The sequence below is a fragment of the Rattus norvegicus genome, chromosome 19 (genome assembly GCF_036323735.1).
Source record: "Rattus norvegicus strain BN/NHsdMcwi chromosome 19, GRCr8, whole genome shotgun sequence".
NCBI lineage: Eukaryota > Metazoa > Chordata > Mammalia > Rodentia > Muridae > Rattus > Rattus norvegicus.
This window is the reverse complement of record NC_086037.1, coordinates 14559707-14631161: the sequence shown is the minus strand read 5'-3', so window position 1 is coordinate 14631161 and position 71455 is coordinate 14559707. Positions and strand designations below refer to the sequence as shown.

General features: G+C 42.8%; 3 protein-coding genes and 1 non-coding gene across 7 annotated transcripts in view; 1 reads left to right on the top strand and 3 right to left on the bottom strand.

Moving 5' to 3' along the window:
• LOC134483128 (uncharacterized) overlaps positions 1 to 17363 on the bottom strand; it is a 29482-nt gene extending 12119 nt beyond the window's left edge. Inside the window, exon 1 of one of the 3 annotated variants that reach the window (XM_063278373.1) lies at positions 16615 to 17363. Coding sequence is in view for 2 of the 3 variants with exons in the window: in XM_063278371.1 (XP_063134441.1) it covers positions 373 to 517 (145 nt within the window). In the remaining variant the exon portion in view is untranslated. Of the gene's footprint in view, positions 1 to 372; positions 920 to 16614 lie in introns of those variants that run through there. The other 2 variants (XM_063278371.1, XM_063278369.1) reach the window with 2 other exon arrangements.
• Positions 17364 to 38114: 20751 nt separating this feature from the next.
• On the bottom strand, positions 38115 to 38221 carry LOC134483697 (U6 spliceosomal RNA). Its single transcript, XR_010060581.1, has one exon. It is a non-coding gene; the product is annotated as a U6 spliceosomal RNA (small nuclear RNA).
• Positions 38222 to 47258: 9037 nt separating this feature from the next.
• On the bottom strand, positions 47259 to 68298 carry LOC134483135 (disks large homolog 5-like). 2 transcript variants are annotated; one of them, XM_063278380.1, is made up of 5 exons: positions 68102 to 68298; positions 50635 to 50794; positions 49226 to 49369; positions 48432 to 48594; positions 47259 to 47715 (listed from the first exon to the last, which is right to left on the bottom strand). In XM_063278380.1, the coding sequence occupies exons 2-5, from the start codon at positions 50643 to 50645 to the stop codon at positions 47686 to 47688; spliced, it is 348 nt and encodes a 115-aa protein (XP_063134450.1). In that variant the 5' UTR covers positions 50646 to 50794; positions 68102 to 68298; the 3' UTR covers positions 47259 to 47685. The 2 variants fall into 2 exon arrangements, with proteins under 2 accessions (XP_063134450.1, XP_063134449.1); XM_063278379.1 differs by lacking the exon at positions 68102 to 68298 and adding an exon at positions 51860 to 52393.
• Positions 64246 to 69013, top strand: LOC134483131 (uncharacterized). Its single transcript, XM_063278376.1, has 6 exons — positions 64246 to 64387; positions 65566 to 65725; positions 66906 to 67049; positions 67674 to 67840; positions 68562 to 68667; positions 68785 to 69013. The coding sequence occupies exons 1-5, from the start codon at positions 64261 to 64263 to the stop codon at positions 68624 to 68626; spliced, it is 663 nt and encodes a 220-aa protein (XP_063134446.1). The 5' UTR covers positions 64246 to 64260; the 3' UTR covers positions 68627 to 68667; positions 68785 to 69013.
• The last annotated feature ends 2442 nt before the right edge of the window (positions 69014 to 71455 follow it).

Sequence of the window (71455 nt, the reverse complement as noted above, 5' to 3'; positions counted from 1 at the left end):
CCTGAAGAAGATGGAGGAGAATAATGAAAGCCTCCTTTAAAAGGTAAAAATAATTTTAGAAACTGAATGTGTCGCTGACTGGTGGAATCGTCACTACAAGCATATTTTCGAGGAGTTGGAGACTCTGAAATTAACTCTCTCTCCTCTAAAGAGAAACACCCTTTAATGTCATTTTTAACAGTAAAGCATGTGGGAAGGGAGTCAGCGATTCCAGAATAGTTGTAGCAAGTCAAAGTTCGTTCTTTGAAATAAGAACTACTTTCTCCTCACCTTGACAAGGCCAAATTCCCAAGGGGCCACATGAAACAAGGGAGGATCAGGTAAATAAGCCCAGTAGGAGTCTTGGGCAGCAGCATAGAGAAAAATAATTACCTGGGTGAAGAGAAGTGAAAGCATAGCAGGAGAAGATTGGAGGGAGTAACTGGGAGTCGGAGAGGAAGCACGCTATCTCTTGCAGCAGAGACCAATTCTTGAAGCTGATCCCAAGTTGGCAACAGCGTGGTAGATGAGCGACCATGCAGCTGAAGCCTGGTGAAAGCAGAAGTGAGGCGCTGCTCAGAGCTGTCTGGCGTCATCAGGAATGAGGCACGCTCCGCTCTCATCTTTCGCTGTCGGTTGTTGAGGGGAGACTTTCTGCTTTTCTGCCCTGGGATTGTATGATGTGATGAGGCGGTCCGGAATCCAGACTGGTGACTCGGCATCCTGTGGAAAGACACATGCATGCCCCCTTGCGGAGGAGAGAAGAACATCTGGTCGCTTCCACGTAGATGAAACAGCTTTCTGCAAATCTAAGGGATGGTGATGTTCCCTAGGATCGCAATGGCGCTGTTGCAGATCTACCTTGAGAATCCTTTTTTCCCTTTTCTTCTTTTTCTTCCATCTAAATTAAACTGGGTATTTCTCATTTACATTTCAAAGGTTATTCCCATTCTCATTTCCAGGCCAACATTCCCCTAACCCCTGCCCCTACCCTTCTATATGGGTGTTCCCCTCCCCACCCTCCCCCCATTACCGCCCTCCCCCGAGGAATCCAGTTCACTGGCGCTCCAACCTTGACAGGACCAAGGGCTTCCCTTCCACTGGTGCTCTTACTAGGCTATTCATTGCTACCTATGCGGTTGGAGCCCAGGGTCAGTCCATGTATAGTCTTTGGGTAGTGGCTTAGTCCCTGGAAGCTCTGGTTGGTTGACACTGTTGTTCATATGGGGTCTCAAGCCCCTCCAGCTCTTTCGGTCCTTTCACTGATTCCTTCAAACGGGGTCCCATTCTCAGGTCAGTGGTTTGCTGCTGGCATTCGCCTGTGTATTTGCTGTATTCTGGCTGTGTCTCCAGGAGAGATGTACATCTGGTTATTCAAATAATTACTTACAAAAAGAGCATGATAGTAAGTGAGTGGGGGAGACATATTTTAATTCTCCTCCCTGTACCTTAGCCATTTGTGTCTTTAATATTTGGTTTGATCTCTGAAAATTGCCTGCCCTTGAGGATCATATGGAATGCCTGTAGTGTGTCTAATAACAAATTTAATACAAAAGTTTGCAAAGGCTTTAGATTGATAAGCAGGACCATTATCAGTTTTCAGATGCAGCAGGATGGCAAGAAATGCAAAAGAAGCAAACAAATGCTGCTGTACATCCTTGAATTCTTCTCCCGTCCTGGCTGTGGCCAAAATAACTCCAGAAAGGTATCAACAGTAACTTGAACAAAGGAAAAATTTCCAAAACATGAAACATGAATTACATCCATCTGCCGTAGGATTCCAGGCTTGAGTCCTTGAGGGTTAACTCCAGGCAGAGAAGCTGGAAGTGTTGTAGGACAAGCAGAACAATGTTTTACAATCTGACGAGCTGCCTCTCTAGTCAAAGAAAATTGATATCTCAGTGCCTGAGCATTTTGGTGGTGAATACCATGGGAGGCGATTGCTCTACTAACATCATCTAAAAGCGAACCCTGAGTCAATAAATTTGCATATGAGTTTCCTGTGACTAAAGGTCCAGGAAGACTAGTGTGAGCCCGAGTATGTCCCACAAAATAAGGAATCAAGCGTTGACGCACCAATTGTTATAATTTTTGTAATAAGGCATTAATTGTTGTTTTGTCTGTGTTGATCACAGCTATCTCAATGACAGGGAAGAGTCTATACACATTTTGAGAGTCAGGATAGAGGTTAAAATGAATCGAGGAAAAATGAGAAAAAACTTCAATAACTGCATATAACTCTGTCTTTTGAACTGAGGTAAAGGAGGTCCTGGTGTCAGTTTCAGAAACAATAACGAATGGCTTTTCCATTTGAAGAACCATTGGTAAAGAATATTTTTCCTTGATCTAAAGGCTCCATAGAGAAGGCAGAAGGAAATATAACTTGTTGTCAATTCAGAAAATGTAACAGAGGATTTTTTGGAAGATGATATAACACTTGCCCCTTAAAGGAGACAAAAGCTAATGCAAAGGAACCAGAAAAATTTAGCAACCACTCAACCTGAGTGTTGGTGCAGGGTATTCTAATCAATTCAAAATCTTTACCCAATATCCCCTAATCCTTCTCTACCCTCCATAATGAGCTGAGCTACTAAATCATAATAAGGAATCAAAACGTGGGGAGGGAGCAGGCAAATGGATCCATTCTAAAGGTCCTTGTTCTTGCCAGATAACCCCGGTGGGTGTTAGGGAAGTATGCAGGATAACACATTCACAGGCCTCATATAAATCAATTCTGACAGTGAGTTGTGCCTGGATGGCCTCCTCAAACACCTGCAGAGCCTTTTGTCCCTCTTGAGTTAACACTCAGAGAGATTTGGGACAATGATCTCTCTTTAAAATATCAAAAAGTGGCTTTAATTGGCCAATGGAAAATTTTACATAAGGTCTAATCCAGTTGATTTCTCCTAGCAGTTTTTGGAAATCATTTAAGGTTTTCAACTTATCCATCCTAAATCTTAAGACTGCATGTGAAATAGGATCAGAATAAAGAATTCTCCCCAAATAATTGTATGGGGGATCCTTTTGAAAATTTTCAGGAGCCACTATTAACCCATACTTACGCACACTTTGTATAAGGTTATCCAAAGCTTGATTCAGCAAAGTCAGGGAAGAATGAGCAATCAAAATATCATCCATAGAATGAAAAATCAACAACTCAGGAAACTGTTGACGAGTGGGAGACAAAGCCATATCCACAAATGTTTGACACAAAGTGGGACTATTTTTCATTCCCTGTGGGAGCACTTTCCATTGAAACCTCTGGTAAGGCCTTTGTAAATTTGTTGAGGGTAAACTAAAGGCAAAGGCTTCCTGTCATCTGGATGCAAAGGGATAGTAAAGAAACATCTTGCAATCTATAACACACGCAGAGCATCCTTCGGGAATCTCTGTGGGAGAGGGCAGTCCTGGTTGCAGAGCCCCTTAGCCTCCATGGCTGCATTCCCCTTCCTTACATCTTGTAACAATCTCCATTTGCCAGATTTTTTCTTAATCACAAAGATAGGTGTATTCCAAGGCCTGGTGGAGGGTTAAATATGACCGTTATCCAGTTGTTCTTGTACAAGGTGAGTAGCTGCCTGGATCTTTTCTTGACAAAGGGACCACAGATCCACCTAGACACTTTGATCAGTGGCCCAGACTGTCTTATCCCCAGTTAAGTCAATTACCCCAGAGATACTTTTCCACCTAAAAGAAGTCTAACCTCATCCTCATAATTAGCTTTAAATAAGAGAAATTGTCCCTCTGTGAGACAGGACCTGGCCAGGATAAATCAGTCTGCAGGAGTGAGCCAAATAAATGCCTACCAGATTTTCCACAAGGGAGAGGACATAAGGTGAAGTAGGGCCATATTTAGAAGTATTTTCTTTTCATTCCTTAACAAGTTTAAAGGAGATGAGTTCCCATTTCTGGATCTCCATGCTTACTGTTAGAAATAGCATCAAATGTTCTCCTTGTTCCCTGGCCTTCTACACTGCTTGCAGAATACGGGACTGAGGGGGGCTTCTTTTCTTACTCCTTTTCTTAGGCGTAAGAGGGCCCAGTCAGGATTACGATATTTAGCTGCCTCATCCTCTCTCAGATTCATCTCCAGGATCTAAATGCTCTCCCTCCTCGTCCTCCTCAGGGTCTGAGGAAGTCTCTAGTAAATCTACAATACACTGTGAAGGCGGTGGTTTTGATGACTTAGCAGTTTGTTTCTTATTGGTTTGTTTGGACAGTAGAGGCACTCCTTCCTTCACAGTACTGTTTGTACTACAAACAGACCCTGCTGATGAGCTGGGCAGGTCTGTTATCTCAGCCTGGGAAAGTGCCTGTTTCACCACAAACCAGAACATAAGCGCTTTCTCTGGAACCTGTCCTTCGTCTTCCTCATCCTTATGTTCCAGAATCCAGGTTTTTATATCCTTTCCTATGCTTTCCCATGCTGCCTCATCCAAGGTCCCTTTATCAGGTAACCAAAAGCTCACAGAACAAATGAAGAGAAGACAATCAGAGAGCTACTGTTTTTCAAAGTGAATTCTCTTTTTAAGCAATACCTTATGAAGAATCTTTTCATACATAGATCCCTCACTGGATTCAGTTTGCCCATAATAAAACTATAAAACTATCACACTATCACTTCATACCTATTCTTTCTCAGCACTCCTCTTTGGCCGAGGGGACCGTGGCTCTCACATATGGTCCTTTCCAGATCGAAAACATCAGGAAAGGGGTTTGGGGCTTACACAATTCTTCCAATTCTGAGTCCCACGAGTTGGGTGCAACTTACTGCCGGGGTCTAGCCTTGACACAGGATCCGGGTTCTCAACTGAAGGCAGGGATATCTGGAAGGTGCTTAATAAATATACAGACTACTCTGTGGGTACAAACTGACAGGCAATTTCAAGGCTTGAACTCTCTCTCTCTCTCTCTCTCTTTCTCTCTCTCTCTCAGCTTGGGGCTGCACAGACTGCATTCTCTTGTGCACTCTGCTTTTTCTATTGTGGTTTTCTTTTCTCGAACTCCCACACTCATGTACACCTTTGTTTTATTACCCTTTCATTCTCACACACACTCTTCATACACACCTCACACATATTTCACACACACCACATGCACTCTCCTTTCACTCACACACACAATCTTCATACACTCGTCACATTCTCTCTTCTCATCCTCTCCAGCCTTTCTCTTGCTTCAGTCTTTTATTAATAATCCAAAAGTAGGTAGAAAAAAGACATTGTATAATCATTGCCAAATCAAATTCAAAAGAATAACCACATCCCACAAAGAAATAAGAATTACAATTGTTGGCCAAAGTTTCAAGCTTCCCCTATTCCCAGGCCTGTGGCCAAAATAATAATAATTGTAAACTTATTATTTAAACTTTAACTTTTAACTTATTATACTTCAGAGCTCAAAGCTCTGAGGTCAGCTACTTGCATTTTCCTGGGAAGCTCTAATGATAAATGACATAAGCAAAGATGCCAGGCAGTGACCAGAAAGTATCAAGTTAACCCTTAACTCAGTGGTTCCGCTAGCTTTCTCTTCCTTGCACACAAAGACTCTTGTATGAGTCCCCGTATTCTGACTAGTATATAATTTTATATATTCTATACTTTCTTATCCAGGAACCACTCTCAAATGTTATATAAAACTTAATTCCTAATGCAATAACTTTTTCCTTTCTTAGGGTCCTAATGCTGGCTCTAATTCATTTTCTGATAATTACTTTAAAGTTTCTTTGCAACTCAAGCATTAATCTGGAATCTATTGTGCAGTTATTACATTGTTTCCAAAACAAGAACACATAGCATGCACCTGGGCCATCGGGGCTGTGCTGTGCTGTGCTCCTATGTCTCAATTTCCAATTGTTTAAGAATCATAACATCAAGCAACATCTAGTTTCACAGAATTCACCAGAGCAGAAGGAGAAGGAAGTAGGAAAGTCAGATATAATAGAATAATTGTGCACACCAAGGTCATCTGAAAGGCAGCCACACAGAAATGAAATCTATACAGCCATTGTCCAGGGCTAAGGGTAGGAGAAATGGGAACAACCAGTCTTTACAAAGAGCTGCTGTGGGCTACTGAGATGTCTCCATCCTGGCCTGCTGCTGGGAGTCCCTGTCATCTATGTTGTCCCCAGCAATTATTGACCCTATGCACCACATATTGAGTAATATACAGAAAAATTGCTGCAGAAAATTGACAACATTCACAATTGAATACAGAAGTCATCCTAATGGAGAACCATGTGCTTCAGCTTTTCTTGCAATACAGCATCGATATTTACCCCAGAGATTATGACCTTCAATGTCATGCTGGGAAACAGGTTTTGACAGATGCTCTTGTCCTTGACCAGAAGTATGCTGTGTTTTTATTGATGTAGATTAGACTTAGTTTTATCATTTATGTCAATGGGTCTTTTTTTCTACAGTCTGTCTGTGGCCTGTCCTGGGTGAATTTCCCTCATAGTCCAAAGGAAGGAATCCCATTCCCCGTTGTATATTATTGTTAGGGACCACGTGGTTCCTCTGAGAGAACAGCCGATGCTCTACCCTGTGAGTCATCACCACAGCTCCTGCAGGTGGCTTTTGTTATTCCACATGAGGTGCTGTGTTAGGTGGACAGGATCACATACAATTAAATAGAGAGATCTCAGGAGATGTGTGTTCACAGGGAACTTACTGAGCTGTGCGTGCTCAATGTGTTAGGTTGTCAGGCATCCCTACAGGGCTCTGGTGTTCCCACTGCTCAGTGTGGGTCAGGATCATCCTCCAGCATCTTACTTATTTTTATGTCTTTCTAGTTTTCTCCTAAGGCTTTCATCTTATCAATACACTTTCCCAATGAGACTTCATAACTAGCCATTATGGTTAACAAGAATAAAGAGGGTCATTAAGTGGCTGCTAGCTGTGTTTGTGGGAAAGCTCCTGACAGAGAGTGCAAGCCTGCCAGGTGGTGTCGCTCATGGCAGGAGGGACTAGCAGAACTGCTGTGGTCTGGGAGCACATGGGCTAGGGGCTGGAGCCAGGCTGCCTGGTGCCCCTCTGTGGCCATTTGACCTGGGTCCCAGTGTGAGCCCAGGGTGCTCTTAGTCCAGTTGTGCTTGCTCTACTTGTCCAGTGGCCTTGTGGCATTGCTGAGCACAGCCTTCAACCTGGACACCGTGAGGAAAATGATATCCGGAAATCAGGGGATCCCTGGAGTCTCTTTGGCTTCTTGCTAGCCAAGCACTGGCAGTTGAGGCTGGAGGACAAGGGTCTGTGAGTTCCCCAACTTTTCCCATCCCACCTTGGTTACTTGCCGAACCAGAGAGAACAAGGGCACTCTCTACCACAGCACTTCTTCATGCCCATAGCCTATCAGTCTGCTGGCAGGGACTTGAATTTTTTCTGCCTGACTCTGCCTGACCCTGACCCTGACCCTGACCCTGACCTGTCCCCAGCCCTGGCCCCGGCCCCGGCCCCTGACCCTGACATCTCCTACTTCTTCAGCCCAAGACATTTGAGATCTGGAGTAGCCATTCCCTGCACCGGCCCTGCCATTAGAGTCTAAAGGCAGTGAGGACAGGCCCAGCTGACACTTATGTCTCCCCATCCCCAGATGTGTTTTGCACAGTTCTACCCTCACTGCTTAGTTTGAGGGACCCCAGTAGGTGGCAGTCTTTGCTGAGCCTCAGGTGTGCCCCTGGGGCAGTGGGGGGACTTATGATTGAGGGAGGACATTCAGGGAGATGCAGGCCTTTCTCAAACTCTCTGATCATCCATCCAATACCCTCCCTGGTTCTTGCCCAGTGGAAGTTGGGAAGCCACTTTTCCCTGTCCTGAGTGACTTTCCCTGCATAGTGAGCCCTCCTGCAGGAGATGCTTTCACATCCTTCCTTAAAAGCACCTGTTCCTCAGATCCAGATCAGCTGTGAAAACAGGCTTCTTCATGTCAGTGTGCTAGCTCCTCCTCCCAGCTCAGAGCTGCAACACCAGAGGATCCTCCAGCCCCAGTGCTGTGTGAGTCCCATGGAGAAGTCAGAGCAAAGTGCCCCTTCTGAGAAGTGACTTAGAACAGAAGGTTCAGAAGTGACAGTCAACCCCCAAGTGCTTCTTCCAGGAGAAAGCAACCAGCTCTCCCTTTTAAACAGTGTAGGCTCCCACATGACCCAGTTCTGTGATTGGAGAAGATTTTCTGCAGCTTAATTGCCCAGTCAGAGTAGGACTACATCCTTGATCCATGCTCATTTCCACAACAAAAAGTCCTCCTCCACAACCCAGGCCTTGAGTTGAACCCAGGTCTTTCCAGGACCAACAGACCTGAGAGAACAGAGGGCAGTCCAGGGGAGAGAAGAGACCAGAATGATTTTAAGCTGGAGAAAACTCCCATACTAGTCATTTAACAACTTTTGTCCAGACCGTAGACTGCAGAATCTTAAGATAACATTTTTCTGATATCAGCTGATAAGTGAAGCTGAAGTCCAACCTGGGTGGGATCATCCCAGGCAGGGAGGGGATCTGACTCTGCAGGCCTGGCCAGCCTCTGTGGTCTCCTGAAAATAATTGTTGGTCAGCTGTTAATCTGAAGTGAGAGTAGGTTTTTGCCAATGCAAACAGATGAGATTTCAAGTTTCACACACTATGTTAAAGACACACATTTACACTCGGGGATTTGAACTTACTTCTGTAGAAGTGACGGTAGGCCAACAGAGGGAAAGCATTCTTGCCTTTAGCATTCTGTCTGTATCAGAGACTACAGGGACTGGCTTCCTGGACAGATATGTCCAAGGAGACAGATATTGTAATGGGGGGGGGGTGAGGTAAGAAATATCCTGGGGACAGTGATTTCAGATTGTGCCTTTAGCCAGGAATGTCTGTGTCATTAAGGCAAGCAGCCTTGGGCCTGCTAAAACTTGTCACTACTACAGGGCATCTGGTCCAGGTCCTTCTGAGATGAAGGCCTCTCTTTATAAAAGAAAAAGAAAAAGTTTATTGAGTAATGTTGCTCAACCTGTGTGTCGTGACCCCTTCTAGGAGAGTGTATGTCAGATACCTTGCATATCAGATACTTAGCATGCTATGACATATAAGAGTAGCAATATTAGTTATGAAGTAGCAATGGAATGATTTTATGGAGGGGATCATCACAGTATGAAGAGCTGTATTAAAGGGTTGCAGCAGTAGGTCTGTTGAGAACCACTGCCATAGAAGCTGACACATGGGAGCAGACTCCTCAGATGAGTAGAGACCCATGCAAGTGATACTGTGTCCCACCCTAGAACCCAGAGGCAGAATCTATCCCAGGAGTCTGTGGGTCACCTTGTCTTAAATTCTCCCAGGGTCAAGAATAGCATTGATCATCTCAGCAGAGTCAGCTTGCACAGCCCACATCAGGCCCATGGCTTCCCTTTACAGAGAAGGATGTGGGTCTGAGTGACAGACAGTGAGACTGAGGGGACCCTGATACTCATTTTCTTTGAGCTGTGGTTTCTTCACCTGTAAAATGGACGTGTTTCTGCTGAATTGGGTTGTTGTGGAGATTAACAGAACATACAACCTGCTCAGTGTCTGCCTGGCATGGACACCTGCTGGTTAAATGGAAGCTGTCGATGGTGATGCATTTAAGAGTAGAATCTCTAGCCCGATACTGTTAGATGTAGGTGTTGTAAGCATTTTGTGATTCTAAGACAGCCTCGCATTAAAACAGAAGGCTCTTTTTTTAATTTTTTAAAAAAAGAATCAAGTATAAATTACCAATATGAAATAATCATACTCAGAATTGAGCTAATTCCTGTGAAGTCATTTAGTTTTTCATTTTCTGCTTCTATTTTCAAGGCATCTAGAGTAGCACTATCCGAGATCCTAAAGCCTTCTCTTATGGTGCTACCCATTCATTCCTCTCTCCTTGAGGACTTCTCAGGTGACTTAAGAAAACCTGACTTCTTTTCAGATTGTCCCCAGCTGGTGTGATCTCTCTGTCCATGGCCCTTGCCAAAAGCTGCAGAGCCAATGTGTTGTTTTACAACACAAAATTCCAGACATTAATTTTTACCAATGAAGTTTCAGGAGCCAGATACAGAAGTCAACTCCCAACTGTCCTTCCTAATTCACTGACCTCCCAGAAGAGCATTCTTCTTCCCTCTGCACACTTTCTAAAAATCCTTCAACTCAAAGACTTTCCATTGGTTTAGTCATCTTCATTTCCTTTCAAGTCCTTCCTTGACCATCTCTGAACCTAAGTGCAGTTTTAACTTTGCAATAAAGGTGTGTGGTAGGTTAGCCTTACCAAAGTAAAGTCCATGTTTACATCAAACAACCCTCGTGTTAAATGTCTGTGCCATGGCGATGCTATACCACACAATAGTTTATCAGTAAATAATACATTCTTGGAGATCACAGTGTGATCAAATATTTTGTAACATAATTAGTAATTTTCGGTCTATTATATAAATTAAGTTCTTTGATGAGGATTCTGTTGATATTTGTCATATCTGAGTGCATCATCATAGGAAACCCAAGGAACATCAATCCTGGGCTTTTGAAACTGTTGCACATGGCCAACTGGGAACCAAAACCACCCAGGAGACTACTGATACTTGACACACATAAAATTAACCTCCCTGTTTTCATATAGTTTATGTCAAGAGGTCACCATTCCTAACCATGTCTCATTATCCAACCTGCTACTAAATGGAAGAGTTGGCATCAAGGAGGTCACCCCACAAAACACAAAACACCCATCTCAGATAAACATGTATGGTTTATTGAATCCAAAACATCCATGAATTTCAGGACACAATTAAAAGTCCAAATCTAAGGATAATAGATATAGAACAGAATTAAGATTTCCAGTTCATAGGTCCAGTAAACATCTTCAATAAATTATAGCAGAAAACTTCCATAAGGTAAGGAAGAAAATGCCATAACTGTACAAGAGGCCTACAGAAGGCTAAATGAACTGTACCAGAAAAAACTCTGCCATTCACATAATAATTAAAAAACTAAATACACAGATCAAAGAAAGAACTTTAAAAGGGGTAGGGTATAAATAACCAGTAATAAATAAATTCAGACCTATCTGAATTACACCAGACTTCTCAACAGAGACTCCAAAAGCCAGAAAAATTTGGGCAGATGGAATGCAGACCCAGACTCCTATACCCAGCATAATTCTCAATCACCATAAATAGAGAAACCAAGATATTTCACAACAAAACCAAATTTAAACAATATTTTTCTTTAAGAGAGCACAACAGAGGATAATATGAGGAAAACCCCAAGAAAATGAGCTAAACTATACACAAGAAAAACCAAGAAATTAATCAACTCAATAATTTCAAAAAAGGGAAGCAAACAAACATGATTTCACCTATAACCAGAAAAAGAGGAGAAAGCAGCAACCATTTGTCTTTAATATCTAACCAGATCCTCTGTCACCAGTCCCACAGCTCCTAGGGACCAAACTGCCAGCCAAAGTATATGCAAGGATGGGTCTATGGTTCTAGGTAACTGTGTAGAAGAGGACTGACTTAAGTGGCATCATGGGGTGGGAGGCCATTGACTACCCTGAGGCCTGTTGCCCACCAAAAGGAGGTCCTAGAGGTGTGAGGTGGGAATGGATATGTGTGGGTGGGGGAGCACTGTCACATAGGCAAAGCTGAGCAGAAATGGGATGTAAGATATGATGAGGGGAGTGTGGAAAGTGGGACAACATTTGAAATATACATAAATAAAAAAACAAATGATTAAAAAATAGCCAAAAATAAAATAAAGTAATAGGTAAAAGAAAAATTAAAACAAAACAAAGCAAAAGAAATCCTTGTGGTGGATTGGCCTACTTCTGCTTGTATTTTACTGCTAATTTGGAGAACTCAAAACTGGTTAATCCAAAAAAAACCTGACCCTGCCCCCAGTTAACTGTGTTTATAAAGAAGCCACCAGCCAACAGCTGCACAGCAGAGAGATGGGGGAGGTGAGCTTTGAGGGCTTTGCTAGAGAGGATCATGAGGAGGGAAGAAGGAGGAAGAAGCTGCCAGAGAATAAAGGAAGAACATGTGTGATGGAGAGGAGAGAGGAAGAGGACAGCAGCCATGGTTAAGGGAGAGGAGAGCCTGGTCCTGAGGGCTGTCCAAGGGGAACAAAGAGCAGTCAAGATGCTACACAGTCAGTAAGAGTTGAGCGTTATTGTTTGGAAAGTAGATCTGATACCATGGAGGGCAGGCAGCTGCCCAGCTACTGTGCTGATTAAGGCATATGATGAATAAATTTACAAAATATGTATAACCAGTAAGGAGCTTTATAGAGGATCCTAAAAGGAATACTTTAGTTTGAAGAGAAGGATAAAATACCAGAGGAAACAGGAAATAATTTAACAAAACTAGAACAGTCAATCAAAAGAAGCCAATAAAACCCACAAAAATTAACAAAATTAAATACATAGGTTTAAATAATATTTGCATGTCACTAAACTCAATTCCCCAGTGAACAGACATTATTTAGCCAGAAACAGGATCACCATCATGAGAGATGTAGAGGATATACTAGGGAAACAGACCTAAGACACAGGTCCCTATAGCAATTCTATGCAGTTTCTCTATCCAGCTGACAGAATAGATTTCAAACCAATCCTGTCCAGAAGATGTAAGGACATTCATTTCATACTATGCAATTACCAAAAGATGCTACAATCTAAATATATGCATATTAAAAACAGCAGTCACAAATTTAAATATATAATTATCAGATAGATCTGAAATTACCCATTAGCTATAATAGTGGTTGTGATTGTTTTTAATAGTCTATTCTGACCACTTGGCAGATCACACGCAAATAAACAAAAGAGGAGGAGCAGAATTCAGTGACATCATCAGTCAAATGGACCTAACAAACTACACTGAACTATACATATATTTTCTATCAGCCTGTGGATCTGTCTCCAAAATTGACCACGGATTAGGACACAGAAGAGCCCTCAGGAAAGATAAGAAAGCTGAAGTAGTGTCACGCATTCTATCTAAGCACAAAGGAATCAAACTGGTATCACACAATAGAAAGTGCAGTCAGTACACACTCTCGTGGAAGGTCAGCAACACAAACAACACACTACTGAAAGGGCCAAGGGAGAAACACATAAGGAAAAATTAAAATTCCTAGAAATGAGTGACAATGAAAACACAACCACCACAGATCTATGCGATACAACATAGTTTTAGGAATTATGTTGCAGTCGGCAAAGCCAGAGCAGTGGACCCATCTAATCCCTTTGTCATGCATCAGAAGTAGAGAATGTGGAGTGTGTCCTGTTGGGTTAATGCCTTGAACTGGCTCACCACATTCCCAACTTCCCTTTGCAATGATAACATATTTTTGGCATTACACATTGGATATATGCAATTTGCCTTTTGATTTCATAGGGGAATAATTAAGGGACTTCCTGGAGGGTCGAAAAGCACTGTGGATAAACTGTGTAGAGACCGAAAGACTACAGGGGTTTTGGAAGCTGAGCTAATGTATTTTTATTATGATATGTTTAAGAACCTATGGGGAATTGGGAGTGGAATATGGTGATTTGAATGATAATGGCCCCCATAAACTCACATATATGAATGTTTCTTGCTGGTTAGTGGAAATATTCGGGAAGAATTATAAGATACGGATTTGTTGGAGGAGTGTATGGGATTGGGCTTTGAGGTTTCCAAATTCAACACCATCTATAGTTAACACTTTCTCTGTCTCCGACTTGCACATAAGATGTAAGCTCTCAGCCAGTTCTCTAGAAACATGGTGTCCTACCTGCTGCCGTGTACCCCAGCATAATATTCATAGACTCATGATCCTTGAAACTGTAAGCTGAAATAAACTCTTTCTTCTACAAGTTCCCTTGCTCATGGTGTCTCTTCACAGCATAGAAAAGAAACTAAGATTGGAAGGAACAGTTAAGTGAAAAATTTCTCAGTAATATCCTGGAAAATAAAATTCAGACATTTACCAAAAGTGTCAGGTACCGTGATCAAGCTGGCTTGACTGCAGAGGTGCAAGAATGTTTCAACAAATACAAATGAATAAACAATTCACCACAGAAAACCAAGAACAGGAAACACATGATCACTGCAGTAGAGGCAGACAATCTCTTTGGCAAAATCCCACAGTGATTAATGCAAAATTCCTGGAAATCTGGGATATGGAGAAGACACACCTTAACATTATAAAGGCTATATGCAAGGCAAACAGCATCCTAACTGGAGGAAATCATAATGGATTTCCACTAAAATCAGGAATAAGTCACAGATGTTCATTCTTTTCATCTAATTCAACTAGTATGTGAAGTCTTATCCAAACAATATGACAAGAGAGAGATGGAAAGGCATGTCAATATGAAAGAAAGCAGTCAGAGCATTCTCATTTGCAGGCGATATGATCCATATATAAAGACCACTACGAAACCACTGGCAAACTCCTATGGCTCATGGACACATTCACTAAAATCACAGTAAAATCAATAGAAATCCTGTATACCAACAATAAATATGACGAAAGAAGCCAAGAAAACAAACCCATTCAGAATAAAAATCTTGCAGTATCTAAGGAAGTAAAGACTTGTTAAAATGAAATCATTGGGAAAAATAAAAAAACTGAAAAAACCAGAAAATGAAGAGACCTCTCATTTTCATGTATCAGTATGATTTATATTATTATATCGAATTCTACCAGAGTCATCTACTGGTTTAAATCCATCCCATTATAATCCCAATACAGAGCTTCATGGGAATGAAAAAAAAAAATCTCAGAACTCACATGAAAGCACAACTGAGCAGGGCAGTCAGACACTGCTAACTAATAAGACAGTAAAGCACTGCGGGAGGCATCACCTTTAATGATTTCACCTTCATTTTGGGGAATAGTAAAAAAGAAAAACCAGCATGTTAATATCATGAGAGCAGACACAGTGCCTAATGGAATAAAATTGAAGAGCCTGATATTGGCCTATGTTCTTATCAGCATTTGGGTTTTGAGAAAAAGGGAAACAAACAAACAAAACAAAAAACTCATAACCCCCCCTCCCACCACCACACACAAGTGCAGTTTTCAACCTGTGGGTTGCAAGCCCTTCAGGGAACAACCACATATGAGACATACTTTATACATGCTATTTACATTACAATTCAAAACAGTAGCCACCTTACATTTATGACTTAGCAATGAAATAATTTGGTAGTTGGGGTTGGTTACCACAATGTGAAGAACTGTATTCCTTGAGTTGTTCTTGGTCATAGTATTTTTCTGCAGTAACAGAAATGTGACTGATATATAAACTGGTACCGAAGTGAGTGGAGATGTTTGTGAGGAATCTCTTGATTTTTTGGAGGAGGGTGGGAGACTTTGGATTGGGAAAACTGTTGAATTATTTAAGGAGATCTTAACAGTTCTTTTAGTTTGCCACATGGGAGACATAAGTATTGTGAGTCTGTGCAAAATAGAGCCTCTCTGATGAAACTTCAAAGGATGGCAGGAACTCTATTGGTGACTGGCTTAGAAGCAATTGATATAATTTTGGCAAACAATCTGTCTCTTTTCTGCCTGTTTACTAAGAAGTGACCTGAAGATGAATAAAAAGCTAATTGACTAATTGTTTTGAGCAAACTTCAAGGGGTAGATATCCGGTGACCTTCCTCATATGGTAGGAATGTGTGTTTGTATTTTTCATTGTTAATGTAGCCAGGACTTCAGTTAATCCTGGCACATTCAGGGTCTGGACGCATAGGAAACTGCAAGATCTCCCAGGATTTGGAAAATGTCCCAATTGTTGTAAGGTCCCCAAAACATGTTGTCACCCCACACACATTGGGAAGCAACTTAAAGGAACATGACCCCCTCATTCTCAAGAGGAAGGGTGGGTGGGTGGTTATTTGTCTGCCGTTGGTTATGGATGATTATTGTCAGTTAGGGGGTTGGTTGCAAGTTCTTACTGGCCATGGTCAGGGAGGAAACAGTAAAGCAGATTCGAATCAGGGATGTCTTTCTTCCTTTCTCTTTCTGTCCTCAATTCTCTGTCTAATGTTGTGGGAAATCAGGAGAAGGGACTAAAATGACAAAATCATAGATCACTGTATCTCTATTTATACTAGAAAGCAATACCAAGTCTCAAATATTTTAGGATGGCATGGATTCTTGAATGATGATAGAATTTAAAATTGTACTTGCATAAATGATTCAATTCATTTTTAAGATATAAGTATATGCAACTTATTCACAATGTGGTGTAAAATTCTAATTTTATAAAATTACTACTGCACACTGCCGTGGATAATTAAGGAATTCAAGCTAGTACTTTCCAACTATAAATAATCAGTCTTCCAGTCATGTTAGGTACTGCTTTAGTTAGGTACAGAAATAAGCTTTATTTAACTTCCTGTGTATGTTTTTAAAGTTAAGTAGGAAGTAAATCCCTTGGGAAAAAAGCCACATTTGTCCACTGAGATAGACATTACATACAAAGGTGGTTCTCAAATCCTTTAGAGATCTGAAGAATCTGCCATTTCAGATGTCCTAATAGTTAAAGGCTTTTCACAGTGGGAGAGACCTCAACTCCTGGTAGTGTCCCCAATCTATTCTGAAAAAGATGATGGGCTCTAAAGAACCATTGGGTGAAATACTACCTACTTACCTCTACTGCTGCCAGAAAGCTGTCCAGACTGTGCAGAAGTTGATCATGGGGAAGTCTGTGTCCCAGTTTTTGGAAAAAAAAATAGGATAGTCCTTCAAGTGACCTGCTTCAAAGGATTGTTGTCAGAGCTCCTGGCCCAGTGAGTTGAAGGTGGATGCCACAGTGAATATTTGCTGACTGACTCCCAGGGTAGCCAACAATTTCTGTCATTTCTTAGGTTTGGAAGCTGTTTGCTCTGAATTTCCTTTTATTCAGGCAACATTTCTCCTCCTCAGATCTTGGATGGGGTTGAAGATTAGATAGTTTAGTCTTAACCTTTTCTTGTTATGAGAATCAGAAAAACAAACTTGTTCACCATCGTGCAGAAATGTGACAGCCAGGAACCTGGACAGGAACAGGGTGGACATGGGAGGCTCAGAAAGCAGGGCTCTATGGACAGTCCACAGCAGTATCCAAACTCCTGTGATAACCGCTCTGGCACCATAAGTCCTGAGAGAGGATGGGGATGCCAGGAGAGTGTGCGTGGTCTGCCCACTGCCTGGGACTTTTAAAAGCTTGTACCACCCCCGAGCACATAGAAGAGCTTGAGCAGAAAGAGGCCGATGCCCAGAAGCCTCTGCTGTGGTAGGAGGCAGTTATGGCGGTTGGAGGTGGGGGTAGAGGTGGAGGAGGGATGGGAGAAGACCGAGGAGTTTCCCCAAAAGACAAGAACAGACACCATCCTTACTACTCCAGAACCCACGCCAATCCCACCCCACCCCTAAAATGCCCAGTCCACTGCCAAACCTCCCCATGCCAAGCATTCACAGCTTCATCCCCACTGTGCTTATTTCTTATTTTTTTAACTTCTTATTTATTCTCTGTGAACCTCACATCCTGCAGCTCAACTCCATTCATCTGCCCTCCCCTCAGGTCTGCAGTCCACCTTTGCATCCTGCTCTAAATCAGAGCAAAAATAATCTTCGTGTGGAAGCTGAATAAAGAAAAAGAAAAAGAAAATTTGTACGCAAAAAATGTGTCAAATTTTAAGGATGAAAGACATAAACGCTTAAATTGTTTGGAATTAATGAAAGTACATTTGGTCTCAGAAGACTTATTATGGTTAATAAATGCAAGTTATGATAGATAAGGGATACAAAGCTTAAAAAGTGATAGAAAATGATTTAGGTACAAAAATTTAGACTAATATAATTTAGATAACAAAGTACCTTCTCCAATTTTGCAAAATACGAATGGACAGAATATTGTGACAGTAATTCTTACCTGATGCATCTCATAAGTTTTCTTATTTTATCTAGCTTATTAATGTTAAATTAAAGGTATTTCTTGGAGTAAAAGGGGAAATGCTGAGGTGACCTCCCTTTGTACTAAGGTGTGTCAACTTTCAATTGTTAGTTCTGTACTGGCAGTGAGCTAAGTGCTGGCAGGATTTCTCTTGTCATTTCTATGTCCCATCATCAGCTTTGCTATTTTGTGGATGTTTGTCCTTCTCACCAGCTCAACACAAGCTAAGAGATGTATCAGGTGTTGTCTCACTGCTGACTGGATGTAATAAAGATCTGATGGCCAAGAGCTGCGTCAGGAAGTATGTGGGCAGAACTTCCGGGCATAGAGAGGGACATAGGCAGAGGCAAGCTGAAGCAGGAGATTCAGAATAGACATGGGCAGGAAGAGATATGGAACAGACCACGGCAGAGGGGTAAAGAGCTAAGCAGCAGGTGGGTCTCAATGGTAGAAGAATGGGGTTAAATTTTAGAGAAGATGAGGGACTGCCCAGTGAAAGGCCTAAGATTCAAACTATGTTCGAATTCTCCATGTCCCATTCACACCTCAGGCAACTCTGTGAAAATAGTACACAATACAGTATTAACATGGCTTTGAGTCTGTGGTTTGGTTACTTTTGGTCACTGTTCCTCAAGACTGCAGGAGAAGGAACAACACACAGGGCAAACACATGAAAACCATGTGCAGCTTAGAGTGGAAAAGATCACTAAGAAGTTTAACGTCACAGCAAAGTCATGTGCTGAAGAGGAGGGTGACATAGTTAAGGAGATGAATGTTATTAACAATAAGCCTCCTGCCTCTGTACTGTACAGATGTGGAAGGTGTCCTCAAGGCAAGACTCTTACCAATTAAAGTTCCAACTTGGAAAAGGGAGCTCAATAGATTTCGTGCTCCTACAAAGCAAGTGCATAGGGAAGCTGCTGCAGTTGTCATCCAAGCAGGCAGCTGACAGGTCAGTGCACCTCATGTGGCACGGAATTTGGAGGAAAAAAGATTTTAAGATTCAGGATGACATGAACAGGACCAGGCGACTCTCGCATTTATGTTTTTATTATTTGAGGCTTGAATTAGAATGATACTCATAGTCTCATTTTTTTAGTTTTCTTTCATTATTTTATCTACATTTCCAATTTATCTCCCACTCCATGTTCCTCTACATGAGTCTCTCTTCTGTCCCCCACGCCCTCTCCCTATGAGATTTCTCCTCCACCCACCAATTCACTCCTGCCTCAGAGGCCTAAGTTCCAATATCATGGTCCATGACGCTTCCTCAGAAACAAGGTTCTCCCGTCCCAGTGATCCCAGATAAGCTAGTCCTCTGCTACATATCTACCTGGAGCCATGGGCACACCCTGATTCTTTTATTAGTTACCTTAGTTAAGGTGTCTCTTCACAGCAATAGAGCAGTGACTGACAGGCTTAAATTCACTTTGCATCCCAATTTTTGTCCTTTCTCTATTTACTTCTCTCCCACAGTTCCTCCCCAATGTCCTCATACCATCTCCTCTGAGAGAGTAGAGGAATATCCCTCAGAGTGTGCCTCCACCAAGACACATCAAGTTTTTGTAGGGCTGGTGCACCTTCTCCCACTGAGGCCAGGGAAGACACCTGAGTTAGGGTATCATATTTCACAGACAGGCAAACCTTTGGGGATAGCCTCGGCTCCACTTACTTACAACAGGGTATGTAATACTGTATTAAACTTAGTAAGGTTTATTTATCTTCACCTAGCAACTCATCCTGAGGAACAGTGCTCTGGCCTGATGCTTTTGTGTTCAGCCGTATCTTCCTCTTTCTTCTGTGCTTACCATTGTAACACAGGAGAAGCTTCTAATATTCATGTTGCCAGATCTTTCCGGTCTTGGGGGATAATTCTATTCTGAGTTGTATATGGATGTAATATCTTCTTTACGTATGATGAATACATACTTCAGGAAAGGACTGCTTCCTTGTTTCTATTAAGATCTAATATGACGAAAGGATTCTGATTAATATTCCAGAATCGTAGGCCACCAGGTTGGTATGTCATCACTCACTGAAGTGAGGTGAATTTTATAACACCTTTTGGCCACCCACTTTCAATGTCATTATGTGGTATTGCCTTAGGCTCTTTTCTACATTCCCCTGCCTTTGTCTGAGTATATGTTTGAGGTCTCTCTGTGACTGTGCAAAGAAGTAAGAGCTAGGGCTGGGCCACAAAATAAGAAAGTACTTGTTCATCCAGAAACAAAAACAAAAAACAAACAAACAAACAAAAAAAGCTCTAGGGTAAAATATCGGTGCTAGTGCTGAACTGAACTGCCAGAGGTAATTTTTTTTAAAGCAAATAACACTATCTTGGGGCTGATAATATGAATCAAATATCCTGCAACATAAGTTTGCAATGTTGCCTGCATTTTATAAATCAAGTCTGACCACCGTTTTGGTTCTTTCCAATCATGTCTGAGTGCATCATCACGGGAACCCCAAAGAAAATCAGAAATGGGTCCTTGAAGCTGATGCACAGGGCCAGTATAGACCTGAATATTACAGAGGACACCTTGATTCTTAACACAAGGGATCATTTCTCCATCCCTCTTGTCACATAATTTATGACAAGATGTCACCTTTCCTAACCTTAGCTTCTTTTCCTAAGTGCTGCTGAAGGGAAGATTTGGTGTCAAGAGGTCTGGACTCAGACCACAGGAACACTGAATTCATTTAAATAGGTGTAGTTTATTGAATGCACACACCAATACAGTTCAACCAGAGCAACAGCTCACAACTGTGTACTGGACATTGCTAGGCCCAGCTCATTGCAAAATCCACATGGGCTAAAGCACAAGTGCTGGAAATGCTGCTGTCTATGGGCCCTGACTCGGGTCATTTTACACATAATTGTTCCTATTTTCCTTGAATCTAATGGGTCCTATGTGAAGCTCATAGTTGGGGAACTTGTTAAGATTAACAAACCTCGTAACATACAGAATATAACAGGGTATGTGACCTGCACCACACAGTTCAATGTCAGGTTTTTTTGTTTTTTGTTAGTTTGTTTGTTGGCATCCATGATGTAGAGGCGTATTACAGAACAATAGGAAAGAGCTGGCTGCTGTGTAACAAATTTGCTGCTATTAAGGTAGGTATGGGGGCAAGACCTCAGTAACAGCCCTTAAGATGGGAAGGAGATGATGTGTTTGATATCTGAAAGGAGCTGCCTCAGCTGTGTTTTTCTGCCTGCTCAGTGCCCATTCACCATCACTCTGTCCCTGAAGAGGACCTCAAGGTCTGCCCCCTGCTGCCTGTGAGCCAGGACTAGGCACAGAAAGGCAAGGCCACAGCACTGGTTTCCAATTCCTCAGTAATGCTGGATTTCCAATAATGTACTTGTATACACAAATACAGTGTGGTAAGTTACAATATATACTAATCATTTCTTACATAGGGCAACAGTTGATTGACTACAACTAATTCTATTTTAAAAAAAGAAAAGAAACCTGGCTCTTGTGGAAATATACAAAGAAATATCTACGATGTTGGGCAATGAATTCTGCCATGGACTGAACTCAGAAAAGAGTGGTTGTGAGAAAGATGCATGGTCAAATAGCCCACCAGGTTCACATTGTGTCAACTTGATTTAATCTAATGACAAAGAAGTGGAGTATCTCTGATGGCTTCCTTCTAATCCCTTGAAAGGATCCCTAGGGATTGGCCTCAGTACATCACACTTCTTGATGGGGCAACAACACTCAAGGAAGCTTGAGATTGTCATAGGCACAGTATTATGCTACATATACAGAGTAGATAATACTACGATGTTCAGATGATGATATCCATTTGTATGCACTCTTAAGGTGAACCTAAGGAAAGAGAGATCAAGGTCCTTAGAATGGAAAGATCAGTCCCAGTTTTTTTTTTTCTACCATTCCAAACTGAACGACTGGTAGGGAGAGAATGGTAGATAATCGAGAATTGGTGGATGATGCTTTGAATGCCGGTGGGTTTCTGTGCTGGTTTTAGACATGGTCTCAAGTATCCCAAGTTGCCCTCTCCCTGGCTGGCCAGGTTCACTTTGAGTTCAGATAAACCTCCTTCCACTTTCCAATAGATAGGCTTACAAGAGTGGCTTCCAAGGACTGTGAGGACAGCATTAGCCTTTGACAGTTGAGGTGTGTAACCCACAACTATAGTTTTAGCCACGTTTTCCCATGTCTACCAGCTATTTCAGAGTGTTGCTGTTCTATGCCTGACAATCGGGGACACAGAAAAATAACCTGATAGAGAGCAAGGACATGGTGATCACATCCTTACCTCTTCTGTACGTTCTGGATGAGGTTTGTTAAAATTCCAATATTGCAAAAAGCTTTATATAGGGCCCATCACATCAAGGGTCACTATGTACTGTTCTATCTAAAATGTCTAATCAGAACTGATTACCATATAACACTTCCTGCAGTCCTCATATGAGAAACTTGGGATTTTGTTTTGACTTTTTCTTTTCTCTGTCTCTCTTATTTTTTGGTATATAAGTTGAGAGAAAGATAGTTAGGGCCATGAATTTGCCCCAAAATTTGAACTACGGATGTGATCAATCAGTGTTAGTGGGTGCATTCTGTAAAGTATTCATTTTTCACTATGATAGATGCTTTTGTGTTTGGTGTGGTGGCCATTTCCCAGTGTACAGGTGCTGGGACCTTGCTCTATCCACTTAATGATGTTTATAGCCTCATTTTAGACCTTTCTGTGCACCCCCTATATCTCTTGACTATTTTATTTTTCTGATAGAAGCTCATGGTATATCTTACTCAGGCCTGTGAGCAGTGCTCCTTTGGCGACATTGGTGCAGAGAGGAGAACCCTACCACCAGCATGAGGTTCCCTTCACTGCTGGCTCCAATATTGCATTTTCCTCTGCCAACTGGTCTCCACACTTTTCCTAGCACCATAAAGAATTCAACTCTTTCTCCTAAGGAATTTTCTGGCAATTGTCGATTGCTAAGCACATGACTTCATGAGTGTTCCCCTAATACACACGCATGTTGTAACCTACCATGCAGACTATTTCTTGATGTGATATAAAGCACATGTACATAATGAGACAGGAGAACTTTTGACTGCATATTCAAGCTGGTGTGAAATCTCAGGAAGTTTTAATGGCTAACATTGGTGAATGAGGACAATTTGAGTTAGTGAGACATTTTGGGGCAAGATATGGAAGGAAACATTCATTTAGATGCATAGGAATTACTAAGGTTTTTTTATAATCAAGCCTTGAGGAAAATTTGGCTTTGGAAGCAGGAGATGCTCAGTGGCTCTGCCCCAGGAAATTCTCCTGGAAAGGGCACCTCAGCTTATGCTCAGTACAGGGAGAACATTAGCAGGGAGGGAAAGTCTGCTCCCCATGACATCAGCTGTCCCTTCTTGGACATTCTATTGTCTCCTAGAGAGTTCTGGCATCCTCTGTGATGTCATCAGTGTTGTAGTGACAACCAGTGCCCTAGTTTCTCTCAGTCTGAATCTGGCGGTTACACCCTAAGACATGTTTTCCCGTCTTCGCAAGCATTTTGGGAGGGGGAACGTCGATTGTGGACAGACTAGAGTGAAGGAATCTGGCCTTTCGTCTCAAAGTAATGATGGACAGAGACAGCACTTCTGGGGAATGTTTAGTAAGTTCTGGGCAGTATATTTGGAGCTCCCTGTCAGGGGGGCTGCAGGCTTAGGCTGACCTTTCTAGCAATGGGCCACAGCAACTGGAGCATCTGAAAAGGAATTGAATTTCCATGAACATCACAATTCCTGAAAGTCAGGATTTCAGAACTTTAGTTTCCCCAACCCCACAGGGAGTATATGGTAAGGCCAATGCTATTATACTGTGAATTTCTGGCCTTTACTTTTACAGTGCATTTGTTAGGTTACATTGATATAATAACACGATCAGGAGTCATGGAGGGTCCACCTTTTCTGAGTTTAGACAGGGCAGCAATGTATTTCACTATCATTGCTTCTTTAAATACAGTGGACACCTGACAGTAAGAACAGGGAGAGATTGTGCTCCAGGCAATAACCTTATGTTCTTAGACCTTCTCTGATTTCTTCTAACTGGCAGGGTCTTCATTAGCTTTATATATTAGAGGTTGTGTGTTACACACATGTTTCTAAAATACCAAAACTGTTTGGAACATGTGGACCAAGATTCAGCCTGTAACCTATTGGAACTTCTGGGGCATTTGTTATTTCATATAGGGGAATTGATAAGTCTGTTGAACATGACCTCCCTGGAAATGTGTTTTAAATCCAAAGTTGTTAGCCTAGAGTATCAGGGTAGGACATCTGAGTGTCTCCACTCACTCAAGTTTTGTGAATGGTGAATTTATCATCTGAGTTCTGAAACCACAGGGGTGAGGGTCCTGAAACCAAGCTGTACCCTGGTCAGTTGATGTTAATCCTGGAGAAGCCATCTCCATGGTACATGTAAGCACGTGATGTCCGGCATAGGGCACACCTGGCTGCTTACATCTCTTGGTCTCTATAGAGTAGTGGGAGAACTGAGATCCACTGAGGAGGCCTCTTAAGCATAGACCAATCGCCTAGCAGTGACACTGGGTTCCAGGCTTGTTCTCCTGTTTAGGCCTCACTGAGGTCTATGTACACTCTATGAATTCTCCCCATGCAGGTTCACTTGTGTTCTTCTACCTACAGACGCTGGGAGAGAAACATCATCCCCTGGCACTGCCCTAAGCGAGAAGCAGGCCAAGAAGGAAAAGGAGAGGCTGATTAAAGAGCTGCAGCTCATTACCGAGGAGAGAAATGACCTGAGAGATCGCCTGAGGTTTCTGACAGAGAGATCCATGAAGAACATGTATGAATCGCTCCAAATGCTCTTGTTTCATTCCTGGGTCTGCAAGGTCACCTTCATCTTATCCTATTAAGGTTTTGGGTTCTAGAAAGCTGTGCCTCCCTAACCACCCTGTGCTAAACCTCACCTCCCATATAGAGGAGATTCAGAACCTGACCCTTCCTGAGGAGAGAGATGGACAGTGGACTCGTCTGCTTCCATTTATTGAAAAGCAGAATTTGTGGTCTGAATGAAGAATTCAGGGATAAAGTCAGGGAGAATGAGTTCCCAGTGTGCATTTGCAAAGCCCTTGACATCAGGTGGCTTTGCAAGATTGTAATTGCAGTGAGTTTATGGTTAGTCTCTGTACGTGCTAGGCAGGGGACTGAGTGCTGGAAGATACAGGCAGCAGCCTGAGGGGCCTGGTCCCAAACTGTTCATCTCAATGCTTGAATAGAAGTTGTCAGGCTCAGGCCTGTTTGTTATTGTCTGTGTGTCTGTGGGAGCCCCTCGGACACAGCAATGGTGCATGCATTTCTCCTGGTTCTCACAGTGCTCTCTGTTTCCATATTTGCTTTTCTCTTTCTCTAACTCTGTTTACATTTCTCTTTTTTTGTGGGTGTGTCTCAGTCTGTGAGTCTGTGTGTGCATACATCCAAATGCATATGCACAACTGTTATATGTTTATATTTCCCTCCACACTTGGAATATAGGAGTCTATTTCTTAGCCTGAGTATTTACCTGTAACACTTTCATGGTGATGTGAATGCTTTGTTAAGGGAGCCCCACTGTCAACAGCACAGTTCTTTGACTATGTGGCCACGATTGTCTGTTTATTTGTATTCCTTGTGCAGATTATAATTTTGTGTTGATATAAGGTCTGTTATCAAAACAGGAGAAAAGAAATCACTGGTTTCTGGGTGTGTTGTGTGGGGGAGCATGGAGAGGTGTGGCCTAGGCTCTTGATAGCTCAACTGGCTTGACTGCAGATTTCCTCTTGATTGAACAAAGGGAGCCAGGGAAGCCTCCATCTGGATGCTGAGATTCTGGTGTCCTGGACGCAGAAAAACACGTTTCTGAAGCTGAAGAATATCCAATATGTAGAATTCAGAAGGTGTCCTTCCAGGACTGGTGTAGTACAGGACCCACCCTGAGCTCATATATTCCTAAATGCTGATGTTCATTGGATTCTATCATTTGGGGCCAGGCCACACTTCAGGCCAAATCCATATTATGAAGACCTGGAGAGAATGGAGGAGGCGGTCATGTCAATTCTGCACAACTTAGAGATGGAGAACACTGAGATCCATGAGAACAGCCATAAGCTGAAGAAGGAGATTACCTTCTCTAGGTAAGTCCTGGTCAGAAAGGCTATCACCTGTGAAATGGCCATTTCTGACTTTCTTTGTTCTGGACTGGACGGTCTTCAGCTATGATTCTATCTCTTGTGCTGTTTACACATCAGTGTGCCAGGATCATTAGGACTCAGCTTTCAGTTCCATAAAAGACTGTTCCTCATCCCAGGATTGTCTAGGCATCTGCAGAAGGCTCTAGATAGAACAGCACTGATTGAAGTCAGCAGAAGATTATTAGGCTGACCTGGACCTCTCGTGTCATGCCAGGTTTTACAAAACTCAGTGCATGGACCACATGGTTAGCATGACCTTCCCTTGGTTCTACTGACCTCTTTTGCGGGTGTTTGCCAACTACTAATTGATGTTGCCCTCATGCATTGTGCTTTCATGGATAGATGAAGATCCATGTTCTTTTTGAGAGATGTGGACTCTAATTGGTGCTCCGGCCAAACAAACAATTTATTCTTCCCCGAATTAACTCTTTGTGTTTTGTGCAGGAGCATTATATGTATCAAGATGTATTTTATTAAGTCTTCATGGGTACCTGGGACCTGGTAGACTTAGTGGGACTTGGGAATAGGAATGGGAGAAAGGGGCAGCATGATCTTACTATGCAGACTGTATTTCCGGAAACCTGCTCAGCCAGCTCCTGATGGAAAACACATGTAGGAAGAAGTTGGTCCCACTGAAGCAGGAGAGCAAGGAGAGACATCTTGAGTGTGCACTGAACCAGAAATATTTGGTTGACTTCAGCAAGAAAGATAAAGACCAGCAACGTCCAGACCCAGCATCATCTGGTAGGGACGAGTAGCTGTGTTAGCTTAACAATATCTGATAAAATTTGCCAATTTGATACATCTGTGCTTTTTCCTACCACCTTACTAATTTACACTCACAACCAGCCAACCACCTCATGTATGGAATTGTTCATTGCTCTGCCTAAGCACAAGTATTCTGGGAAGCCAACCACTTTTCAGAAACTGAATTATTTTGCAAGTATATTTTGCTGCTCTTTTTGAAGCTGCATTATAGAAATGGTGACAGATCAATAACATATCACATTATTGCACATGCACGTGATAGATTGGATGCTATGTAGAGTTTTGAACATGTTCTTGGTTCTTGACAAATGACAAGTGGTCATGTGACTTCTTGTGTAGGAAGCACCTTTCTGGGATAAGAACTAAGTGCAAATGTCAAATTAGTACTTGTCATTGGCTTTAACCTTGGTGACATATGGACATCTCCTTTCTTCCTGCAACCCAATGAGGTCCCTTCCATTGCCCTGTTCTTGGTTTGCACTGGTATAAGTCTGGGTCCCATATTGTCAGCCCACATTACTGTGAGGCTTGCTGGAGATTTTGCCCTGCCCACAGAGTTAGCAACAATGATATCAGTTAAAAGGTCCATGTTGACTGTCCAATAGAACTGAGATGGTAGTAGGCAGCCTTCCGACAGCTGCCTTGCGTTTCACCACCAAATCAGTGTCTGAAAAACTGCCTTCCTCTCCCAGGTCTCAGAAAGTGCAAGAGAGATGGAATTGGACACACGCCAGTAAGAGAGCGTCCTGAGGAATAAGTTGCTTTCTCAGGAGTCCCTGATGACAAACATCGTGAACGGTAACAACATTTTTTGGATGAGTATTCTTCCTCAGAGTTAATTTGTCATTTCTTAGAGACACTAAATTTATATAACACTAAGCCAGCCTGACTGATTGAGGTCTTACTCACTTTCTTCTTCAGAAAACAGCACTTGAGAAACAACTTGGGGGACCACCTTTCATTATGTGTGCTAGAGGAGAAACAGCAATACATCTGTGCTTCTAAATGTTCGTTAAGAATATGCTTTTAGAAATATTTTTGTTATGATTTTAATTGAAGTTTTCTTTTTGTTGTTTCATATTTATATGTTCTTGTTACTATTTTTACTTTCAAACATTTTTAAATATTTTTATTCATTTTAATCCTGTTTTGTTGTAAAAATGTATTTGTTATGAATAAAAATTGAATTCTATCTCTTGACTCTTAAGACCATCATTCTTACTCAAGGGTTCTGTCCCTTCCTGTGGACCTAGAACTGACAGCTACAGATGGATCTCTGCATGTTCCATGGAGCCTGAGCTAATAAGAGAATTCAAAGTCACCAAGGGATACCCAGTGTGATAGTGTCTTTTGTGTGGAGAATGTGGCTGTGTCTTGGACACACACATTGTGATGTAATCAATGACACACTTTACCCAATTGTTAGGGTCCATGTGGTTCCTCTGAGAGAGCAGCAGTTTCTTTACCCTGTGAGTCATCACCACAGCTCCTGCAGGTGGCTTTTGTTATTCCACATGAGGTGCTGTATTAGGTGGACAGGATCACCTCCAATTAAATAGAGAGATCTCAGGAGATGTGTGTTCACAGGGAACTTACTGAGCTGTGCATGCTCAACGTGTTAGGTTGTCAGGCATCCCTACAGGGCTCTGGTGTCCCCACTGCTCAGTGTGGGTCAGGATCATCCTCCAGCATCACTTAGTTTCCTTATTAGAGCAGATCTTTCACCTGTTATCTATGATGACCACATGTATTCTGCACATCTGATAAAATACAGAACTGAAACTAGCTTCATGTAGGCCAGCTTGGCATAATCAGTTTTTTGATTGTTAACAAGAAAATTATTTTAATCTGAGCCATTTAGGGAGGATCCTCCAGAGCATCCATAGTGAATGTAGCCTGCAGCTATGAACACAGGTTTCTTTTGGAGAGGAGGCCTGTGCAAGCCCAGAACCTAGGTGGGACAGTTCAAGCTACCCTTTTTCCATGGCCAATCTGGGATCGTATTGGGAATGTATTTTTTCCAGGTGATTGATTTCCAATATGGAATTGAACTAACTTACTGAGAGTGGAGGTGACTCAGAGAGTTAAAGTACACAAGGACCAATCCAGAATGTCCACAAAAGCTTGCTGTCACCCCAGGGCTTTTAAAAGCTCAGCAGCTAGAGAAGAAATGTAGTATTTGGTTATTCTCATGCTTGGGTCTAGTCATTCATTATAAGCTGACCATGACACAAAAAGAGTCATCTGTGTCACAATAGAAGCTAGTTGTAACTAGATTCACACCACACTATCACATTACTACCGTATTTGAGGTTCTCCATTACTATCTAAGACCCTGGAAGAGGCCTGGGTCTTGCTACACAAACTCATGATTTATGTCTTCATGACACTGTGTGCTTTGTTCTGTTAATGCTACCATTGGCATACAATACCTTGGATACTTTGTGCTGACATCTGTGACATGAGACAATAGTTCATGTCATCCTAACCTGAATAAACTGTCCTTAGAGTACAGTGTAGTGGGAGGGGCCTTCTTTTCCTGTGAGATAGCAAAACATTACCACTCTTCAGTCAAGTCTGTCAGCCATTGTCCAGTGCCTGTCTTGAGATGTCCACCTTTTCAGCTGAGAGTCTTCATCCAGGCTGCTCTGTAATTCTGTAGAAGATTAATAGGGTTCCAGCCCTAGGATTTAATTCAGTGTGACTGCACTTGCCGAACATGCTCAAAGCCCTGTGTTCCTCCCTAGCCCTCTGTGCTTTAGAGAAAGAAAATAAAGAACCACATTGCACTTGAAGTTTCTCCTCCAACAAAAGGAGAGCCTGCACAGGGCCTTTAAATAACTCTAAGCCCCAGCTTTCCCACAGCTCCCTCCATCAATTCCATTATTGGTGTGTTTTCATTACTTCTCACTTTCTTCTGTATGTGCAAAGAATGTGCACCATGTCAGTAAAGTGTGTGTGTGTGTGTGTGTGTGTGTGTGTGTGTGTGTGTGTGTGTAGTCCCTAATGAAAACTGTCGAGGTGCATGCAGACTCATGCTACTGCTGTCCCATGGCACCTTGCAGGGAACACTGAATTGGTGGGCTACTTTAATACAGCCTAAACCAGGCTATGCATGGTTTTCAGTAAGATTTGACATCATTACCACTACAGAGAGCAGAAACAGCTCAGAAGTTACATGTTGCTGTTAACAAGATGAGGCCAAACCTCATCCCATAGAATGTCAGGTACGATTTGATGGCAGGAAATTAATTCAGGGCTCAAATCAAATCAGTCAATTACAAATAAAGTGAAAAATACAAAGAGTCAAGAGAATCAAGTACTGTGTGTTGGGTTTTTTGTTTGTTTTATTTTTTTTTTTGTTTCTTTTTTTGTATTTTTGTTGAGAAGATCAACCAGAGAGGCAACCCCTTCCTCAAACAAACTGCACACCAGAGACAATACCTAAATTGACACAATTAGAAATGAAAGGGGGATCTAACAATAGACAATGAACAAATTCAACAACCATTAGGTCTTACCTCAGAGGCCTTTACTCCAGAAAACTGAAAATCTATTTGATATTGGTATTTTCTAGACAGATAACAATTACCAACATAAACACAGATCTGGGAAGGTACATGGATAATTCTCAGAAGAAAATAGATACAGTCAGTATAGTTTGCCCCTCCAAAAATTAAAAAGCGAAATCTCAGGCCATATGGCTTTAATGCAGAATCCTATCAGACTTTTAATGAAGACCTAATAACAGTAGTGCTTCAATTATTCCACTATATTGAAAGAGAAGGAACAATGTCAAACTCCTTCTCTGAGGCCATAATCAACCTGGTGTCTAAACCAGACAAGGAGCTCCCTACAGAGAGTGTAAGCCAGCCAGGGTGCCAGGGTGAGTGCTCATGGTGGGAGAGACTAGGAGAGGTGCTGTGGCCTTGGTGTGTACAGGCTTAGGGCTGGGGCAGGGTGCCTGGTGAGTGTCTGTGGCCACTTGAGCTGGGTCCCAGTGGGTGCCCAGGGAGGTCACAGGCCAGTTGTGCATCTTCTACCTGTCTGCGGGGCTTCTGGCCCAGCCAAGCACAGCCTTCATCCTGGACATCCACAAGGACAATGAAATCAGGAAATGGGGGGATCCCCTGAGACTCTCTGGCTTCTTTCGCCCTCCACTTGCAGTTGCAGCCAGAGGAAAAGCAGCTGTGAGTTCCCCAACTCTTCCCTACCACTCAGGTCTCCATGCTTTCCCACTCCAGAGAGAAGGAGGGCAGGGCGAGCTCTGCTGCTGCCTGTTCCATGCACCCAAAGCCTATCTTGTGGCTGGAGGTCACTGCTTGCCCCTGACCCTGCCCCTGACCATGAACTTGCCCCTCCCCCTACTCCTGACCCTGCCCCTGCCCTAGGCACCTAGGGGAAGTGAGGAGAGCCTGAGGGACAGACCCCAGGTCAGGACCCCCAGAGGCTTGTGTCTCCCTTTTCCTAGAAGTGTTATCCTCAATTCTCCACACTGGGTTTCATTTGCCAGGAACTGGTAGTTGGAGGGCTTTGCTGAGCCTGGGGTAGTGGTGGTACTTATGATTGAGGGAAGTCTTTCAGGGAGATGGAGGCCTTTCTCAAACTCTCTGAAATCAGTTACCCTCCCTGGTTTGAGAGCCCTGGGAAAGTTGGGAAGCCACTTTTCCCTGTCTTGTGTGACTTTACCTGCAGGGTGGGCTCTCCTGCAGGAGACACTTTCACAGGCTTCTTTAAAAGCACCTTTTCCTCAGATCCAGATCAGCTGTGAAAACAGGCTTCTCCATGTCAGGGTGAGAGCTCCCCCTCCCAGCTCAGAGCTACAACTCCTTAGGATCCTCCAGTCACAATGCTGGGTGGGTCCCATGGAGGAGTTAGAGCAAAGTGCCCCTTCTGAGAGTTGACTTCTGAGAAGAACAGACCTGAGAGAACAAAGTGCATCCCAGGGGAGAAAAGAGGCCTGAATGATTTTAAATTGGAGAAAAACCCCATATCCACCATCTAACAACCTTAGGGTTTGTGCATGTGTGGACTTCAGAACCTTAAGGTCAGATTTTCTGATAACAGCTGCTAGGTGAAGCTGAAGTCTACTGTGGGTGGGATTGTCCCAGGCAGGGAGGGGATCTGACTCTGCAGGCCTGGCCAGCTTCTTCATTCTCCTGAAACTAAGTGTTGGTCAGCTGTAAATCTGAAGTGAGAGTTGGTTTTTGTCAACTCAAATGGATGACATTTCAAGTCTCACACATTATGGGAGAGAGACACATATACCCACGGGTGATTTGAACTTACTTCTGTAGAAGTGACTGGGAGCCAACAGAGGGAAAACATTCTCACCTTTAGGATTCTGTCTGTATCAGAGACTACAGGGACTGGCTTCCTGGACAGACATGGCCAAGCAGACACACCATGTAATGGGGAAAAACTGAGGTAAGAAATGTCCTGGGGACAGTGATTTCAGATTGTGCCTTTACCCAGGAATCTCTGTTGCCATTAAGGCAAGCGGCCTTGGGCCTGCTAACTTGTCACTATGTCAGGGTGTCTCTGCTCTTACACCTGCATCAGGACCGTCTTAGATGAAGGCTTCTCTTTAAAAAAAAATGTATATAATGCAATGTTTCTCAAACTCTGGGCTACGACCACTCACAAAGAATGTATATCAGATACCTTGCACATTATGACTTATAAGAGTAGCAATATTAGTTATGAAGTAGTACTGAAATAATTTTATGGTGGGAGTCATCACAGCATGAAGCACTGTATTACAGGTGTGCAGCACTAGGAGTGTTGAGAAGCACGGCCATAGAATCTGACAGATGGGAGCAGACCAGAAAATATTCCTCCATTCACATAACAATTAAAACCCTAAATGCTCAGATCAAGAAAGAATATTAAAAGGGGTAAGGTATAAATATGCAGTAACAAATGAATTCAGACCTATCTGAATTACACCAGACTTCTCTCTTTTTTTTTTTTTTTTTTTTTTTTTTTTTTTTTTATTAACTTGAGTATTTCTTATATACATTTCGAGTGTTATTCCCTTTCCCGGTTTCCGGGCAAACATCCTCCTCCCTCCTCCCCTTCTTTATGGGTGTTCCCCTCCCCATCTTCCTCCCCTTGCCGCCCTCCCCACAACAATCTAGTTCACTGGGGGTTCAGTCTTAGCAGGACCCAGGGCTACCCCTTCCACTGGTGCTCTTACTAGGATATTCATTGCTACCTATGAAGTCAGAGTCCAGGGTCAGTCCATGTCCATGTATACTCTTTAGGTAGTGGCTTAGTCCCTGGAAGCTCTGGTTGCTTGGCATTCTTGTTCATAAGGGGTCTCGAGCCCCTTCAAGCTCTTCCAGTTCTTTCTCTGATTCCTTCAACGGGGGTCCTATTCTCAATTCAGTGGTTGCTGCTGGCATCCGCCTCTGTGTTTGCTGTATTCTGGCTGTGTCTCTCGGGAAAGATCTACATCCCGCTCCTGTCGGCCTGCACTTCTTTGCTTCATCCATCTTGTCTAATTGGATGGCTGTATATGTATGGGCCACATGTGGGGCAGGCTCTGAATGGGTGTTCCTTCTGTCTCTGTTTTAATCTTTGCCTCTCTATTCCCTGCCAAGGGTATTCTTGTTCCCCTTTTAAAGAAGGAGTGAAGCATTCACATTTTGATCATCTGTCTTGAGTTTCATTTGTTCTAGGCATCTAGGGTAATTCAAGCATTTGGGCTAATAGCCACTTATCAATGAGTGCATACCATGTATGTCTTTCTGTGATTGGGTTAGCTTACTCAGGATGATATTTTCCAGTTCCAACCATTTGCCTACGAATTTCATAAAGCCGTTGTTTTTGATAGCTGAGTAATATTCCATTGTGTAGATGTACCACATTTTCTGTATCCATTCCTCTGTTGAAGGGCATCTGGGTTCTTTCCAGCTTCTGGCTATTATAAATAAGGCTGCGATGAACATAGTGGAGCACGTGTCTTTTTTATATGTTGGGGCGTCTTTTGGGTGTATGCCCAAGAGAGGTATACCTGGATCCTCAGGTAGTTCAATGTCCAATTTTCTGAGAAACCTCCAACTGATTTCCAGAATGGTTGTACCAGTCTGCCTCCCACCAACAATGGAGGAGTGTTCCTCTTTCTCTGCATCCTCGCCAGCATCTGCTGTCACCTGAGTTTTTGATCTTACCCATTCTCACTGGTGTGAGGTGAAATCTCAGGGTTGTTTTGATTTGCATTTCCCTTATGACTAAAGATGTTGAACATTTCTTTAGGTTTTTCTCAGCCATTCAGTATTCCTCAGCTGTGAATTCTTTGTTTAGCTCTGAACCCCATTTTTTAATAGGGTTATTTGTCTCCCTGCGGTCTAACTTCTTGAGTTCTTTGTATATTTTGGATATAAGGCCTCTATCTGTTGTAGGATTGGTAAAGATCTTTTCCCAATCTGTTGGTTGCCGTTTTGTCCTAACCACAGTGTCCTTTGTCTTACAGAAGCTTTGCAGTTTTATGAGATCCCATTTATTGATTATTGATCTTAGAGCATAAGCCATTGGTGTTTTGTTCAGGAAATTTTTTCCAGTGCCCATGTGTTCCAGATGCTTCCCTAGTTTTTCTTCTATTAGTTTCAGTGTATCTGGTTTGATGTGGAGGTCCTTGATCCACTTGGACTTAAGCTTTGTACAGGGTGATAAGCATGGATCGATCTGCATTCTTCTACAAGTTGACCTCCAGTTGAACCACCACCATTTGCTAAAAATGCTATCTTTTTTCCATTTGATGGTTTTGGCTCCTTTGTCAAAAATCAAAGTGCCCATAAGTGTGTGGTTCATTTCTGGGTCTTCAATTCTGTTCCATTGTTCTATCTGTCTGTCTCTGTAACAATACCATGCAGTTTTTATCACTATTGCTCTGTAATACTGCTTGAGTTCAGGGATAGTGATTCCCCCTGAAGTCCTTTTATTGTTGAGGATAGTTTTAGCTATCCTGGGTATTTGCTATTCCAGATGAATTTGCAAATTGTTCTGTCTAACTCTTTGAAGAATTGGATTGGTATTTTGATGGGGATTGCATTGAATCTGTAGATCGCTTTTGGTAAAATGGCCATTTTTACTATATTAATCCTGCCAATCCATGTGCATGGGAGATCTTTCCATCTTCTGAGGATTTCTTCAATTTCTTTCTTCAGAGTCTTGAAGTTCTTATTGTACAAATCTTTTACTTGCTTGGTTAAAGTCACACCGAGGTACTTTATATTATTTTGGTCTATTATGAAGGGTGTCGTTTCCCTAATTTCTTTCTCGGCTTGTTTCTCTTTTGTGTAGAGGAAGGCTACTGATTTATTTGAGTTAATTTTATACCCAGCCACTTTGCTGAAGTTGTTTATCAGCTTTAGTAGTTCTCTGGTGGAACTTTTGGGATTACATAAATATACTATCATATCATCTGCAAATAGTGATATTTTGACTTCTTCTTTTCCGATCCGTATCCCCTTGACCTCCTTTTGTTGTCTGATTGCTCTGGCTAAAACTTCAAGAACTATATTGAATAAGTAGGGAGAGAGTGGGCAGCCTTGTCTAGTCCCTGATTTTAGTGGGATTGCTTCAAGTTTCTCTCCATTTAGTTTAATGTTAACAACTGGTTTGCTGTATATGGCTTTTACTATGTTTAGGTATGGGCCTTGAATTCCTATTCTTTCCAGGACTTTTATCATGAAGGGGTGTTGAATTTTGTCAAATGCTTTCTCAGCATCTAATGAAATGATCATGTGGTTTTGTTCTTTCAGTTTGTTTATATAATGGATCATGTTGATGGTTTTCCGTATATTAAACCATCCCTGCATGCCTGGGATGAAGCCTACTTGATCATGGTGGATGATTGTTTTGATGTGCTCTTGGATTCAGTTTGCCAGAATTTTATTGAGTATTTTTGCGTCGATATTCATAAGGGAAATTGGTCTGAAGTTCTCTTTCTTTGTTGTGTCTTTGTGTGGTTTAGGTATAAGAGTAATTGTGGCTTCGTAGAAGGTATTCGGAAGTGATCCATCTGTTTCAATTTTGTGGAATAGTTTGGATAATATTGGTATGAGGTCTTCTATGAAGGTTTGATAGAATTCTGCACTAAACCCGTCTGGACCTGGGATCTTTTTGGTTGGGAGAACTTTAATGACTGCTTCTATTTCCTTAGGAGTTATGGGGTTGTTTAACTGGTTTATCTGTTCCTGATTTAACTTCGGTACCTGGTATCTGTCTAGGAAATTGTCCATTTCCTGTAGATTTTCAAGTTTTGTTGAATATAGGTTTTTATAGTAAGATCTGATGATTTTTTGAATTTCCTCTGAATCTGTTGTTATGTCTCCCTTTTCATTTCTGATTTTGTTAATTTGGATGCATTCTCTGTGTCCTCTCGTTAGTCTGGCTAAGGGTTTATCTATCTTTTTGATTTTCTCAAAGAACCAACTTTTGGTTCTGTTGATTCTTTCTATGGTCCTTTTTGTTTCTACTTGGCTGATTTCTGCTCTGAGTTTGATTATTTCCTGCCTTCTACTCCTCCTGGGTGTATTTGCTTCTTTTTGTTCTAGAGCTTTTAGGTGTGCTGTCAAGCTGCTGACATATGCTCTTTCCTGTTTCTTTCTGCAGGCACCCAGCGCTATGAGTTTTCCTCTTAGCACAGCTTTCATATTTCCCATAAGTTTGGGTATGTTGTACCTTCATTTACACTAAATTCTAAAAAAGTTTTTAATTTCTTTCTTTATTTCTTCCTTGACCAGGTTATCATTGAGTAGAGCATTGTTCAATTTCCACGTATATGTGGGCATTCTTCCTTGATTGTTATTGAAGACCAGTTTTAGGCCCTGGTGGTCCGATAGCACGCATGGGATTATTTCTATCTTTCTGTACCTGTTGAGGCCCGTTTTTTGACCAATTATATGGTCAATTTTGGAGAAAGTACCATGAGGAGCTGAGAAGAAGGTATATCCTTTTGCTTTAGGATAGAATGTTCTATAAATATCCGTTAAGTCCATTTGGCTCATGACTTCTCTTAGTCTGTCTACATCTCTGTTTAATTTCTGTTTCCATGATCTGTCCATTGATGAGAGTGGGGTGTTGAAATCTCCCACTATTATTGTGTGAGGTGCAATGTGTGTTTTGAGCTTTAGTAAGGTTTGTTTTACATATGTAGGTGCCCTTATATTTGGGGCATAGATATTTAGGATTGAGAGTTCATCTTGGTGGATTTTTCCTTTGATGAATATGAAGTGTCCTTCCTTATATTTTTTGATGACTTTTAATTGAAAATTGATTTTATTTGATATTAGAATGGCTACTCCAGCTTGCTTCTTCTGACCATTTGCTTGGAAAATTGTTTTCCAGCCTTTCACTCTGAGGTAATGTCTGTCTTTGTCTCTGAGGTGTGTTTCCTGTAGGCAGCAGAATGCAGGGTCCTCGTTGCGTATCCAGTTTGTTAATCTATGTCTTTTTATTGGGGAGTTGAGGCCATTGATGTTGAGAGATATTAAGGAATAGTGATTATTGCTTCCCGTTATATTCATATTTGGATGTGAGGTTATGTTTGTGTGCTTTCATTCTCTTTGTTTGTTGCCAAGACAATTAGTTTCTTGCTTATTCTAGGGTATAGCTTGCCTCCTTATGTTGGGCTTTACCATTTATTATCCTTTGTAGTGCTGGATTTGTAGAAAGATATTGTGTAAATTCGGTTTTGTCATGGAATATCTTGTTTTCTACATCTATGTTAATTGAGAGTTTTGCAGGATACAGTAACCTGGGCTGGCATTTGTGTTCTCTTAGGGTCTGTATGACATCAGTCCAGGATCTTCTGGCCTTCATAGTTTCTGGCGAGAAGTCTGGTGTGATTCTCATAGGTCTGCCTTTATATGTTACTTGACCTTTTTCCCTTACTGCTTTTAATATTCTTTCTTTATTTTGTGCATTTGGTGTTTTGACTATTATGTGACGGGAGGTGTTTCTTTTCTGGTCCAATCTATTTGGAGTTCTGTAGGCTTCTTGTATGCCTATGGGTATCTCTTTTTTTAGGTTAGGGAAGTTTTCTTCTATGATTTTGTTGAAGATATTTACTTGTCCTTTGAGCTGGGAGTCTTCACTCTCTTCAATACCTATCATCCTTAGGTTTGATCTTCTCATTGAGTCCTGGATTTCCTGTATGTTTTGGACCAGTAGCTTTTTCCGCTTTACATTATCTTTGACAGTTGAGTCAATTATTTCTAAAAATATGGAACGCTTCACGAATTTGCGTGTCATCCTTGCGCAGGGGCCATGCTAATCTTCTCTGTATCGTTCCAATTTTATTATATGTGCTGCCGAAGCGAGCACCAGGATAGACATTCTTTATCAGCAGGTCTCAGGGTAGAACTGGATATGTGACCCTGTTCTACAGCACTGTCCAGAGTGGTAAATGCAGCTTCTGAATAGGAATGCAGGCCTGGCCTCTAGACCTCCACCTTCCAGGCCTGTCTGGAGAGCCTGATGCCCTGGCAAAAGAGACTCCTTCTCTCCAGAGGAGCACTGCAGTCAAATGACATATCAGTGATGAAAACTATCAGTCCCCAAAGGCATGCCACTGAGCAGAGATAGCCTCAGTCATGCACCTCTGCCCATCCCCAGTTCCTCGTGTCAATAACTCAACCCTTTCATGAACTAGATGGCAATACTTGAGGCAGGATGATCAGTAGTTTACTGGCCAATCTGGGCTCTATGAGACGCTCTCCCTGAAATCAGAGCCAGCAGGAAATTCAGTATGAAAGATCGTTGTAGCCAAGCTCAACAACCCGGTTCAGAGCCTGGGACCCCACACGGTAGGATAAAGTGACTCCCATGCTTTTTCCTCTACCTTCAACACTCATGCTTTGGAATGCACACCCCTACAATGAGATCAATACACATGGAATAAAAATTAAACAGAAAAATTAATGAAGACAATGCAGACAATGTTTTAAAGGATCCTGGGAGTCCTCACTCTGCACTTCCCTTTCCTTTGCCTTGGGAACATCACCTGCACCAGAGGCTGAGACTTCCTGAAAGAGAGAGAGGAGAGATGCACTGTTCATTCCACTGGAGCTGTGCAAAGACCAGAGCCACCTGTCTTTTCCTGATAGTGGGAGCTGGGACCAAGTGTGGGCTGCTCCTACTAGAGGAACCACAAGAAGAGGACCACCTTCCTCAAACCTTCCTGGAAGTCAGAGTACGGGCTATGGACTTCCCTCAATCCTCAGAGGACTCTCTTTCAGCGATGGCTCAGAGCCTCTTAGGACAGAGAGGGACCAGAGCTTCCCCCCAAAGCAAGATTCCGGTCTTATCTGACAGGTATGAGGGCTTAGGGATGGGACAGTGGATGTGACAAGTTTACATGTAGCACAGGGGCTAGGTTAATAAAGAAATCAAAGAGGAAAGAAACCTGGAAGATTCCTCATCTGTTCTTTTTTGCTCTATTCGTAGGGATGAGGTGGCAGTGTGGGGTAGAGGACTAGGACACAGCACAGCCTTCTCTGCTCATGGTGAACTTTCTAGGCTGCCTGGTCACTGTGACCAGCATCTTTTCAACTGTGCCATTCTACTACCAAGGCTGACACAACTGGTGCACCATGTAGCAATAGGACTGTACTGACTTAGGCACATTTGGAATCACACAATGATCATGTGTCACAGATGGGTTTCTTTTTTTAGAAAAGGATTAAAACAAAAACTATTTATTTTGTCCATATGAGTGAGTACACTGTCCCTGTTTTCAGACACAACAGTAGAGGGTAGAAGATGAGATTAGAAATGGTTATATGACACAGTGTGGTTGCTGGGAATTGAACTCAGATCCTCTGGAAGAGCAGTCAGTGGTCTTAACCACTGAGCCATCCCTCCAGCCCCAGTATATTGTATTTTCAATGTTGTTTGTTTTATATCTTTACTCACGTATGTCTGTATGGCGTTCTGTGAGTACAGGTACTCATGTGCTTGTGTAAAGGTCAGGGACAACCTGAGCACAGATCCTCACCTTCTACCTCTCGTCCATGGCTGTGTATGCTAGGCTAGCCCTTCCCTCTAATCCTAGAGACTGTCCACTTTAGGCTCCTATCTCCCTGTGGGAAGGGCTGGATGACAGACTCTACTGCATCCAGGTTTATGTGGCTTCTAGGGACCTAAACTGTTGTTGGGCTTGTTCAGATGAAAATAAACACCATTTCACAGCCCTGGCTGGGCCAGGCAGCGCACGGTTCTTTGCTGCTCTTGCAGAAGACTTGAGTTCAGTCTCCAGCACCCGGGTCAGGTGGCTCACAACCACCTGAGACTCCAGGTCCAGGGACTTCCAAGCTCTTCTGGATAAACCTACATGGCAAAAGCAGGGCTGGGAGCTGGAGGCTTCTGGTGTTGGCTTCTCCATGCAGTAGGGGGCAAATCATGGGCATGTGAGGTAACATGGAACCCTGTAATTCTACAAAGTCCAGAAGCTCCTGATTTCCCTCATGGTGCCCTAGAGCCTGTCCACCACACATGGAGGCTTCAGGAACATGGCCTTTTCCTGACCTGTGTGGACTCTGCATCCTCACTCTCTACCCCCTGCTTTTCGGGGTTGGAAGTCTCAGGTGTAGGAGGCGCCTACCATAGGCCTCTTCTCTCAGCATTTCAGCATTTTACCCACTTGACCTTCACCGAGCATCCTTTGCTCTACACAGTTACCTCAGCCTGTGACCCTCATCCTCCAGACTCTTGTGAAGCAAACACCCATGGGTGTGCAGCTCTCATAGTTAGCCAGGCTAAAGGGGAAGGCAGCAAATCCTTCATGAACTCTACAGCTCCTGAGGCCTAGGAAAATGTCTATACCGGGGCTAAATTCATGCTGCCCTGTAAGACTACATTTTTCCTTTAAACAGAAGGATGTGTGGTGGTGGTGGCACAGGCCTTTGATCCTAACACTTGGGAGGCAGAGGCAGACAGATTTCTGAATTCAAGGCAGCTTCCTCTACAGAGCTAATTCCAGGTCAGCTACACAAAAAACAACACTGTCTCCAAGAGTAAAACAAAAAGAGAAAGAGAGAAAGAAAGAAAGAAGGAAAGAAAGAAAGAAAGAAAGAAAGAAAGAAAGAAGTGAAAGAAAGAAAGGAAGGAAGGATTCATGTTTTGTATACAATGAGATGCCTGCCTGTCTATACCTGAACCACCATGTTAACTATAACTCTTGTCACATCTGTATTAATTCAAATACTGAAGGCCAAATGGTTAAATCTTAATGACTATACAATTGGGGGGTGGTGCTGAAGAGATGGTTGGTTTAGTGGCTAAGAGCATAAGACCAAGGTTCAGTTCCCAGTGTCCACATGGTGGCTCCTATTAACCTGTAATTGCAATTCTAGGGAATCAGTCTGTACTTCACGGGCACCACACATACCACATGGTGCACAAGCATTTATTAGGTGAAACACTCAGGCCCATAAAAATAAGTAAATAAAATATATGGTTAACAGACACTGTGATTCAGGAAGTTCTTAGTGACTTTGGTTATCATTTCTCTCTCCCAGAGACCTGTCTTCCTCATGCTCAGCCTCCCTGGCTTCTAGGACATTTCCTAGCTCTATGGAGCATGAAGTACTCAACACCATAAGCCAAGCATTGCAAAGCCATCTGCACCTTCACTGCTACACCTTCTCCATGGCTGTGTCTAAAGGGAGAGACTTGGAATCTCACAGATGCAAGGACAAACCTGTTGGGCTATGTGAGCCCAGCCACCCAATAGTCAGATCTACTCCTGTCCTTGGCTATGGCATGAGGCTCTTAAGACAAATTAATCTGAAGGATCTCAACAGCTATGCTGTTAGACCTCTCATTGCTCTGCCCGACCTACAAGCTCCTTTACTGGCTCAAATTCACACCTGAACTCCTCTCCTGCCTCAGCCACCATCAGCTCTTCTACTCCTCTCCACCTGTGCTCTGTATAATCCACACTAAGGTGGACGTTAACCTCTTGTGGACCTCCAGATGTATGCTTGTGATTACTCTTCATTGGCTGTTTTGTATAGGTAGGCAGGTTCTTCTAGTCTCATGCAGAACACTGCTCACACATTTTGGATCTTACAACACCCTCTTGATTGAGAATCCTGACTAATGACTGACTGAGCCTTCCATCCCTGAAGCCACCCTTGTGTCCCAGTACAAGATGAGAATCCCCACCCTAACCCCTGGTGTCCACTTTCATCTCAGAAGCTAGACTCTGCACTGCCCATTACCTTTTGGTTCTCTGCCTCTAATTCTGTTAAATAGTTCCTCTCTTCTTTAAAACAAATTCATTTTGTTGTTTATTTTTTGAGACAGGGTTTCTCTGTTTGGCCCTGGCTATTCTGACAGGCTCTCTGTAGATCAGACTTGTCAGGAAACCAGATATCTGCCTGCCTCGGCCTCTTAAGCACTGGGATTACTGGATTGTGCCAGCATGTTTAATTAAAAATTAATTAGTGGCAGTGCATGTTGGCGCATGCCTTTAATTCCATCCGTTGGGAGGTAGAGGCATTGTGAGTTCCAGGACAGCCAGGGCTATAAATTAACACCTTGTCTCAAAGAAAACAAGCCAAAAATGAAACAAAAATGTTGCAATATGGTCTTAGGTATGTAACTGAGTCTGTTCTTGAACTCTGAATCCTCCCACTTTCACTCAGGTGCTAATCAGCAGGCTTCTGTCTTGACTTTCACTGTGCACTCAGGGCTGCCAGGACTGTTACCTCTCCCAGTGTAACTCCTGACTCTGTCATCCCCATCATCACAAAACTCCTGCTAAGAATTAAGGAAACCTGAATTCTAAGGAACAGTCGGAGCTCCAGTATTTCCAAAGCTCACTCTAATACAGATGGATCCTATGCTGCAGTAAAATGGTCACAGCTGGAGGTCTTAATTCCAGGACTTGGGACAGAGGGGTCGGAGGATCTTGAATTCAAGGTTATTTTTATGTTACAGTGTTGCTCAAAGCGAGTTGGGCTGCTACAAGATACCCTGTCTCAAAACTATACCAAACACACCTAAAATGAAACAGAGGAGTTTGAGTGGGCACAGATGAGAAAGCTCGGCACTTTATGGCTAAGCCACCTGCTGCCAGCACCAAAGTCCATGCACAGCCCCAATTCTGAGCTGTGTCTGGGACCCCACTTAGGAGCACGCACCAAAGTAGCTCAGATCCAGGGCTTTTGGTCTAAGAGGAATTCAGGCAGTCACACTTTGGATGCCAGTTCTCCAGCTCAAGTGCCTGTCAGCCCAGGATCTGGTCTTAGTCATGGCTTGGCATCCCTAAATTCCTCCCAGCTGTGCTCTGAACTCACCCTGTGCCCCGTTCTGATGAATCTGCCATTCTCCATGGGAGTAGCCTCAAGAAGTCCCTCACATCTGAAGCACCACTCTGAGTACACTAAATACTGCAGGGAAGGGGCGTGGTCAGCAGAGCACCCACCCCTTTCAGCTGTAGAACATTTAGCTCTAGAGTGAGCACTGCTGTGCATTGTGGAACTTAAGCAGTATTCCAGCCTTGGCCTGGGAAGAGCCGTTGACACCCACACTTTCTGGGGTGACATTGTCTCCTGAGGATAGAGTCAAGTCAGGAGTGGCAACTGATGTTCACGAGAGACAAACTTTCTTCACCACCTGCCCATGCTGGCCCTAGGATCTGGGCTTTTTAGGTGACATGAGTGCTGAGCCCCCCAGGTAGATGGGTTTTCAGGGGTCAGGTGGTTATTGTCACCAAAGGTATCCACAAGGATAAGTCATACTGTACTAATTCCCATATTAGATCCCTTCTCATGGGTCACAGAGGTCGTGCTGGGTCCTAAATGTGGACCCAGGTTCCTGGCACTTTTGAAGAGACTGGTCAGGGCGCAGGCTTCAGGACATTTTGTTTGAATTATTTTGGGGGATTTTATTTTTACTGTTGGGGGCAAACCTAGGGCTGCCATGTGGTGGGAAAAGGCTTTGCCACAGCTGTAGATCATCCTTAATTATAAACTCCTAAATTCTCCCAATCCTGGAACTTTCTAGGTCCCTCACATGATGCAACCTTTGGGGGATTCCTCACATAGAATCATGGGGTGGATTGCATCCCAAAGAGAGACAGTGGGAAATGTTCCCCAGTGTCTGCCTGTGGCTGTGGTGATGAGAGTGGATGTAGTGACCAGTGGATGGCAGGGCCCATGTGAAACCCTTTTGGTTTCCACTTGAGTGGAATCTTCACCATGCCTTTTTTTTTTCTTGAAACACAGGTGGGCCTGGAACTTACAGTCTTCCATCACTCTGACTCAGTTTCCCATGACTGGGATCACAGGCTTAAATTACTATGCCCATCTTTCTTTTTTTGTATTTATAAATCTTCTAAAACCCAGAAGGATCTAGAATTTAAAATTTTGCGATCCAAGGCATTTCCAACAGGGGATTCTTGACCTAGGAGTGTCCAGACCAATGTTTATTGTGTGGCTACTTCATTCCTATAACAGCTTATTTTTGAAAAAGAGTTCCAAGGTGTGATGTCACTGGGCATCAGGCAGTGTCCCAAATAGCAGCACTGACTCAGGTTGTAATTTAGGCTGGAGAAACTTACTAGGACCCTTGTAATCCTAGCACCCTGGGGCCTCACATGTCCTTAGTCTGATCTAGTGATGAATCAACTGTTCTTGAGGGTGGATTGGAATTCTAGTCACTGTGAGGCAGGAGCATTAGTATCCTACAGCCACTCTGGGCTCCATAGGAAGACCCTGTTTCAATGGTAAAAGGGGTCACCTGCGAGTTCTTACTGTCTTCCCTGAGGCCTTCCTGCTGGAGTTAGAATAGCTGTCTCACCAAGTTGAAGTAGAGGGCAGAATGTTGGTGCCTTCTATAATGAGGACTAGTAACAGATAGTCTATGGAAATTCTAGAAAGTTCTACAGGTATTTATGTCCTGTGCATGGGAATTGCTGGCTTCCCTGTGTCCTTTGCCTTTAATTTGCAGTCCATGGGGCACCTGGGAATGTCCCCAAACCAGGCTGCACACAGGACTTGTCCCATGATTCTCACTTGCACCCAGTGCCTGCCTGATTGTCATAAGTCTGACAGAGCCACTGTATGCTCTCCTGACACCTGCAGAGAGCACTATATGGGATCCTACCATCCCCACACTGCCCATCAGTTTCTACAATGTCCCTATATGGCACTGAGATGATCTAAGCTGCTTCCGGCCTATGTGCTGCATCAGAATCTGACCATTCCTAATTTCCTCCTCTCTCACCCACACTAGAAGCCCTGTACCCACACTAGCCCCAGCTGGCCTGTTGCCTACTGACATCTCATGGACTCTGCCCCAATCCCCTGCCCTGCCCTGCCCTGCCCCGCCCTGCCCCACCCCAATGCCCTGCCCTGCCCTGCTGTGCCCTGCCCCAAACCCCTGCCCTGCCCCAATGCCCTGCCCTGCCCTGCCCCAATGCCCTGCCCTGCCCTGCCCTGCCCCAATCCCCTGGCCTGCCCTGCCCTGCCCTGCCCTGCCCTCACTCAGCTGACAATGTGGACATCTCAGGACAGTCACTGGACAATGGCTGACACACTTGTCTGAAGACTGGAAATTTTTCTCGATCTTGGAGAGGAAAGAAGGACCCTCCAACTACACTGAACTCTAAGGAAGTTTATTGAGGTGAGGGATGACAGGGACTGTTTTGTCTCATGTCACACATGTCAGTAGAAAATATCCTAGGTATTGGATGGCGCTGTTAGCATTTACAGAACAAAGCACATAGTGTTGGGAAGGATAATAAATTATGAGTAGGATTAGAAAACCCCAAGCCTCTTCCAGGTTCTAGGAGAGCAAAAAATACCACCAAACACAGCATTAATGTGATAGGTTGGTTAAATCTAGTTACTAGTTTCTAGTGTGATGCCTATGACCCTTTGTGTGTCATGCTCAGCTTATAATGACTAGAGGACCTAAGCCTGAGAGTCACCAATGCCTCTCCCTTGCTTCTCCAGCTGCTGAGCATTGAAAAGTCCTAATGAGACAGCATCTGTTTGCAGGCATACTGGATTATTCTTCTTCACTTAATCTCTCCCAGTCACCTCCACTCTCAGTAAGTCAGTTTAATTCCATAAATTGGAAATGAGTCACGTGGAAAATATACTTTCTCAATAAAATCACAGATTTCAAGGTAAAAGGTGAAACATGAACTATCCCACCTAACTTCTGGGCTTGCACAGACCTGCTCTGGAAAAGAAACATGTGGTCACAGCTGCAGTCTGGATTCAATATGGATGCTCTTGAGGTCCTCCCTAAGCTGCATAGATTGAGATAATTATCTTGCTTTCTATCAAAAGAATTCATTATGCCAAGTTGGCCTGTAGAAGGAGGCTAGTCTCTTCTGTATTTTATCAGATGTGCTTAATGTATATAATCATCGATAGTAAGTGAAAGATCTGTTTGGAATTGAAACTGAGTGGTGCTGGAGGATGATCCTGAATGCACAATGAGCAGTGGAGGCACCAGAGCCCGGTGTGGATGCCTAGCAGGCTACCACATTGAGCAGGCACAGCTCAACCACCTGTACATACACATCTCCTGAGATCTCTCTCCTTAATTGAAGGTGATCATATCCATCTAGTATAGCACATGCCCTGGAAGGACAAAAGCTACCTACAGGAGCTGTGGTGATGACTCACAGGTTAGAGCATCTGCTTCTCTCTCAGAAGAACCACATGGTCCCTAACAATCATCTACAATGGGGAATGCTATTCCCTCTTTTGATCATGAGGGAAATGCACTCAGGAGTGGCCCAGATACATTTGAAAAAAAAAAGATCCATTGAGTTAAATGATAAAAATAAATATAATCAGCAACAATAAAAAACACAGCATATGAATGATCAAGTGAAACAGCACCTATAAAAACCTATTTCCCAAAATGACGTTGATGGTCATTATCTTTCTGGTTTAATAATAATGCTGTATTGTAAGAAAAACTGAGGCACATGGTTCTCGATTAGGATTATTCTATATTCCTTTGTGAAAGTTGTCATTTTTTCTGCAGCTCTACAGGCATGAGTGTGTGTTACTCAATATCTGGTGCACACAGTCAATAAGGAATGTGTGTTGTAGACTGATATAGACTAGGATGAGCAGAAGACATGAGAGCATGGATACAGTATGTCAGTGATTACATCATAAAGTGTGTTTCCATAAAAAAAGTCATACACAAAAGACACCATCACCCTGTGTACCCCTTGGTGGCTTTGAATTCACTGGACCATGCAAAGATCCATATCTAGCTGTCAGTTCTAAGTCTACAGGAGGGGAAAGGACCCTTGAATAAGATGGTCATAAGAGTCAAGAGTTACAAATCAATTTTTATTCATAAGGAATACAATTTACAAAAAACAGGCATAAAATGAACAACTAAAATGGTATAAAAAATGAAAAACAGTAACAAGAATATATAACTATGATATAACAAAAAGAAAACTTCAATGAAAATCATAACCAAAAATATTTCTTAACAGCATTTTCTTAATGAACATTTAGAAACACAGTTGTAGTGCTGTTTCTCCTCTAGGACACGAGATTTCAAGGCAGTCCCCTCAGATGTCTCTCAAATGGTGTTGTCGGTATGAGAGAGGAGAAAGATCTCAATGAGACAGGCTGGCATACGGATACATAAATTTAGGGTCTCTATACAATGAGGAAATTAACTGAGAAGAAGAATATTCTCCCCAAAAAAGTCTTTGACTGTTGAGGATTGTCGTCAGCAGGGAACTCCTGACAGAGAAACTCACTCTTCAGGGGGCTGTCTTCCTGGGATCTGTCCTATTCCATGTCTCCTGCAGTTCCTGAGACCTGGGAGGAGAAGGCAGCTATTAAGACACTGATTTGGTGGGGACACGCATACCAGCTGTCAAGTTGCTGCCTTCTGTCCCTTCAGCTGCATTGCAGAGACAGCACTGATCTTTTCACTGAAATCATTGCTGATATCTCTGCAGCCTGGGGAAAGTCACCAACAACCCTCACAGTACTGTGGGAGAACAAGCTGCTCCTCAAACTTCTACCAGTGAAAACCAAGAACGGGGAAAGGAGAAGAGACCTAACTGGGTTGCAGGAAGAAAGGAGAAGGCCACATGATACTGAGATCAAAGCCAATGACCAGGACTCATTTGCCATTTGCACTTGGTTCTTATCCCTACAAGGTGCTTCCAACCATCACATGACCCCTGTATGACCTTTGTCACACGACCAAGAACTCGTTCAAAACTCTTCATAGCATCCAATCTATGACAGGGAGATGCAGTCATGTGATATGTTATTCCTCTGTCACCATTTCTGGACTGCAGTTTCAAAAAGGGCAGAGAAGTATAATTGCCAATAATTCAGTTTCTGGAGAGTGGTTAACATCCCAGAATACTTGTGCATAGACAGAGCCATGAATAACTCTATCACATGAGGTGGGTGACTGATTGGGTGTGGGGAGATTAGAAAGATGATAGGGGAAGCAAAGATGTATCCAATAGGCAAATGGTATCAGACATTGTTAATCTGACTCAGCTGCTTGTTCCTACCACATTTTGCTGGGTCTGGAGGTTGCTGGTCTTCTCCTGTTCGTCTTCAGCATTCGGGTTCAACTCAAACAAATATCGCTGTAACTCCTTGCTCTCCTGCTTCAATGTGACCAACTTCTTCTTCATACATGCCTGGTCCATCAGGAGCCGGCTGTGCAGGTTGCTGGAAACACACTCTGCATAGTAAGATCCTGAAGCTTCTTCCTCCCATTCCAACTGCCAAATCCCACAAAGTCCACCAGGACCCAGATACCCATAAAGACTTCAAGAATACATCTCCATACATGTAAGGCTGCTGCACAAACAGCAAACGGCCAATCCAGGGAAGAATAAATTGTTCCTGTGACCCAAGCACCAATAAGAGTCCATGTCTCTCCAAAAGAACAAGGGATCTACAACTACCCATGAGAGCCCAATGCATCGGGGCAACATCAATTAGTAGGCGGCAAATAACCACAAGAGAACAGTAGAACCAAGGGAGGTCATGTAAACCATGTGGTCCACACATTGAGCTTTGTTAAACCTGGTATGACCCCAGAGCCGCAGGTTGGCCTAATAACACTCTGATGCCTGAATCAGTGTAGTTCTATCCAGAGCCTTCTAAAGATGCATAGACACTGTGGTGATAACTGACAGTCCCTTATGGAACTGAATCTGAGTCCAAAAGACCCACGGCACAGTGATATTCAAACAACAGAAGACATGGACCCAGAGCTACAGGCTCTCCAGTCCAGAACAAAGAGAGGCGGGAATGGATATTCCACAAGTGATGGGCCCTTCTGACAAGTACTTACCGATAGAAGTTAATCTCCTTCTTGAGCTCCTGAAATTTCTCACGATGTTCAATGTTCTTTGTGTCTAAGTTGTGCAGTAATGACATGACCTCTTTCTCCTTTATCTTCAAGTTTTCATAAAATGGATTTGGCCTGAAGTAGGGGCTGGCCCCAGGAAGATAGAACCCAATGAACATCGAGGTTTAGGATTAGAGGAACTCAGGCTGTGTCCTGTACTACCCCAGCCCTGGAAGGACACTTTCTGAATTCTACATATTTGGATCTTCTTCAGCTTCAGAAACTTGGAATTGTGTGCCCAGGACAACAGAAGCTAAGCACCCAGATAAAGGGTCCCCTGGCTCACATTTTTCAATCAGGAGGGCTGGATCTGCATTCAAACCTATTATGCTGTCAAGAGCCTAGGCCACAGAGCTTACCCAAACACACACACACACACACACACACACACACACACACACACACACACACACACATCCAGAAACCTCTGATTTCATTTTTCCTGTTTTGACAAGTGGAATGCTACAAGCCGAATAACTAATATTCTAGAGGCAGACAGTACACATAATTCTGGAGATGAGATCAGATATTGCCACAAACTTATAATCTGCCCAAGGCATACAAATGTATAGACAAATGTGACTACACAGGCAAAGAACTGTGCTGTTGAAAGTGGGGCTTCCAAAATAAAGCACTTACACCTCCATGAAACTATTATAAAGGTAAATCCTGAGGTCAAAAAACAGACCCCTAAATTCCAAAGGTGGAGGGATAGAGAAACATATAAAGGTTGTGCATATGCATGCAGACCTGTGCACACACAGACACACAAACTGGGGCACACCCACAAGAAAAAAAAAGTAAGTTCTCCAGCTCCGAAAAAAAGAACCAAAAAAAAAAAAAAAAAGAAAAAGAAAAGAAAAGTAAACAGACTCAGAGAATGAGAAAGAGAGACAAATATGGAAAGAGCACAATGAGAATCAGTAGAAATGCATGCACCATTACTGTCTCAGAGTGTAAGGCACAGAGACAAGAAGGAGCAGGCCAGAGCCTCAGGCCTTCTACTTAAGCATTGATATGAACACTGTGGGTCCTGTCACCTAAGGCTGCTGCCAGGAGATGATAGCGTTCAGTCACCTTCCTAGCAAGTACAAACACTCTCCACAAACTCACAGCACCTAGAACCTTGCAAAACTACCACCTGTCAAGGGCTTTCCAATTGTACACTGGGAACTCATGCTCCAGTGACTTTATCCCTGAAATCTTCACTCAGATTGCAAGTTCAGATTTTCAACAGGCAGAATCAGAGAGTCCATTTTCAATCTCACTCCTCAGTAAGGGTCAGGTTCTGAATCTCCTCTCTATGGGAGATGAGGTTTAGAACAAGTTCGTTTGTTTGGAGCAATGCATACCTCTTGCTCATGGATCCACCTGTCACATAAAGGAGGCGATCTGTCAGCTCATTTCTCTCCTTGGTAGTTAGCTCCAGTTCTCTATTCAGCCTCTCCTCTTCCTCGTTGGCCTGCACCTTGTTTAGGACATTTTCAGGGGATGACGTCTGTCTGCAGGCTGCTGTAGGTAGAAGAACACAAGTGAACCCTCATGGGGCGAATGCATAGAGCATACACAGACCACAGTGAGGTCCAAACAGGAGAACATGCTTGGAAGCCAGTGTCACTGCAAGGAGTTTGGTCTATGTGAAAGAGGCATCCTAAGTGGATCACAGTTCCCCCACTACTATATAGAGACCAAGAGATGTAAGCAGCCAGGTGTTCCCTATGCCCGCCCACACAGGCTTACAAGTACCAGAGAGATGCCTTCTCCAGGATTATTATCAGGTACGCAGGCTACAACCTGGTTTCAGGACCCTACCCCTCTGGTTTCAGAAGTCAGATCATCAATTCAGCATCCACAATGACTTGATTGATCAGGGATACTCAGATATCCTACACTGTTACTCTAGTCCAATAACTTTGCATTAAAAAGTCATGTAGGGGGAGGACATGGTCAACAGATTTATTAATTCCCCCTACTGAAATGACAAATGCCCCAGAAGTGCCAATAGGTTACAGGCTCTTTCTCTACCTGCTCCATATAGTTTGGCTACTGTAGAAAAATATCTGCCACACAGAACCTCTAATATATGAAGGTAAGATTGGCCCCGTCAGCCAGAGGTAGTCAAAGGAGTTCTAAGAATATAAGGTCATGCCAGGAGCACAGTTCTCTCCCTCTTACTACTGTCAGATAGTCACTGAATTTAAAGAAGCAATGAAAGTGAAGTACATTGATGCCCTGTTTAATTCAGAAAAGTTATACCCTCCATGACTACTTATGGTGTTATTATATCAATTTAACATACCGAATGCACTGTAAAAGTAAAGACTAGAAGTTCACCCAATAATAGCATAGGCATTGCCATATCCTCCATGTGGTTATGGAGAAACTAATAATGTGAAAACCCTGACTTTCAGGAATTGTGATAATCATGGAATTCAATATCTGTGGAGATGTTCCAGTAGTTGTGGCCCATTGCTATAAAGGCCAGCTGAAGTCCCCCACACTCACCCCTGAGAGGAAGCTCAACATACACTGCCCAGAACTTACTCCACATTCCCCATGTCCTGTGTCCATCATTACCTTTAGGTTTCGTTTGCTTCACTCTAGAGTCTTCTCTATCAACATCAACTCTCCCAAAGCGCCTGAGAAGACGGGCAAACATGCCTGTGGATATATCCTTTGGACACTAAGAGAAAAAGTAGGGAATTGGTTGTCACAACGATACTGGTGACATCACAGGGATTCCAAGGTCTCTCTAGGAGACAATAGAATGTCCACGAAGGGACGGCTGATGTCATGGATAACAGACTTTGCCTCCTTGCTAATGTTCTCCCTGTACTGAGCAAAAGCTGATGGACCCTTTTCAGGGGACTTCCCTGTGGCATAGCCACTGAGCACCACATGCTTCCAAAGCCAAATTTGGCTCTAGGCTTGATTGGAAAAACCTAAGTCATTGCTATGTTTCTAAATGAGTGCTTCCTCCCCAATCCCTGCACAGAAATGTTTCATCCTACCTCAAATTCTCCTCAGTCAGCAATATTACCCATTAAAGATTACTGAGAAATCACACCAGTTCCTATAAGTAGCCAAAGAGGTCTCCTGTCTCATCATGTGCAGGTGCATGAAATCACACCCAGAAATATCCTGTAGGGTAGGGTGCGATGTGGGTGTGTGTTATAGGTACAACCTGAAGCTTTGTGCTTAACATTTGACAGTTGCCACCAGATTCCTTAGGAGAAAGAATTGCATTCATTATGGTCCTGGCAACAATGTGGTGATCTGTTAGCAGAGGAAACTGAAATATTGGATCCACCAGTGAATGCACCCTCAGGCTGAGTGTGGGGCTCTCCTCTTTGCACTTAAGTTACCAAAGTAGGATTGCTTACAGGCCTCTCTAAGCTATAACGTGTGATTTCATCTGAAAAATAAAATAGTCAGCAGATGTTGGGGGGGATGCAGCCAAAGGAGTAGGACAAGCCTAGAGACATAACTCAGTGGACAGAGTAAGAAACAAGCATCTTCACTCCTGTTTCATGGATCACCCCACAAAACACAAAAGCATCTATCCTACTTAAAAAAAAAAAACCAAGTTATTTTATTGAATGCATATACTAATACTGTTTACAGTATTGGTAGCAAAGCTCATATTTTGGTGGCAGATCCATGACTTGAACTATCTTCCTGACAACATATAAAACAATAAATAAATAAATAAATAAATAAATAAATAAATAAGAAAAAACAGAAAAATAAAAAAACACAAAAAGCACAAGCCTTTCATGTGAAGTTACAGAAGAGTGATCTAGTGGTCACTTCTGACCAGGCCATTTTAGCTATGACAGTGTATAGTGACCCTTAATTTGATGGGTCCTATATAAAGCTTTGTGCAATATTGTCATTTTAACCAACCTCATCCAGAACATACATAAAAACACAGGATATGATCACAATGTCCTTGCCGTGTATCAAGTTATTTTTCTATGTCCTTGATTGTCAGGCATATTACAGCAACAATCTGAGATGGCTGGTAGACTTGGAAGAAAGTAGATATGAAAGATGCCCGTTTGATATCAGTACAGCCATTTCTTACGAATGAGAATCTTTTAAGCTGGCCCTCGCTTAGCCCCTACACATTAGACAATAGAACAGAAAGTACAGAAAGCACATTCCCACCCACTCTCTAGGAAGCTGCTGGACCATAAGAACAGAGGGTACAGAACATATTTACTGCAGGGCAATTAGAAGACAGGAAACATCTCTGGGAAGCTGACTGACCACTATAGAAGTGAGATGTCCTTGGTACTGAATGCAGCTGTGCTATAGGCTGACATAGCTATAGCCTTTTCCTGGGAACTCCAGAAGAGAAACACCTGCCAAGATAGATATCCTTGGTCCTTGTCCTGGGAACCCCAGGATAAGAAAACATATATCAAGTCAGACGTCCTTTGTACTGAAATAGCTGCATTGCTGTGGTTACAGCCTTATCCCAGGAATTCCAGGATGAGAAACATCTGCCTAGTTATCCTTGGCACGAAATAGCTGAGCTAAGGAAACTGTGTAATCTTAACTGACTATTTAAGCTGTATATTTCTGTTGTTTGAGGCTCCTCACATTCCTCCTGTGTGAGGACCGTGTCGAGCCCCAGTGCATTGGTATCCCAAAGTAAACTTCTTGTTTTTACATCAAGACTGAGTCCTGTGTGTTCATGGGGTGGTGATTGTCCTCAGGACTGGAGCGAGAGTCTCCTCTGTCTGAGGGTCTTTCAGATAAAGCTATAGTTGTGGGTTACACACCTCAGCTCTCATTGGCTAATGCTGTCCTCACAGTCCTTGGAGGCCCCTTTGTAAGACTACCTGTTGGAAAGTGGAAGCAGCTTTATTTGAGCTCAAAGTGAACCTGACGAGCAACGTAGAGAACAAGATGGGGTAATTGAGACCCTGTCTAAAACCAGCACAGAAACCCACCCTCCATTCAAAGCATCATCTACCAATTCTTGAATTTTTACCATTCTCTGCCAACCAGTCTTTCATTCAGGAAAGGTAGAAAAGAACTGGAAATGATCTTTGTATTCTAAGGACCTCGATCTGTCTTTCCTTAGGTCCACATTAAGAACAAATGAAATGGGTATCACCATCTGAATAACTTAATATTACCTACTCAGCATTTCTAGCCTAATACTGTGCCTATGGCAATCTCAAGCTTCCCGAGTGTTGCTGCCCCAGCAAGCAGAATGAAGAACTGAGGTCAAACCCCAGTGAACCTTTCAAGGGGTTAGAAGAAAGCCATCAGAGATACTGCACTTCTTTGTCCTTCGATTAAATCAAGATGATACAACGTGAATCTAGTGTGCTATTCAACCATACATCTTCCTCACAACCCCACCTATCTGAGTTCATTGCTTGGCAGAATTCATGCCCCACCATCCTAGATATTTCTTGATTCATTGCTGCCAAGGGCCAGGTTTCCTGAGTTTTGTTTTTTATAGAATTGGGTGTAGTCAATCATAGTTGCCCTCTGTAAGAAATGACAAATATCTATAATAACTGAATATTCTGAAGGTTTTTATACTGGTTTTATTATACATGTAACTATGAAAAGAAAACATACATATTTGATCAATGAAATGAGTAAGATTGATTTAATGAACAGAAAAATGGATGGTACTTCAAAACTTCCATGATTACATATTATCTATTTAATTCCCTCCACAATAGCAAGAAGCGGACATTATTATTTACTTAAACCGAGAAAATATTAATTGTTTGGCCTGCTTTTCTGAGCTTCCTTAAGGTATAGTTAATTGACAGAGCTGTGGTTTAAAATTAGGGTCCATATTGTTCTGTTTTAAATGTGTGACTTTTCTTTCTATTTTTTTCTCCATCTTTATTAAATTGGGTATATCTTATTTACATTTCAATTGTTATTACCTTTCTGGGTTTCCAGGCAAACATCCCCCTAACCCCTCCCCCTCCCCTTCTCTATGGGTGTTCCCCTCCCCATCCTCCCCCCATTACCACCCTCCCCCCAACAAGCCCCTTCACTGGGGGTTCAGTCTTGGCAGGACCAAGGGCTTCCCTTTTATTTCTAGTGGGTGCTGCTCTCCCTGCTCCGTGGGAAGTGGATGGGGGGAAGGCCCGGGCCTGAGGTGAGTTGGAACTGGGGTAGAAAGCATAGGGTCTCCTAGGTGAGAATGCCAAACCACCACTGCTGCTGCAGCCACCATGGAGAAGCCCTTGTTCCTGCTGCAGGGAGGAGAGTCTGGTGGCCACAAGATGGCTGAAGGGGAGCTGAGAGTGGACAGCTTCATCACCCGCCTGCTGGAGGTATGAGGATATCGTCCGGAAAAAATTGTGCAGATGACTGGAGCAGAAGTCCGAGGGCTGTGTATCACGTCTCGTGAAATCTTTCTTAGCCAGCCAACAGCTGTGAACACAGGTTTCTTTTGGAGCGCAGGCCTGTGCAGGCTGAGAACCTAGGTGGGACAGTTCAAGCTACCCTTTTTCCATGGCCAATCTCAGATCATATTCAGAAAGTATTTCTTGGGCTAAAGAGATGGCTTAGTGGTTAAGAGTACTGACAGCTCTTCCAGAGGTCCTGAGTTCAAATCCCAGCAACCACATGGTGGCTCACAACCATCTGTAATGAGATATGATGCCCTCTTCTGGTGTGTCTGAAGACAGTCACGGTGTACTTGTATATAATAAATAAACAAATAAATAAATAAATAAATAAATAAATCTTTAAAAAAAAAAGAGTGTTTCTTCCAAATGAGGAATTTCCAATTTATGGAATTGAACTAATGGTGGAAGTGACACAGAGAGTTAAAGTACAGAAGGAATAATCCAGAATGTCCACCAACAGTTGCTGTCACACCAGGACTTTTAAAAGCTCAGCTGCTAGAGAAGCAATGTAGTCTTTGGTTATTCTCAAGCTTAGGTCTTCTAGTCATTATAAGCTGACCATGACACAAAAAGAGTCATCTATATCAAAATAGAGAATAGTAACTAGATTCACACCACACTATCACATTACTACTGTATTTGAGGTTCTCAGTTAATATCCAAGAACCTGGAAGAGGCCTGGGTCTTGCTACACATACTTATAATTTATGTCCCCATTGTCAGCTGAGATTCTTCATGCAGCCTGGGGTCAAGGAGGTCATCCCACAAAGCACAAAACACCCATCTCAGATAAACATGTATGGTTTATTGAATCCAAAACATCCATGAATTTCAGGACACAATTAAATGTTGAAACCTAAGGATAATAGATATAGAAGAGAATTAAGATTTCTAGTTCATAGATCCAGTAAACACCTTCAACAAATCATAGCAGCAAACCTCCATAAGGTAAAGAAAGAAAAGGCCATAAAGGTACAACAAGCCTACAGAACATCAAACTAATTGTACCAGAAAAATTCCTCCATTCACATAATAATTAAAACGCTAAATGCACAGATCAAGAAAGAACATTAAAAGGGGTAAGGTATAAATATCTAGTATCAAATAAATTCAGACATATTTGAATTACAGCAGACTTCTCAACAGAGATTCTAAAAGTCAGAAAATCTTGGGCAGATGTAATGCAGACACAGGCTCCTATATCCAGCATAATCCTCAATCACCATAAAAGGAGGAACCAGGATATTTCATGACAAAACCAAATTTAAACAATTCTTTTCTCTAAGAAAGCACAACAGATGCTAATAGGAGGAAAACTCCAAGACAATGAACTAAACTATACCCAAGAAAGACCAAGAAATTAATCTTCTCTCAATAATTTAAAAAAAGATAAGCACACAAACAAAATTTCACCTATAACCAAAAAAGAAGAGAAAGCAGCAATCATTGGCTTTAATATCTGACCAGATCCTCTTTCCCTAATCCCCAAGCTCCCAGGGGCCAAACTGCCAGCCAAAGTGTATGCAAGGATGCTCTATGGTTCTAGGTGAGTCCTGTAGCCCCACCAAAGGCAGATCCTAGAGGTGTGAGGTGGGAATGGATATGTGTGGGTGCAGGAGCACTGTCACATAGGCAAAGCTGAGCAGAAATGGGATGTAAGGTTTGATGAGGGGCGTGTGGAAAGCAGGACAACAGTGGAAATGTAAATAAATAAAATAACCGATTAATAAAAAATTGCCAAAAATAAAATAACAAGTAAAAAGGTAAATGAAAATTAAACCAAACCAACCAACCAAACAAACAAAAACCCCTGTAGTGTATTGGCCTAATTCTGCTTGTATTTTAATGCTAATTTGTGGAACTCAGGACTGGTTAACCCCAAATAACTGACCCTGTTCCCAGTTAACTGTGATTATAAAGAAGCCAACAGCCAACAGCTGCACAGCAGAGAGATGGGGGAGGTGAGCTTTGAGGGCTTTGCTAGAGAGGATCATGAGGAGGGAAGAAGGAAGTAGAAATTGCCAAAGAATAAAGGAAGAACATGTGTGATGGAGAGGAGAGAGGAAGAGGACAGCAGCCATGGTTAAGAGAGAGGAGAGCCTGGTCCTGAGGGCTGTCCAAGTGGAACAAAAACAGTCAAGATGTTACACAGTCAGTAAGAGCAGCTCTCAGGCGAGCAGAGATCACCAGAGACCCCAGACCAACAAGATACGCAAGCATAACTCCATCCAAACTCCCTCTCAATATCCCGTGTCCTCCATGGGTCTGGCCTCAGCGTGTGTCCTGCGTCAGCACATGTGTCTGTCTCAGCTGACATCACTCTGCCCATCAGCCCGAGCCCCAGGAAACAGCGAGAAACTACAGCAGCCCACCAGAAGGTTTTTTGCTGTGGTTCTATGAAGTCCCAACAAATGCAGCTCAACTACAGAATGCAAGGCAGACCAATGCATGTGTGTCCTTAGTGCAGAACCCTTCATCATGTGTCCTTTCACATGCGTGCTTTAGCAGAACATCCTTTTACCTGTGTCTACCTCAGTTAAATGTTCCTTCACACATCTGCCTTAGCCTTTCACCTGTGTCCGCTTCAGGGAACCACTCCTTCAGGTGTACAATTTCTCAAGATTAGCAAACTGCATACAGAACATTCAGAACAAATCAAGGTGTGTGGTCAGCATGTCCTTGAGCCAAGTCCCTTCTCCTTGTCAGTGACAGCAGGCGTGTTACAGCAACAATATGAAATGGCTGGCAGACATGGAACAAAATAGCAAAGCTATTCTGGGGGATGTCACACCATACCAGCCACCAGCTCAGCTGAATTTTTAAGTTTTGATGTTACAAGTGAATATACTTGACCTTCAAAAACTGAGAAAGCCCACTTTTAATATGAACTATATAATCTAGGCCAAGACCGCCTCTAGGGTAAAGGCCCTCAGCCTGTGGGTCGTGACCCACACAGGGTCTCCTATCAGATAGTTTATACTACAATAAAGATTCATTACAGTAGCAAATTTACAGTTGTGAAGTAGCGACAAAATAATTTTGTAGTTGGGGTCACCACAGCATGAGGAACTGTTCTAAAGGGTTGAGGCCATAGGAAGGTTGAGAAACACTGCTCTAGGAAATTATGTTTTCTTTCTCTTTCATATTTTTCAGACAGAATCTCAAACTGTAGCTGAGATTGGCTTGGCTTGGAACATGTGTGTAGTTCATGCTGGCATCAGACTTATGGCAATTCTCCTGCTTCAGCCTCCTACTCAGGAGCCTACCAGGGTGAGATCACAACCACGGGTAATGGGATTGCTGTTCTTGGTTGTCAACTTGAGTGTACCTGGAATTAACTAATGCCAAATGGCTTGATGCCCTGTGAGGGGGATCTCTCTCTCTCTCTCTCTCTCTCTCTCTCTCTCTCTCTCTCTCTCTCTCCTTCCTTCTTTCTGTTTTCCTCTCTTCAACCCCCTCCTCTTGGTCCTCCTCCTCTTCTTTGTTTTTTTGAGACAGGGTTTCCCTGTGTAGCTCTGGCTGTCCTGGAATTCATTTTGTAGACCAGGCTGGCCTTGAACTCAGAGATCCACCTGCCTCTACCTCCTGGATGCTGAGGCTAAAGGCATAAGCACCATTGGATTTTTTTTCTTAATTAAATTTTCTGAAGCAAGAAGACCTAATTGTAATCCAAATCTTGGAGATCAGAAGATAAATCTTTAATTCAGATCTTTTGAGATGGAAAGGCCCACCTCTAATCTGGACCACACCTTCTTTTTTCTTTTTATTTTTTTCATCTTTATTAACTTGAGTATTTCTTATTTACATTTCGATTGTTATTCCCCTTCCCGATTTCCAGGCCAACATCCCTCAACCCTTTCCCCTCCCCTTCTATTTGGGTGTTCCCCTCCCCATCCTTCCCCCATTAGCGCCCTCCCCCCAACAATCATGTTCACTGGGGGTTCAGTCTTGGCAGGACCAAGGGTTTCCCCTTCTGCTGGTGATCTTACTAGGCTATTCATTGCTACGTATGCAGTTGGAGTCCAGGGTCAGTCCATGTATAGTCTTTGGGTAGTGGCTTAGTCCCTGGAAGCTCTGGTTGGTTGGAATTGTTGTTCATATGGGGTCTTAACCCCCTTCAAGCTCTTCCAGTCCTTTCTCTGATTACTTCAACGGGGGCCCCGTTCTCAGTTCAGTGGTTTAATGATGGCATTCAGCTACGTATTTGCCGTATTCTGGCTGTGTCTCTCAGGAGAGATCTACATCCAGTTCCTGTCGGCTTGCACTTCTTTGCTTCATCCATCCTATCTAATATCTGTATATGTATGGGCACATGTGGGGCAGGCTCTGAATGGGTGTTCCTTCTGCCTCTGTTCTAAACTTTGCCTCCCTATTTCCTGCCAAGGGTATTCTTGTTCCCCTTTTAAAGAAGGAATGAAGCATCTGCATTTTGGTCATCCTTCTTGAGTTTCATGTGTTCTGTGCATCTAGGGTAATTCGAGCATTTGGGCTAATATCCACTTATCAATGAGTGCATACCATGTGTGTTTTTCTGTGATTGGGTTAGCTCACTCAGGATGATATTTTCCAGTTCCATCCATTTGCCTATGAATTTCATAAAGTCATTGGTTTTGATAGCTGAGTAATATTCCATTGTGTAGATGTACCACATTTTCTGTATCCATTCCTCTGTTGAAGGGCATCTGGGTTCTTTCCAGCTTCTGGCTATTATAAATAAGTGTGCTATGAACATAGTGGAGCATGTGTCTTTGTTATATGTTGGGACATCTTTTGGGTATATGCCCAAGAGAGGTATAGCTGGATCCTCAGGTAGTTCAATGTCCAATTTTCTGAGGAATCTCCACACTGATTTCCAGAATGGTTGTACCAGTCTGCAATCCCACCAACAATGGAGGAGTTTTCCTCTTTCTCTACATCCTTGCCAGGATCTGCTGTCACCTGAGTTTTTGATCTTAGCCATTCTGACTGGTGTGAGGTGAAATCTCAGGGTTGTTTTGATTTGCATTTCCCTTGTGACTAAAGATGTTGAGTATTTCTTTCGGTGTTTCTCAGCCATTCAGCATTCCTCAGCTGTGAATTCTTTGTTTAGCTCTTAGCCCCATTTTTTAAATAGTGTTATTTGTCTCCCTGAGGTCTAACTTCTTTAGTTCTTTGTATATTTTGGATATAAGCCCTCTATCTGTTGTAGGATTGGTAAAGATCTTTACCCAATCCTTTGGTTGTTGTTTGGACCACACCTTCTGCTGGCTCATATCAAGGACATGGAAAAAGGAAGTTTGCTTTATTAGTTTTCCTTCTTCTTCAGGATTCCTGCATGTACTGAAGACCAGCTGAAATATCCAGCCTTATGGACAAAACCGTTGAGGTCCTGGAGTTGCCCCATAAACCACACAAACTCTGACCTCACTTAGACAGGGATGGTTTATTGAATGCCCACTGTAAGACTGATCATCAGAGACGTAGCTGAGAATTTGTCAGGCTAGGACTCTGGACATTTTTCTATGTCAGTTTATAAAGACTAAAATGTGAGCTCATAGGCAGGTGCTGGAAGGGCTGTCTGGTTGTCAGCCCTGACTCAAGCCATTTTAGACAACAAAGGTTCATACTGACTTTTTATCTGTTTAAAGATTTATTTATTTATATATAAGTATACTGTAGCTGTCTGCAGACACAGCAGAAGAGGGCATCAGGTCTCATTACAGATGGTTGTGAGCCACCACTGGGATTTGAACTCAGGACCTCCGGAAGAGCAGTCAGTGCTCTTAACCATGGAGCCATCTCTGCAGCCCTCATATTGACCTTTAATTTTATTGGTCCTACATGAAGCTTATAATTATGAAATTTAAGATTAAGAAACCTCACAACATAAAGAACTTCCTTCCAGTGGTTCGGGAATGGGTGGGTGGGGGAGCACCCTCAAGGAGGCTGGGGAAGGGGGTGGAATGCAGGGTTATTGTAGGGGAAACTGGAAAGGGGGTTAACATTTGAAATGCAAATAAACAAAATAACCAATAAAAAAACATACACAAGTTATGTGATCATTCCTGACCCTGCTCTGAGTTAAATTATTTTCAGACAACCATGACAGGCAGACATATTACAGCAAGAATATGAACTATCTGGCAGGCATGGAACAAAACGGCTACAGCTATGCTAGGGGGATTGGCTTCAACAGGGGCAACTACTGCATTTTAGACCTTCCATTCCTTGTTGAATTAGCTGTACCACAGCCTATAAACCATTCTAATAAATTTTCTTTCTCTATATACAGTCATTCTAGGAGGGATGATTGGTTATGCATTGTTAAATGCAATGCTGATCACGAAACCCCATCACTTCCACAGCAATATGCAAGTGTAAGTAAGTTACTGAACAATTGAACAGAAATTAAAATTTACTGCATTTATTGCGTGTGTCAGAAGGCATAGGGAACACCTGGCTGCTTATATCTCTTGGTCTCTATAGAGTAGTGGGAGAACTGAGACCCACTGAGGAGGTCTCTTAAGCGAAGACCAAACTCCTTGCAGTGACACTGGATTCCAGGCTTGTTGTCCTGTTTAGGCCTCACTGTGGTCTATGTACACTCTATGCATTCTCCCCATGCAGGTTCACATGGACTGAACTCAGAAAGCTGGGGTTGGCAGAAAGATGCATGGTTAAATAGCCCACCAGGTTCACATTGTATCAGCTTGATTTAATCTAAGGACAAAGAAGTGGAGTTTCTCTGATGGCTTTCTTCTAACCCCTTGAAAGGATCACTGGGGTTTGACCTCAGTACTTCATACTTCTTGCTGGGTCAGCAACACTCAGGGAAGCTTGAGATTGCCATAGGCACAGTATTATGCTAGATATACTGAGTAGATGATACTAAGATGTTCAGATGGTCATACCCATTTGCATGAGTTCTTAATGTGCACCTAAGGAAAGAGAGATCAAGGTCTTCAGAATAGGAAGATCATTTCCAGTTCTTTTCTACAATTCCAGTCTGAAAGACTGGTAGGGAGAGAATGGTAGATAATCAAGAATTCATAGATGATGCTTTGAAGGAAGTGTGGGTTTCTGTGCTGGTTTAGACAGGGTCTCAATTATCCCATGTTGCCCTCTTCCTACCTGGCCAGGTTCACTTTGAGCTCAGATAAACCTGCTTCTACTTTCCAGTAGACAGTCTTACAAGAGTGGCCTCCAGGGACTGTGAGGACAGCATTAGCCTTTGACAGTTGAGGTGTGTAACCCACAACTATAGTTTTAGCCACTTTGTTCCATGTTTACCAGCTATTTCAGATTGTTGCTGTCTATGGCTGACAATCACGGACACAGAAAAATAACCTGATAGAGAGCAAGGACATGGTGATCACATCCTTTCCTGTTCTGTATGTTCTGGATGAGGCTTGTTAAAATTCCAATATTGCAGAAAGCTTTATATAGGACCCATCACATTAAGCATCCAAGTGCACTGTTCTATCTAAAATGGCCTAATCAGAACTGACCACCAGATCACACTTCCTGCAATCCTCATATGAGAAGCTTGAGCTTTTTGTTTTGACTTTTTTCTTTCTTTCTTATTTTTTGCTGTATAAGTTGAGAGGAAGATATTTGGGGCCATGGATCTGCCCCCAAAATCTGGGGTATGGATCTGATCAATCAGTGTTGGTGTGTGCACTCAATACAGTATCCATTTTTTACTGTGACAGATGCTTTTGTGTTTGTGGGGAAGCCCATGACCCAGAGCACAAGTGCTGGATCCTTGCTCTATCCACGTAGTGATGTGTATAGCCTCGTCCTACACCTTTATCTGCACCCCCTATATCTCTTGACTATTTTATTTTTCTGATAGAGGCTCAGCTTCTGATAGAAGGCCTGTCAGCAGTGCTCCTTTGGCGACATTGGCGCAGAAAGGAGAACCCCACAAGCAGCATGAGGTTCCCTTCATTGGTGGCTCCAATATTGCACTTTTGTCTGCCAACTGGTCTCCACACTGTTCCTAGCACCATAAAGACTTCAACTCTTTTAACTAAGGAATTTTCTGGCAATTGTCAATTGCTAAGCACACGACTTCATGAGTGTTCCCCTAACACACGCCCATGCTGTAACCTACCATGCAGACTATTTCTTGATGTGATATAAAGCACCTGTACATAATGAGACAGGAGAACTTTTGACTGCATATTCAAGCTGGTATGAAATCTCAGGAAGTTTTAATGGCTAACATTGGTGAATGAGGACAATTTGAGTTAGTGAGACATTTTTTGGGAAAGATTTGAAAGGAAACATTCATTTAGATGCATAGGAATTACTAAGGTTTTATAATCAAGCCTTGAGGAAAATTTGGCTTTGGAAGCAGGAGATGCTCAGTGGCTCTCCCCAGGAAAGTCTCCTGGAAAGGGCACCTCAGCTTATGCTCAGTACAGGGAGAACATTAGCAGGAGGCAAAGTCTGCTCCCCATGACATCAGCTGTCCCTTCTTGGACATTCTATTGTCTCCTAGAGAGTTCTGGCATCCTCTGTGATGTCACCAGTGTTGTAGTGACGACCAGTGCCCTAGTTTCTCTCAGTCTGAGTCTGGCGGTTACAAGCTAAGACATGTTTTCCCGTCTTCGCAAGTGTTTTGGGAGGGGGAACATCGATTGTGGAGAGACTAGAGTGAAGGAGTCTGGCCTTTCGTCTCAAAGTAATGATGGACAAAGACAGCACTTCTGGGGAATGTTGAGTAAGTTCTGGGCAGTGTATTTTGAGCTTCCTACCGGGGGGCTGCAGGCTTAAGCTGACCTTTCTAGCAATGGGCCACAACAACTGGAGCATCTGAAAAGGAATTGAATTTCCATGAATATCACAATTCCTTAAAGTCAAGGATTTCAGAACTTTAGTTTCCCCATCCCCACTGGGAGGATATGGTAAGGCCAATGCTATTATTCTGTGAACTTCTGGTCTTTACTTTTCAGTGCATTTGTTATGTTACATTGATATAATAACACCATCAGTATTCATGGAGGGTCCACCTTTTCTGAGTTTAGACAGGGCAGCAATGTATTTCACTATCACTGCTTCTTTAAATACAGTGGATATCTGACAGTAGTAACAGGGAGAGATTGTGCTCCAGGCAATAACCTTATGTTCTTAGACCTTCTCTGATTTCTTCTAACTGGCAGGGTCATCGTTTGCTTTATATATTAGAGGTTGTATGTTACAAAATTTTTTTTTCAATACCAAAACTATTTGGAACGTGTAGACCAAGATTCAGCCTGTAACCTATTCACACTTCTGGGGCATTTGGTATTTCTCATAGGGACACTGATAAGTCTGTTGAACATATCCTACCTGGAAATGCGTTTTAAATCCATGTTTCTAAAATACCAAAAGTATTTGGATCATGTGGACCAAGATTCATCCTGTAACCTATTGGAACTTCTCGGGCATTTGGTATTTCAAATAGGGGAACTGATAAGTCTGTTGACCATGTCCTCCATGGAAATGTGTTTTAAATCCAAAGTTGTTGGCCTAGAGTATCAGGGTAGGACATCTGAGTGTCTCCAATCACTCAAGTCTTGTGGATGGTGAATTTATCATCTGAGTTCGAACCCACAGGGGTGAGGGTCCTGAAACCAAGCTGTACCCTGTTCAGCTGATGATAATCCTGGAGAAGCCATCTCCGTGGTCCATGTAAGCACCTGATGTCCGGCATAGGGAACACCTGGCTGCTTACATCTCTTGGTCTCTATAGAGTAGTGGGAGAACTGAGATCCACTAAAGAGGCCTCTTAAGCATAGACCAATCGCCTAGCAGTGACACTGGGTTCCAGGCTTGTTCTCCTGTTTAGGCCTAACTGTGGTCTATGTACACTCTATGCATTCTCCCCATGCAGGTTCACTTGTGTTCTTCTACCTACAGACGCTGGGAGAGAAACATCATCCCCTGGCACTGAACTAAGCGAGAATCAGGCCAAGAAGGAAAAGGAGAGGCTGATTAAAGAGCTGCAGCTCATTACCGAGGAGAGAAATGACCTGAGAGATCGCCTGAGGTTTCTGACAGAGAGATCCATGAAGAACAGGTATGAATCGCTCCAAATGCTCTTGTTTCATTCCTGGGTCTGCAAGGTCACCTTCATCTTATCCTATTAAGGTTTTGGGTTCTAGAAAGCTGTGCCTCCCTAACCACCCTGTGCTAAACCTCACCTCCCATATAGAGGAGATTCAGAACCTTGACCCTTCCTGAGGAGCGAGATGGAAAATGGACTCATCTGCTTCCATTTATTGAAAAGCAGGATTTGTGGTCTGAATGAAGAATTCGGGGATAAAGTCAGGGAGAGTGAGTGTCTAGTGTGCATTTGCAAAGCCCTTGACAGCTGGTGTCTTTGCAAGATTGTAATTGCAGTGAGTTTATGGTGAGTCTCTGTACTTGCTAGGCAGGGGACTGAGTGCTGGAAGATCCACGCAGCAGCCTGAGGGGCCTGGTACCAAACTGTTCATCTCAATGCTTGACTAGAAGGTCTCAGGCTCAGGCCTGTTTGTTATTGTCTGTGTGTCTTGCCCTCTGAGACAGCAATGGTGGATGCATTTCTCCTGGTTTTCACAGTACTCTCTGTTTCCATATTTCTCTTTCTCTTTCTCTGACTCTGTTTTTACATTTCTCTTTTTTGTGGGTATTTCTCAGTCTGTGAGTCTGTATGTGCATACATCCAAATGCATATGTACAACATTTATATGTTTATATTTCCCTCCACACTTGGAATCTAGGGGTCTATGTCTTGGCCTGAGTATTTACCTGTAACACATTCATGGTGATGTGAATGCTTTGTTCTGGGAGCCCCACTGTCAACAGCACAGTTCTTTGACTATGTGGCCACGTTTGTCTGTTTATTTGTATTCCTTGTGCAGATTATAATTTTGTGTTGATATAAGGTCTGTTATCAAAACAGGAGAAAAGAAATCACCGGTTTCTGGGTGTGTTGGGGTGGGGGAGCATGGAGAGGTGTGGCCTAGGCTCTTGATAGCTTAACTGGCTTGACTGCAGATTTCCTCTTGATTGAACAAAGGGAGCCAGGGAAGCCTCCATCTGGATGCTGAGATTCTGGTGTCCTGGACGCAGAAAAACACGTTTCTGAAGCTGAAGAAGATCCAATATGTAGAATTCAGAAGGTGTCCTTCCAGGACTGGGGTAGTACAGGACCCACCCTGAGCTCATATATTCCTAAATGCTGATGTTCATTGGATTCTATCATTTGGGGCCAGGCCACACTTCAGGCCAAATCCATATTATGAAGACCTGGAGAGAATGGAGGAGGCGGTCATGTCAATTCTGCACAACTTAGAGATGGAGAACACTGAGATCCATGAGACCAACCATAAGCTGAAGAAGGAGATTACCTTCTCTAGGTAAGTCCTGGTCAGAAAGCCTAACACCTGTGGAATGGCCATTTCTGACTTTCTTTGTTCTGGATTGGACGGTCTTCAGCTCTGGTTCTATCTCTTGTGCTGTTTACACATCAGTGTGCCAGGGTCATTAGGACTCAGTTTTCAGTTCCACAAAAGACTGTTACTCATCCCAGGATTGTCTAGGCATCTTCATAAGATAGAACAGCACTGATTGAAGTCAGCAGGTTATTAGGCTGACCTGGACCTATGGTGTCATACCAGGTTTTACAAAACTCAGTGTGTGGACCACATGGTTAGCATGACCTTCTCTTGGTTCTACTGACCTCCTTTGAGGGTGTTTGCCCACTACTAATTGATGTTGCCCCCATGCATTGGGCTTTCATGGATAGATGTAGATCTGTGTTCTTTTTGAGAGATGTGGACACTAATTGGTGCTCAGGCCAAACAAATAATTTATTCTTCCCGGAATTTACTCTTTGTGGTTTGTGCAGCAGCCTTATATGTATCAAAATGAATTCTATTAAGTCTTCATGGGTATCTGGGTCCTGGTGGAGTTAGTGGCACTCGGGAGTGGGAATGGGAGAAAGGGGCAGCATGATCTTACTATGCAGACTGTATTTCCAGAAACCTGCTCAGCCAGCTCGTGATGGAGAACACATGTAGGAAGGAGTTGGTCCCACTGAAGCAGGAGAGCAAGGAGGTACATCTTGATTGTGCACTGAACCAGAAATATTTGGTTGACTTCAACAAGAAAGATAAAGACCAGCAACGTCCAGACCCAGCGTCATCTGGTAGGGACGAGCAGCTGTGTTAGCTTAAAAATATCTGATAAAGGTTGCCAATTTGATACATCTTTGCTCTCTCCTACCACCTTTCTAATTTACACTCACAACCAGCCAACCACCTCATGTAATGGAATTGTTCATTGCTCTGCCTATGCACAAGTATTCTGGGAAGCCAACCACATTTCAGAAACTGAATTATTTTGCAAGTATATTTGTCTGCTCTTTTTGAAGCTGCAGTATAGAAATGGTGACAGATTAATAACATACCTCATTATTGCATATCCACGTGATAGATTGGATGCTCTGTAGAGTTTTGAACAAGTTCTTGGTTCTTTGACAAATGACACTCTGTGGTCATGTGACTTCTTGTGTAGGAAGCACCTTTGCGGGATAAGAACAAAGTGCAAATGTCAAATTAGTACTTGTCATTGGTTTTAACCTTGGTGACATATGGACATCTCCTTTCTTCCTGCAACCCAATGAGGTTCCTTCCATTTCCCTGTTCTTGGTTTGCACTGGTATAAGTCTGGGTCCCATATTGGCAGCCCACATTACTTTGAGGCTCTCTGGAGATTTTGCCTTTCCCAAAGAGTTAGCAACAATGATATCAGTTAAAAGGTCCATGTTGACTGTCCAATAGAACTGAGATGGTAGTAGGCAGCCTTCCGACAGCTGCCTTGCATTTCACCACCAAATCAGTGTCTGAAAAACTGCCTTCCTCTCCCAGGTCTCAGAAAGTGCAAGAGAGCTGGAATTGGACACACAGCAGTAAGAAAGCTTCCTGAAGAATAAGTTGCTTTCTCAGGAGTCCCTGATGACAAATATCCTGAATGGTAACAAATTTTTTGGATGAGTATTCTTCCTCAGAGTTAATTTGTCATTGCTTAGAGACCCTAAATTTATATACCACTAAGCCAGCCTGACTGATTGATGTCTTACTTTCTTCTCAGAAAACAGCACTTGAGAGACAACTTGGGGGACCTCCTTTCATTATGTGTGCAAGAGGAGAAACAGCAATACATCTGTGCTTCTAAATGTTCATTAAGAATGTGCTGTTTAGAAATATTTTCGTTATGATTTTAATTGAAATTTTCTTTTTGTTGTTTCATATTTATATGTTCTTGTTACTGTTTTTATCTTTTCAAATATTTTTAAATATTTTAATTTATTTGTTTTAATCCTGTTTTGTTGTAAAAATGAATTCCTTATGAATAAAAATTGAATTCTATCTCTTGACTCTTAAGACCATCATTCTTATTCAAGGGTTCTGTCCCCTCCTGTGGACTTAGAACTGACAGGTGGAGATGGATCTCTGCATGTTCCATGGATCCTGGGCTAATTAGTGAATTCAAAGTCACCAAGGGGTACCCAGTGTGACAGTGTCTTTTGTGTGGATAATGTGGCTGTTTCTCGGACACACACTTTATGAAGTAATCACTGACATGCTTTACCCAATTGTTAGGGTCCATGTGGTTCTTCTGAGAGAGCAGCAGATGCTCTACCCTGTGAGTCATCACCACAGCTCCTGCAGGTGCTTTTGTCCTTCCACATCATGTACTGTATTAGGTGGACAGGATCACCTCCAATCAAATAAAGAGATCTCAGGAGATGTGTATTCACAGGAAATTTACTGAGCTGTGCATGCTCAATGTGTTAGCTTGCCAGCCATCCCTACAGGGCTCTGGTGTTCCCACTGCTCATTGTGGGTCAGGATCATCCTGCAATATCACTTAGTGTCCATATTAGAGCAGATCTTTCACCTATTATCAATGATGACCATATTTATTCTGCACATCTGACAAAATACAGATCGAAATTAGCTTCCTGTTGGCCAGATTGGCATAATGAGTTTTTTGATTGTTAGCATGAAAATTATTTTAATCTAAGCAGTTTAGGGAAGAACCTCAAGGACACCCATAGTGAATGCAGCCTGCAGCTGTGAACACAGGTTTCTGTTGGAGAGCAGGCCTGTGCAGGCCCAGAACCTAGGTGGGACAGTTCAAGCTACCCTTTTTCCATGGCCAATCTGGGATCATATTGAGAATGTATTTTTTCCAAGTGACTGATTTCCAATTTATGGAATTGAACTAACTTACTGAGAATGGAGGTGACTCAGGAGTTAAAGTACACAAGGACCAATCCAGTATGTCCACAAAAGCTTGCTGTCACCCCAGGGCTTTTAAAAGCTCAGCAGCTAGAGAAGCAATGTAGTATTTGGTTATTCTCATGCTTGGGTCTATTCATTCAGTATAAGCTGAACATGACACAAAAGAGTCATCTGTGTCACAATAGAAGCTAGTTGTAACTAGATTCCCCCCACACTATCACATCACCACCGTATTTGAGGTTCTCAGTTACTATCTAAGAACCTGGAAGAGGCCTGGGTCTTGCTACACAAACTCATAATTTATGTCTTCATGACACTGTGTGCTTTGTTCTGTTGATGCTACCATTGGCATACAATACCTTGGATACTTTGTGCTGACATTTGTGACATGAGACAATAGTTCATGTCATCCTAACCTGCATAAACTGTCCTTAGAGTACGGTGTAGTCAGAGGGGCCTTTTTTTTCTCTCTGAATTTTCAAAATATTTCCAGTCTTCAGACAAGTCTTCAGCCATTGTCCAGTGCCTGTCTTGAGATGTCCACATTGTCTCCTGGGAGTATTCATCCAGCCTGGTCTGTAATTTTGTAGAAGAGTAATAGGGTTCCAGCCCTAGGATTTAATTCAGTGTGATTGTACTTTCCAAACATGCTCAAAGCCCTACATTCCACCATAGCCTGTGTGCTTTAGAGAAAGAAAATAAAGAACCACATTGCACTTGAAATTTCTCCTCCAACAAAAGGAGAGCCTGCATAGGGCCTTTAAGTAACTCTAAGTCCCAGCTTCTGCATAACTCCCTCCATCGACTCCATTATTGGTGTATTTTCATTACTGCTCACTTTATTTTTGGTGTGCAAAGAACGTGTACCATGTCAGTAAAGTGTGTGTGTGTGTGTGTGTGTGTGTGTGTGTGAGAGAGAGAGAGAGAGTGAGAGAGAGAGAGAGAGTTTGTGTTTGTTTGTGTTTCTGTGCAGATGTTTGTGTATGTTCATCCATGAACTCACTATCAATTTTCATAAAATGACTTAGAAGACTGTAATGAAAACTGTCGAGGTGCATGCAGACGTGTGTTACTAGTGTCCCACGGCACCTGGCAGGTAACACTGAAATGGTGGTCTACTATAATACAGCCTAAAAACAGGCTGTGGATGGTTTACACAGAGATTGTGACGTCATCACCACTAGAGAGAGCAGCAAAAGCTTCATTTATCACATGCCGCTGTTACCAAGATGAGGCAAAGCCTTATCCTACAGAGAGTCTGGTATGATTTGATGGCAGGAAATAAACTTAGTACTAAAATCATTCAATTACAAACGAAGAGGATAATACAAAGAGTCATAGGAAGCAAGAGCTGTTTTTTGAGGAGATCCATAAGAGAAACAACCCCTTTCTGAAACTAAGTACACACCACAGTGTCAATACCTAAATTATCAAATCAGAAATGAAAAGGGGGATGAAGCAATAGACATGTGAGTGAATTCAACAATCATTAGGGCTTCTTCAGAGTCCTTCAC

Bases quoted from the DNA above. Each gene is read 5' to 3' on its own strand.
- LOC134483135 (XM_063278379.1), bottom strand. From the start codon at position 51,941: ATGTTTGCCCGTCTTCTCAGGCGCTTTGGGAGAGTTGATGTTGATAGA. The intron at 50,795-51,859 runs GTAATGATGGAC...TTCTACCTACAG, and splicing joins GAAGCAAACGAAACCTAAAG to CAGCCTGCAGACAGACGTCA. The intron at 47,716-48,431 runs GTAGGAACAAGC...TTCTCCTCCCAG, and splicing joins TCCAGACCCAGCAAAATGTG to GTCTCAGGAACTGCAGGAGA.
- LOC134483131 (XM_063278376.1), top strand. From the start codon at position 64,261: ATGTTTTCCCGTCTTCGCAAGTGTTTTGGGAGGGGGAACATCGATTGT. The intron at 67,050-67,673 runs GTAAGTCCTGGT...CTGTATTTCCAG, and splicing joins AAGGAGATTACCTTCTCTAG to AAACCTGCTCAGCCAGCTCG. The intron at 67,841-68,561 runs GTAGGGACGAGC...TTCCTCTCCCAG, and splicing joins TCCAGACCCAGCGTCATCTG to GTCTCAGAAAGTGCAAGAGA.